The sequence below is a fragment of the Chionomys nivalis genome, chromosome 9 (assembly GCF_950005125.1).
Source record: "Chionomys nivalis chromosome 9, mChiNiv1.1, whole genome shotgun sequence".
NCBI classification, from domain to species: Eukaryota; Metazoa; Chordata; class Mammalia; order Rodentia; family Cricetidae; genus Chionomys; species Chionomys nivalis.
The window spans coordinates 81604047-81675963 of NC_080094.1; the positions used below are offsets into that span (position 1 = coordinate 81604047).

Consider the following 71917-nt stretch of genomic DNA (forward strand, 5'->3'; position numbering starts at 1 on the left):
AAAGGCCCAGTCTGGGTGAAAATCTTTTTTTTTTTAAAGATTTTTATTTATTATGTATATAGGTTTCTTCCTTCATGTATCCTGCAGTACAGAAGAGGACACCAGATCTTATTACAGATGGTTGTGAGCCACCATGTGGTTGCTGGGAATTGAACTCGGGACCTCTGGAAGAGCAGCCAGTGCTCTATTCCTCTGAGCCATCTCTCCAGCCACCCTGGGTGAAAATCTTTAACTCGGGAGACTTTACAGCACATCCTCTGGGGGATAAGGTAGATCCCATTCATCCAGGAGACGTGCCGCTCCCTGCCAAGCAGAGGAAGATGGCCACCCCGGGATTTGCTTCCCACAATAGACAGCTCAGCCTTATGTATTCTGTCAACCATCTACTCAACCTTGCAATTACCTCTGCATTAAGGAGACACGCATTCCAATCCTCATGGGGGAAGGGCTGCCATATTGAGGGCTTCCCCCAGGTGCTCCATCTTTACATCCGTCAGCCTCAGTTCTGTGTCTCAGCATCTGCTGCAGGGGCTGTGCCGCCACTACTGCCACCACCCCCGCTCATCTGTGGTTTCATCAGTCCCTGTTTGGGCACCAATTGTATCGTGTCATACTATTTGGGGGGCGGTGACTCGAATAGATATTTTCTCATCCTAGAGAGGAAACCAATGACAGACGAAAGTAACAGCAGCTCAGTTTGGTGAAACAGTTCTGTCGAGGTTCCTTACATGGACACAGGTGAAGTTGTGTCACTAAAAGCCCATGCCAGCACAGAGAGCAACTTCTGAAAGCGGGAACTCTAGAGCTTCCTGTGCAATTTACAGAATCTGCCCGTTCCTGCTGTTTTTATTCCCTTGGGCAGGGAGGGACCTCGAGAAACTAGTCAGTTTCAGGGACTTCTAAAAATGTGGAAATTGTTTGCTTCCCGAGTCTAAAGGAGCCTCTCTCTAGGGCAGAATGTTTCAATTAAGAGGATATTATTACACAACACCTCCAGATCTGACTGACCCAGGATTGTAGAAGTCTCTGGAACACGATGATTTCGTCACCAGGAAGCAAGGAAGGAAAGATCTCCATCTGCCCTTGCCTATGAAGTTAGTCCCCCCAGAGTGACTCTTGGAGGAGGCGGTTAACCCCTTCCGTTCCTTTCCCTCTTTCCCCAAACTTTTCTCTCTAAGGTCCAAAGGACAAGCTGAAGTCACCCCGAGAGACGACTTAGGAAATGGCCTGAGGATCAGCAGAGTTTCCTGTGACAGCGTCTAGGGTGGTCTTTTAAAAGCAGCTCTGGCCATGGTACTCCTTCTCAGCACAGCGCATGGCTTTCCCAGTGGAAATCATCCCCACGTGCTCCATCCCCTGCCTGCCTCCTTGTCTCATCTTGTCCTCACTTAGTGATCACACAGTCTTCCAACCCCTACCATGTGTCTTGTCTATCTGAGAACCTTAGTTGATATCCTGAGCCCTATGTCTGGGATAGTTATTCCCAGAGTGGCAGCAGGTTGTGGCAAAACGCAACCTTTTTTAGTAGGGAATTTTCATGTCTACTAATATAGTTCTCTCTCTCTCTCTCTCTCTCTCTCTCTCTCTGTCTCTCTCTCTCTGTCTCTCTCTCTGTCTGTCTCTCTCTGTCTCTGTGTGTGTGTCTCTCTCTGTGTGTGTGTGTGTGTGTGAGAGAGAGAGAGAGAGAGAGAGAGAGAGAGAGAGAGAGAATGAGGGAATGCTCATGAGGGAAAAGTAGAGGCGTTTCATTCTCCTGTGGGTAGTGCCTGTCACCAAGTAGGCAAGTACCATGCTGAAGGGGTGAAGGGTTGTGTGCAGCTCCTCAGAGGAGCCTAGCCGGGAACCTGCAGGGGCCAGAGCTTGAGTCCTGGATTCCTCCTCATTGTTCATAGCTGTCTTGGTTTCCTCAGCAGTCAGAAGGGTCCTGTACTTGATCTCTGGCTGCATCTGGCCTTGACCCAGTCCCTTGCCTGTAAAGTGAGAGCTTGTGTACAGTTGGCAAAGTTGCCTGAGCTCCTTGTTCTTGCCTTGGGGCAGGGTCCCAGCAAAATTCCCAAGCATCTCCTATACCCCAGGAAAAAAGATTGTCCAGGTTCTTTCTGGATTATTCGTGTTTGGGCTCTTTAGTTCCAGGTAATACTTGGGGACTATGACCTTCAAGTAAAGATGCAAGGCCACTGGTGTGTCTTAAGAGTTCCAACTTTAGGGCTAGACCATATTAAAACACCCCAGTTTCTTAGAAGCACCAGACCTTGGACAAATCACGAATCCCAGCCTACTTGAGTAGCCTAGCACAGGGCTATGGCCCACTGTGCACAGTTATCTTTTCATTGCTGTTGTGTCCTTTTTGACCAGAATGGAACAGGTGCCAGGAAGTAGCAGGGTTATGATCTCCTATTACTGGGAATAACTGAGAAATGGACAACCTATACCTTAGCCTGAGTGGGAACCGCCATGCCTTCCCCGGAGAGAGCCCAGGGCTCCTTCTTCAGTTTGCATCTGTGCGTCTCACTGGAGAGGAGCTGGAGAGAAATTTGATTTGCTTCTTTGGGAAAAGCAGGATCTCCTCACTTGTCCCTGGATAACAACCAGATTTCTGAAGGAGGACTTTTTGCCAGTCACATTTGCCAACAAGCTGTCTCAAAAACCTCTGGAAAGAGTGCCAGGAAATTGGAGGCCACTCTGACAAGTGACAAAGCCCAGCTGAAGACCAGACACCATGGAAGCTCTGCTTTAATCACAGTGGTCACCACTAGACTGGTTTCCATGACAACAACTCTTTCCTAATACCAGAACTGATTCACCTGCAAGAGAAAAATTCATGGAGTGGGGGGCAGGGGGCAATTCTCCAGCACTAAGGTAACACCCAACCACTCCATCTTCTAACTTTATCCCTGGCAGATAGAGGTCTGCTGTGAGGGAGATGGATACGTGCTCCAAATTAGATCTCCCAAATGCTGGCATCCAGCTGGTTCTACAAAGTAAGTACTCTTGGGTGGATAAGTACCCAGCCGCAACCAAACAGATGGGACCCAGTTTCCTCCGAGCCTCGGGCACCGTGCTTACTCGGGGGAGCACCCATAGCCTTCAGAAAGACGGTCAGCAGATGCCAAGTCTGTATCCAATGCAGAGCAGAGAGAGCAGACATCCACCTTTGTAGGCTGCCTTTTATCTCTACAGGAAACATGTGAAACAAAGCTGTTACCAGTCCATGTTTGCTACTTTTATGCCAACTTGACAAAGCTAAAGTCATCTGAGAGGAGAAAACCTCAACTGAGAAAATGCCACCATAAGATCAGTCTGTAGGCAGGCAAGCCTATAGAGCATTTTCCAAATTGGTGTTTGATGAGGAGGGCCGAGGCCATTGTACATAGTGCCACCCTTGACTGGTGGTCCTGGGTTCTATACAAAAGCAGGATGAGCAGGCCATGGGGACCAAGCCAGTTAGCAGCATCCCTCCATGGCCTCTGCATCAGTTCCTGCCTGCAGGTTCCTGCCCTGTTTGAATGTATACATTGGCTTCCCTCAGTGAACTATGACTTCAGATATGTAAGCCAAATATAAACCTTTTTCTCCCTAAGTTGCTTTTGATCACAGCTGTTATTACATAGTAATAACCCTAACTAAGACACAATCTAAACCAGAGAATTACAAAAGGTTAAAGTTGGAAGAGGTCTTGGGGTCATTTAATCCAAAATTCATTCTATAGATATGGGCACTGAGGCCTAGAGGCAATCGCCTAGTTTGGAGAAGTAATGGTGGCCAGAGACAGTGTCCCACAGAGGGCAGGGCCTCTGCTCTGATGCAGAGCTCCAGATAGAGGTCAACTGTTCCTGTCGGAGCATGTCTTATTGTTGAGGGCATTTCAAGGATAGTAACCGAGTATCTCCGTCATTTCTCTCTCACATAGAGCCATACCAAATGCTAGTTTGGGCCTTAGCAGGCTGTCTCCACAGTTACCTGTGAATTATGTATGCTATATACTATGTGGCTCTGTGGAATAAAGCCCACTTAGGCCATTTTATTATATAAATACAAATGCCTCCTAGTTGCCATTAGGATGTAATAATGGGTGTAGAAAGAATACAGTAAGGAAGGAGTCACATGAAAACATCGCATGACTGTTTAGAGGTTATTGATCCTGGTTAAGAACCTTCCATTTTGAGCAAGTTATGGTGGCATTCCCTGGTGTGGGAGAATTGTCTGTAATCTGTCAATCATGTTTTAAATAAATGTTGATTGGCCAGGCAGAAAGTATAGGCGGGAAAACCAGATAGGAAGTAGAAATGATGTAATGAGAACAGGAGAATTCTGGGAAGGAGGAAGTTGATTCCTTCCACTCCTGTCCAGACCACCAAAGCAGCAGGATGTGATCTGCCTCACTGAAAAAGGTACTGAGCCACATGGCTAACATAGATCAGAAAAATGGGTTAATCAAGATGTGAGAGTTAGCCAGTGAGAGGCTAAAGCTAATGGGCCAATCAGCTTATAACTTATAGAGACCTATGTGTGATTTTCTTTGGAGATAAACAGTTGTGGGGAACCGGGCAGGACAGAAAACACCAACAAGCAGGCCTGGCTCTCCATGTTACAATTCCCCTTTAATCCCAGCACACAGGCAGCAGAAGCACGCAAATGTCTGTGGGTTCAAGGCCAGTCTAATCAAACAGTGAGAGAAACCCTGTTTCAAAAATAAAGTAAACCCTCCAAAAAAATCAAATAATTAAAATTTAGGGTTGATCCTTACTCCAGAGGCCAACACAGAGGTGGTCATCTGGAAGACTTAGGGTGGCAGGGTTCCACGGGCCCTTTGCCCTCTGTCTTCCATTGATGGTGGTACTGGGTAAAGTCATGAAGAGTCACAAAAGCCCACCTGATATTTCTTCTAAGGAATGTAGTCAAAATGCACAAACACACATACATGCACACACACACATGCCCTCTCTCACACAAACACATGCACACACACACTCTCACACGAGCACACGCATGCACTGCCACATGCACACACTCTCACACAAGCACACGCATGCACTGCCACATGCACACACTCTCACACGAGCACACGCATGCACTCTCATACGAGCACATGCACACACACACTCTCACACGAGCACACACACGCACTGCCACATGCACACACTCTCACACGAGCACACGCATGCACTCTCATACGAGCACGTGCACACACATCACTCACACGCACACACACACGCACGCATATGAGCATACATGCACACACGTTCTCTTTCTCCCCCCCCCTACACTTTGTCCTAGCAATTTCACTCACTCCTAGATAAATCTCATGTACATAGAACAACCCATGTACACGGAAGGCACACATAGGAATGTTCACAGTGGCAGGTCCTATAAAATAACTGCAGAGAAGGAGAAAAGAGGCAGGTGGACGGGGGGGGGGATTTAAATGTACATCAATAAAATGGGATGTGATAAATCCATATAGCAGAATATGAATAATATATAGCTGTGGAGGAGAAATTGGTTGGAGCCACATGTCTGCATGATACTTAAGATTTCAGTGTTGAACAAAAGTAGTGTGGTGCGATTTAAGAATTTAGGTGAAGCATAGAAACACACACACACTCTCGAGTGCTCCAGGGTTCACACGATCATGCAGTGATAACAAATCAGAATGCCAGGCCCCGGTCTTCTCGGCATAAGACACCAGAAGGGAAGTCAGCTGTGGTCCTCAAGGTTTACTGAAGTTGGCGGTGCTTCATGGGCACTTGATGCACAATTTCTTTTCTGACTCTTATTAAGGAAAAGAGACAAAGAAAGCAACTGGGCTGCCAACCCCATTGGAAATGATTTATTTACCACTGTAAGACTCTGTGTTCCAAAGTGTGACCAGACATGTGACCACGATGTCTCATGCGTCTTTTTGTGCTTTGATTTGGGACTGCATAATGAACAGGCGGCATGTGACAACAGGAAACACCAAAGGCAGAAACACACCACAGGACTAACGTTCTCCTCCAGAGATCCCCACCTCAGTTCAGTTCAGAGACTGTTGCCCCCCCCCCCCCGGGCCCCGTTCTATCTGAGAGCAGCTCACCCGAACTGCACTCACGGCTGCCCGTTATCCGCTGTCTCCATTAGAGTGATGTACTGTCCACTCCCCGCCCAGGAGTCATCTCTGGGCAGAGTGGGCAGACACATGACGGTCTCGGTGGACAGACACTCAACAGACAGACCTTGGGAGGAGACTCACAGAGGACTGAGGGTAACTCCTAGCTGACCATCAGCAGCCCAGCCTGAAATGGCCTCTCACACTATTTTCTCCTCAGCTTTGGTCTCTTGCTAGAAAGTGGTCCCTGGCAAAGACTTAGGTTCCTTCCCACTGATCCCAACTGTTCACGCAGATTCAGCTGGTTCAGAGACGGCTTCCCAGGCATGGCTAGAAACAAGTTAAGCTGATGTAAAGGTGACTGAAGGTTTTTAATTCACTGGTCTGACATTGGAGTAATTTACAGAGGAGGTTTTGGAGAGGAGCTACCAAGTGCCATCAGTTGAGCAGTGACAACTGTCCTCTGCTTAGATGCCTAGGGGCTTGTCTTCTCAAGCTGGTCTAGCAGGCTCCCATGATATCGGTGCTGTGCTACAGGTGGCCACACCGAGGCGCTGTAGAGCAAGGAAGTAACTGACAACCCGAATTCTGGCTCATAGGTGTCTATGCCTGCAGCCGCTTACATTAAATTCCCAATGAGGGCATCTGTTGGAAATATCAACGAAGGAAGATATTTCCAATCCTGGCTTCTTGTTATTTCCTAGCTAAAGGGACATGTTCCCCAAACTGGAGGGAGGTACATTTTAAGAGGCTGCATTTCCTCTTTAAATTGTTATCCAGCTCCTCATCCACATAGCTGAATGGAATAGGTCAAGCTCGGGGCTGCTTCCTCCTGTAGTATGGGCATACTGAGAGGGACAGCTCTGCCCCACAGAGTCAGCTGCAGGGGGATGACACTGGTGCACGTGACAGCTAACCCTCGGGATGTGGCAGCCACCCCAGAAGATGCCACCAGAGCTTGCCAGGGAAAGGGTTCCCTGGGTATGATAAAAAACAAACAAACAAACAAATAAAACCCACCCTAATTTCTTAAATAAAACAGTCAAAACACACAATTCAGTTCAAGAGTGGGATACAAACAACAAAAGTAGAAAAGGGGAGATTGAGAGTGAGCAGCCTTCTCTTCTTCACGCTGGGCTGGTGGGAGCTCCCAAAGGACAAGCAGGGAAGGCGGTCTAGTAAGCCCCTCCTCTCGATTTCAGAGTCCCCATGCTTGTTCAGGACAGATGCTCTGTGTATTCCACCTAGAGTCTCAATGCGGTGTGACCCCAGTGGCCCAAGGCCCTTGGCCAGCCAGTGCGTCTGAGACAGTTTAGTACAGCTCCCCTTGGCATGGTGACCTCCGACCAGAAAATCATTTTCGTTGCTGCGTCATGACTAAATTTGCTACTGTTGTGAATCGTGATGTAAAGATTTTTGGAGAAAGAGGTTTGCCAAGGGGGTCAGGAGCCACAGGTTGAGAGCTGCTGCTTTAGACTAAAATGAGCAAGGACTGCCCACGGAGTGTACCTGACACGCACCTTTGTCCATAACACAGATGGGCAAGGCACGGCCTTCCGAGTGACCCTCATGTGCCAGTCACACTCATTGCCCTGGTGCCGCTGCTCACTTTTCGGTACTGGACATGTAGGAGAGGATTGAGGTCCTGGCTTCAGCCGGCACGTCTGCATTGTGTGGACAGAGGCAGGAGGAGAGGACTGACCACTGAGCCTGGAGGATGACGGTGACCAAGAAGGACCAGGTTGGTGGCAGGCAGCCGGCTACAGGTGCAGCTGGTGCCACATGGCGATCTGCCGGCGTGGGTTCTTCAACATCTCCTCCCAGTGACTGCGCTCAGAGCCCGAGGCGTGCAGGCCTAGGCTGCAGTGACCCAGCTCACAGCTCGGGCCCCCCTCTCCCTGGCTCAGCACCTCCAGCTCCACACTGGATGCCCGCAGCAGGTCATCCGGTAGCTCAAACATGATCATCTCATTCCACACGGGGTTGATCTTGTGCTTGGCCTTTTTTGTCTGTTTCTTCTTCAGCTTCTGAGCCTGGTGCTTCAAAGTCACCTTGACAGAGACATCTGGGGAAGAGTACAGGAGAAAGAAGATGAGGGGGAGGTGAGCTGCGGGGTTCTGATGGCACCTGGAACAATGCTCTTTTCTGATGTTCCTTACACCTCCCCTGGACCATGTATTTACCCAACAGGTATTAAGTATCTACTAGATGGTCTAGATTTAGGAAGAGAGACAACATTGCCACATCTGTAATTTGCACTAGAATGTGAGAGACCTACCATATAAGTTGAGTATCTTTATCTGTAAAGTATGGGACTATAAACCTTATTGATTTGGGGCATTTTTCAGACTTGGGAAATACTTGAAAATATATTACAAGGAATCTTGGGGATGGGACTCAAGTGTAAGCATAAAATTCATAATGATTCTTTTTTTCCCTTGAACCTAAGGCCCTACACATACTAAGCAAGCATTCTACCTCTGAACAAAATCCCCAGCTTTCTTTTTCTTTTTGATCTAGAGAAGGGTTGCACTATGCCACTCCAACTGGTCTTGAACTTCCTCTGCAGCCCACACAAGCCTGAAACTTGAGATCTTCCTGCCTTTACAGGAGCTGAAATTCCAGGCCTTCACATGCAGCTTATACATACAGCTTGAAGATTCTTTTATACAACATAAAATCAAATGGGTTTTTTGTTTTGTTTTTTAATAGAATTCACCACTAGTGGTCGGGAGAGTTCAGATGTTAACATTTACTGGATTTTGATTTTCAGATTAGAAATCCGTAGCCTGTCACAAAACATATGAGCTGGGTGGGTGGCTCAGACCGAGGCATGTCAGAGGGCCTCTGGGAACCACTTTGGCCATAAGTCCTTTTAAATGACTTGACAAACCAAGTCAGGGACAAAGACTTAGGTGTCCTCCAGTTCGATTTCAAATCAGACCAGAAAAATCATGTCCTCCCCATGCTCATCTTCTTCAGTCTCCAGTCAAGACTTTGTGTCCCTAAGACGGTGGCTGCCTGAGTTCTGGTCACTGGTCTTTTCTCTAAGTTTTACTTAAGGACATGGATTTCCCATGGAGAGGGTGAAAGCGGGTTCTCTGCCCCCAGGTCCCAGGAAATTCATACATCAGCAGGCAAGTTAACACAGCTTAGGACAATTTCTTCTCATTAGTCAAGGTTGCCCAAGCTAATGTGAGAATAATTGTTACTTTGTATTTATTGCTATCGTTAGCACCCCTGGGGTGGTTAGTTTGTTATTTCTACAGAGATATTTCAGAGGCAAAGTGCTCTTCTGTAATGGTCCTGATAGGAGCTATAAAAAAAAAAAAAAAAAAAAAAAGCAAGCCAGAATTGACTGGAAGGGATGAAGGGAGGCATCTACCTCTGACTCAGGGCTACAACACCAACCCTATGGATTTTATTTGCCTGGGACCTGTCAGGAATAGACAGGCAAATCTGTATTGTAACTCTTTATACATAACGATGATTTCTGTTGTTGCTGATAGTTTGCTTTGTGTGTAGGCATGGCCCGGCCCATTCCTGCTGCTAGGAGAGCCTGCTCAGTCCCCATGTGCCCAGGTATCAGAAGGCAACCCGAAACCTATGGGCTTTTATGAAGAGGCTTATGTGGGCATCTTGCTCTAGGCTCCTCAAGCCCCACACTTTACCCCCATAGCCACAAATCAACTGCTGTCACCCATGCTCAGCGTGGCCAAGGCTTGGAGCAGAGAAGAGACTGGGAGCATATGGGAACTCTAGCAGGTATCCGAGAGAATGTAAAGGCACGAGTGTGCACCCTGTGCAGCAGATGCTGAGGGTGACCCCACAGCTGAACACTTACCAGCTTCTTGTTCACCCATCTCCATTTTATGCTGGATTCCACCGCCTTCTGCACGCATCCCAGAGCTGGGACCCCCCACCTGTCTCCCTGCAGTCAAACTTACCCTTGCCCAGAAGATCCTTGGATTGATTGGAGTGGAGGTTCTTGGCTTTAATGAGCACCACCAGGAGGCGGTTGGCAGCTGGGAGGTAGCTGATGGACAGAAGGACCTCCCCGGTCCCTGCGGATGGCTCCTGAAAACAGGAGGTAAGGGATTGCACGTCAGCCTGGCTTCTGACCCATCAACTGAAGCTGAGACTAGAGTCACACTGCCTTCGTACCCCACAGATATTCCAGGATCCATTTGCCTAAGGTTAGTTTGTCTACCACGGCACAAGGTAAGTGGGTCTGGAAGACGGGAGCTGTGTGTCTTGGTCTACTGTATGTTTTCTTTTTCTCTTCTCTCTCTCTCTCTCTCTCTCTCTCTCTCTCTCTCTCTCTCTCTCTCTCTCTGTCTGAGACAGGACTTCACTATGCAGCCCCGACTGGGCCAGAACTCACTATGTACACTAAGTGGCCTCAGATTCACAGAGATTTGCCTGTCTCTCCCTCCAGAGTGCCGAGATTAGGCATGAGCCACCATGATCTGCACATGTTACCTCTTTAACTCCAACTTACAAACAGAAAACAGCCTCCCCTCAGGCTACATTGAGGGCAGGAAGGGTCCTAGGAAACCCGGATTCAGAGTATCAGCGTGGACCCATCAGGCTCCTGGAGGCATAGAATTATCCCCTGCCTTGATTTCACTCATTTTTGAGCATGTGTAGGCATGTGCACATGTGAGTGCTGGTCATCAGATCCCTTGAAGTTGGGGTCACAAGCAGCTCTGAGTCACTCAACATGAGGGCTGGAACTTGGATCCTTGCTAGGCGTGGTAGGCGCTCTCAACTGCCGAGCCATTTCCCCAGTCCCAAGCTGTCCATTTCTTTGTTGGAAAAGGTAACTCCGGCTTTGCGGGCCAACATCACCAATGAAGTGGCTATCCTAATGTTTACAGGATACCAACATCAGCACAAGCCCGAGGGGCAGCAGGGACGGCTGGGCAAGGACCAAATAGCAGCAGTGTAGTTGGAGGAGGCATGAGCCCTAGTCTTGGAAGCTCCCCGGCACTCTGTCTCTGTCCACCCATATGCTGGCTTCCAATGTCGCCCATCAGCCTCCCGCAGGAGTGAGAAATGTTGAAGTGAGTCTTTTGAAGGAACCCTTCCTGCCCTGTGGCCCAGCCTTAGTAGTCAGATTTTGTCCTTTCTTGCTGCACAGTGAGGGGATTCAGGGAGCCCCTTCCCTGCCCAACACTGAGGTCACTGGGGGGTGGTCACAGAACCCTTAACCTCCTTCAGTCACACTGGCATGGGACCCAGCTGTAGTTGGGAAACCTGCTGTGGGTTCTGGGCATACCCTCTGCCTCAGAGCAAGCCTTCCATCCAGGACAAGTGTCTCCATCATGACCGCAATGGTTCATTCTTCTCGGGGACACTTTTGAAATTGTCCTTTGCTCTTGAAGACAGAGCCAATTCACCATTCTGATTGACTTCGGTTTGTTCCTCTGACCCTCCATTTTTGAGTTGTTTCTAATTCTAAGAAATGGGGAAACTGCAGGCCATTACTTCATGTTTGGAACTGAACCCCACAAAGCAGTAGTGACTGTCCTGCAGAGAAGCAAGATAACATCACCCACACCTTCGTCCCCATGACTGCCGGTCCTGCGTCACCTGGGAGCTACTGTCAGGACATCCTAGGAGGTTGCTAGACTTGACACCCTCCTGATGCATTTCAGGGGAACAAGCGTCCTGCTCTGCCCTCTTCGCGATTTTGCTGATTGAACTCCTTGAGGAAGCTGGTGGTCAAGCCTGGTCTGCCGAGGTGCCCAAAGGCAGCCCATGGGCTTGAGGTTCCAGTAGAAGTTTAATCAGATATAGGGTGCTAGTCACATGACAAGCTGATCTGGGAGTTTGGGACTCTCGGGCTGACATGAATGCGGGTCTATTAAACAAAGAACACTGTGCCCATGCAAGCATGTGGCCTGTCCCCTAGACTACAGGTTCATTGCACAGCACCTGACATCAGGCACACACTGGACACAAAATAAAAATTTGCCAGAAAAATTTCAGACATCTCTCTTAATCTTGGCAGTGACCTTGAGAAGGGCACTGAAGTTCTCATTCTCTCTCGGCAGGAAAGCCAAGGGGGCTGGTTACCACTTGGTCAGCAGCTATGACATAGCAAATCTGAGACTCCTATGAAGTCTGCTCTAAGGGAGTCCAAGCCCCAGGTCACTGCTCTGGCTTCCTGGGTGCCGGTCTCCCTAGTGCTCTCATTTTACAGCAGAGGCACTGAGGTCTGGGGACAGGTGCCAAGCACAGAACCAGGGGCAGGGCACCACAGCTGACCTGGGCTGTGTTACAGACGACCACACCTGAGCCTTCTGCTCCTCACAGAGCCAGGGGCAGGGCGCCACAGCTGATCTGGGCTGTGTTACAGATGACCACGCCTGAGCCTTCTGCTCCTCACAGAGCCAGCCTGCATCCTCACATGTGTATGAGTGAAAACCAGGACCAGCCGTGTGGATGTCGGCGTACAAAGGACCTGCAGTGCCACCTAGCCGGGTCCAGATGCTCAAAGCACCACAAACAAAAAGCTAGCCACTTTCTTCTCCATCCTCTTCCTCCTCTCCCCCACCTCCTTTTCTCCTCGATGCTCAATGAATCAATCCAAGCTGCCCTCAGAGTGCGGTGCTCTGTTGTCCCTAGTGACGCACACGCCTGTTTTGGCTAAATGTCTTCCGGCTGGAACTGGGGCATTGTTGCCACCTCTGTTAACCCATGCAAGCCCCAAAAAAGAAAAAAACCATCAGAGGCGCAATAACTGTAGATTCCTTTATCAGTTTCAAATCAGCCTTCATTCTATCTGGATGGGGCTTCCTGACCCGGCCTGCAGCTTGATGCCTCCCCCGACCCTGCCCAGAGGGAAAGAGATTGCCTGGCTGGCTGTGGAGCGGTGACAGCCGCAAGAAGAGTGGTGACATTAAGATGGACGCGCCTGAGGACCGTTGTGGCGTCCTGCCTGGGACACAGTAGGGGTTAAGTGAGGTACTTTTGCAATGAGTGATTACTGTCTTCCGGGGAATGGACAGAAGCAGGCAAGACACACAGGCCTTCTGTCTTGGTGAGGTTCGTTTCAGCCCTTCTGGGGTCATGCCAAAACACCCCTGCCTAGTAGAGGAACTTCTTAAGCTCCAGAAAAGACGAGCTTATCAGTTTAATAGACCTACATGTCTTCTTTCCCGTTAGAGGTGACCTATATGTGACCCCAATTACATATTAATTAGAAAGTAGGCTTTAAGATAACAGGCATCAAAGGGAGGCTGTAGATTCCTATCAATTTTCCAAGCTGAGGGAAAAAAATAACAGAAAAGCAGGGCTCTGAAGAAATGACGACCCAGAGAGAAGCAAGTAAGGAGTGGAGTGCCCTCTGCTTCCTACAGTCCAGACTTACATAGGTGACCCCTGCCTGTCACCTCCTCTGGCAGGTGATGGCAGTTGAGAAAAGTGCCCCGGATGAATCAGAAGAGCACGCCGTTGAGACCGAGCTATGTGCCCTGTCTTGTCTGCTGATGCTGTGTGGACTCCTAGCCATATCAGCCTGAGATCCCCCTGGATACAGACAGGGTGCTCACAGCGTTGCCCTCACCTGCCCGGACTGCAAAGTGACTGCCCGGATGATGCTAACCCCCTGAGCTGAGCCACGGAGAAGGCTACACAGAAATGGTGTCTTTATGAGCAGCTTGACAACTTGTTTTATCCAGAAAGGGTGATGGGCAAGACTTGCAACTTTGTGGGCCTTGCAAGCTGATCAAGGCTGGCCCAGCCTGTGTTCCACGGCTGCATGCAGACCCATGACCCAAGGGCTGTTGTGAAGGCTGTCCAACACAAAACCTTAAACTCACTTAAAACACTCTAAGATTATTTTGTGATTTTTTTTATAAGACTTGATTTCATGGTTCTTGATAGTGACCGTTGTAACAACATCATGTCTCAATGTCAAAAGGTTGGGCACATCTTACTGCTAGAGATCAACTAACTGACAGGTCGTTATCAGAAGTTCTCCAGAGGCTCCTCAGTGGCAGGATCTTGGATGGACACTGAGTCCTTATATGCCATCCCTGCTGTGCCTTGACCCCGTGCCGTCACGGCCTGTGGGGATCATGGCTTGTTCCCCAAGGAGCCTAGCGTTTCAGCAGCCTGCACAGCAGACACCATTTCAGAATAGTATCTGTGCAAACCACTGACTGCACTCTGGTCTTCACAGTGCCAACTCGTGCCCACCAGGCCTTGCAGAGCTCTCCATCAGAGTACGCATAGGCTCGTCTTAGCCATCTGTACCACCTGTCTCAGACGGGCTGCCAGCAGCCAACGGCTGTGCTGAGAGCAGAGGGCTCTGGGTTTCCTTCCACCGCTGCAAGGCAAAGCTTGAGAGGAGCCTAAGAACCATGACTGGATAGCGTGGTAACTGTTGCTGCCCTCACCATGATGCTGCTCCTGGCGGCAGGGGTGTCTTTGGACAGTAAGAGGCACTCCTTGGAATGGATACCAGGAACCCCAAGTTCTGGGCCACAAATCTGTTCCAGCCTCTGATCAAGAGCCCAAGCTGCCTTTTGCCTGAGATAAGAATGTCTCTGCGGCTTGTTTCATCATCTCGGTGTTCTCCCCCTCCCCCCCCAGCCAGTTCTTTCTGGTCGAAAACCCTACCTTTGCTGTGGTCTTCAGCTCACCCCACTGTGCTGCTCCCAGGGGCACAGATGTTCCATCCAGGCCCAGGCAGAGTTCCCCAACCACACTATGGCGGGAGAAGCGGTCACAGGTCCGTAAGGTGAGCCTCAGGGTGGCTGTGGGGAGCTCATCCTCACCCAGGGGCAGGGCTAGGCCCTCCTCCCAGGTCGTGTGCAGCTGCCGTTTCTTCAGGGCCGTCTGTGCCTCCACAGAGCCGGTCTTGACAGCCACGCTTCCTTGGATGTAACAGTCACAACCTCCTTCATGGTCACTGGTGACAGCTGCAGGCAAAGACAGAACAAGACAGACCTGGGACTTCCTGGGGGTTGTGGGGAGTAGATCCCCAGACAGGGCTGCAGAACACAGATAACCTGGGCTGGGGTGACCACTACATTCTGTCACTGTGCAAATGTCTTGTAGGGAAAGTTTTTAAACTAGGACATCATGAGGGATGAATTTTCACTGGATAATCGGGACAAGAGGCACTGTCTAGATCCCCTCTGACCTCAAGATTCAGAAATGTCCCCATTGGTGCCAAGGTCCTGAAGAGCTTTTGTTAGGATAGCTACCAATGCTGTGACTCATTTGTTTCTGTGTTTTAAATATTTCCCACACAGTCACTTGTGATCCGAATCACCGGCCGCTGCCTCGATTCTCCACCTTGATGTTTTCAATGCGTCCCACTGTGGACTGTGTCTGTCAGCTTTCTGACACCATGACAAACATCCGGGAGAATCACCTTATAAAGAACCCAATTATAAGGTGAGAAGGTTTACTTGGACTTGAGGTTTCAGAAACTCTAGCCCCTGATATCAGCAGCTACATTGCTTTGTGAGACAGCATGCCACGGAGGAATCACATGACTGAGCAGAAGAGTTCACGTCATGGCCAGGAAACAAATGAGAGGAGAGAAAGAGGCCAAAGGGCTGGGGAGCAAGTGTTAGCCACATGCCCCTTTTGGGACAGTTAGGAATTCAACTGCAGCACTTGTGTGAATCCCTTAGCAGGCATCTGGCTAGACCAGTTGGCTTTGGTCTTTAACCTTACCAGGAAAGGGGTCTGGGTCTCCCACACTGTGTGCCCACTCTACCACGCCGACCCCTCATAGGAGAGTCCAGAACTCAGTTTTCTAATCTGTAAAATGGTACTTTCCTGAGGCCCAAATGGGCTAAAGTACATGGAAGTGTTTAAACATCTTAAACAACTATAAAGAGGGGAAATTCTCACTCAAGAAAGGAAACCAGAGGCTGAGGGAAAGCTCAGAGGTAGAACACCGATTCAGTATGTTTGAAGCCCTGATTTCTATCCCCAGGACCAAGTTCAACACAAAACTGATAGGTAGTATGTAACAGCTTTGTCAACTAGGCAACAAACCTCCTGGCATTTCCAGGAGGGAGCTTTAGATCCAGAAGACCCACCCTAATTGTGGGGGACACCTCACACTGAGGTCCTAGGCTGAATAAAAAAAGGGAGCCCCAGAGTTCATCTATCTCTGCTTCATGTCTGCAGACACGGTGTGACTAGCTGCCTCAAGATCCAGCTGCCATAACTTCTCCACCATGGGACGCAACAGACAGGTGTCCAGGAACTTGTGAGCCAAATGGCTCCTTCCTCATTCCATTGCTTTTGTCAGGGTATTTCACCACAGCAAGCAGATGAGTAACTGAGGCAAGTTTGGATCCTAAAATGTGCTGCAGAGGCCGTGACTGATGGCGCTCTGTGGAGGTGGGAGCTGGTGGAAGGAGATCGGCCACAGGCATATTCTTGAAGAGGATACCGGACGCTGCCCACCCCCTGCTCCCTTGTGGCTGTGAGGTGGGCAACTTTGCTCAGTGTGTACCCTCTGCCATGGCGCTCTGTCTACTGTGATGCTCAGGTCACCACACACCCAAAGGCAACAATGTTGACCATGGGCTGAATGTAACCTCTGGAATTGCTAGTGTAAAGAGACCTCGCCTCCTTCTACATGCCCGCCCCTTGGGATTTTCACACAGTGATAGAAAGTTGGCTAACATGGAAACAAGAGAAATTAGGAACAGACACACAGCACAGCTGACCCCATCATGAGCCCTCATTTCTTTGTACAGTTTTAGCTTTGTTGTATAGCGGCCCCCAGGACAAACTACCCAATTCTTGGGAAAGTTCTCAGAAATGTTTCTGACTTTTGAAAGACTGTTTCTGCCTGGCACAAACCCCTGTTGAGTGTCAAAGGCATCGCTGGCAGTGGCTGCTAGCTGTTCATCAATCACCTACTTCCCCGTGCTTTAGGCAGCCTGCCTGGCCACAGTTCCGAGGATCCCTTGCAACAAAGTGTGGCCAAGTGATGAGCTGCAGACCCTCCCATCCCATGGACAGGGCACACACGAATCCCTGCTCTCTCTGGCTGCAGACCCTCCCGTCCCATGGACAGGGCACACATGAATCCCTGCTTGCTCCAGCTGCAGACCCTCCCATCCCGCCAACAGGGCACACACGAATCCCAGCCAAACACACAAAATGGCACCTTCCAGGCTAGTCACAAATAGCTCGGCTTTCTTCTGGTCATAGTCCAGGCGAAAGTGGAGTTTGGGAGCCTGGTTCCAGCTAGCAGCCTTCTCTGGGTTCCAGGTTTCCATGACACAGACATCTTCCACCACACCTGGAAGATAGACAGAGCAGCCATGGTCATCATGTTGGGGTTCTGCTTCCCTGGTGGTATCATGTCATCTCTGCCATCTAAGCCCAAAACTGTCTCAAAAGGAGGCTATGGACAAAGCACCTCAAGGGATTGTTGGGGTCCAGTGGTCAATATGTTGGTGCCGTATTTACACTGCCACATAGTAGCTGAATGTCCTTTAGGGGAGGCTCTGTGCTTGGACTGTAGTGAGCTTTCCACAAGGAAAGTGGTCACTGCCTGTTTGGTGGTTCTGGTGGAGGATGGAATTGTGGGCAGATCTCACAGGAATGGACAGGTGGAGATAAAAGCAAAGAATAACTCCAGGGTAGATGCCAGTGGCAAGGATGGAGGCTTTGACTTTAACTTATGTGCAATCAACATTTGCTGCACGCATGGAGGACCTTACATTTAATGGAGAAAGTCCTAAAACCACCAATAAAACTGTCAGTATTGCTGGCTCCACCCCTTTCATGAGCTGGAGTCTAATGTGTGAAAGAATCTAAAAGGAGAATTAAGAAGCCACAGTGGCTGCCACAGACAACACGGTAAGTAACCAGGACCTAACTGCTGATTTTTGGAATGAATCAGAGGGCAGGACTCTAGAGGGTCATTAATGTCCCCCAAGGGCTCATTATTAGATTTCTCCTGCACACCATCCTCCAGGGACCAGACTGACCAAGACACACATGTGTGCAGGATGCTCTTGGCTTCCAAAGCCATCCTGAGGCCATTGCCGCAGACTGGATGAGAAGGCACTTAATGGTACCTAGAGCTCTTGGTGCTCAGGCAGCCTCAGCCTGAGAACCCAGACCCAAACCCCACTCATCTGGCATCTCTGTTCAGGGCAGCATCTGCAAGCTCACTCTGCAGTCGTCTTTGCTGAGTGACCAAGGGACAGTGCCACGTGAGCAGCAAGGATGGACTCCTTCTCTAGACGTGGGGTGCTGAGTACTGTGGTGTGGTAGGAGAGCAGTGGGGCTGAGGGGGTCGAGCACAGTGCATCATGGGGATGTTGGCTGAAGTGGTCAAGGCTGCTAGCTGCCTATGGATCAGGACCAGGCTGCTGCCCTATGAATGGGAAGGAAAAGGAAGAAAGGAGTCCATGTGTGATGTGTGCTGAATTCTTTGCAGCTGGGCACGGCTTCCTTTGGTGGAAGGTTCCATCCTGGTTTCACCCAAGCATCGAGCAATCGGGGCACCCGAGAGAGGCTCTGACTGTGGGAACCACCCCCAAGAATACTCACCCCTGTCAGAGTCTTGCCTGACTTTCCCTCTCAAGACTTCAAACTTGAATCTACTTAAAATGTGGGCGGGAGAGCCTGGATACTGGCCCATTTGCAGCGCAGATTGAGGTGGTTCCTGAAAAGTCAGGCTAATGTGAACGGCTGGCCCCTGTGGCAGGCCATCTCCCACTGGCCAGCAGGAATCCACCTAAGCCCAGGTCACCGTCAAAGCTGCTGCTTCCTGCATTGCCACATGCAGCAAACCCGGACCACAGGACTGGCCACCTTCTTAGTCTTCGGACTGTCTCTCTTAGAATGTTCTGGATTCCTGTGGGTTAAGGCCTGTGTCTCTCAGATCCCCTGCTATTCCTCTGGCTGGCATCATGCCGGCCACCTATGGGTGCTGCCCTCTGAAGGCTGATGCCCATAGGAGAATAGGGACAATAATGCTAGCCATGTGTTTTGATGCTTTGTACTAAGCCCTGCTTCAAGCATTTACTTTACCATTATTTACATACATTTGACAGTGGGATAACATGATCCCACTTTATTAATGAGGATGATATCCCAAAGAGACAGCAAGTCCAAGGGCACACAGCAAGCGTGTAAAACAGCAGAGGATTAAGCATAACTCAGAAGCTTGTGTCTAACCTTGATGTTTTCTATCCCTTATGTAATCACCCAGTAAGATCAGAAGGAGACTTCTCAGTTCTCGCAGGAAGCTGGATGTCAGACAGTGGGGTTCACCTGCTGTACCACACCAGGACTCTGGACAACCTTGGCAGGTCACACACCGTATCAGAAGACACTGGCAAGCCCCTCCCTACCCCCTGTGTTGCCCTCCAGGGCCAGGGATTCCTACCATTCTGAGGAAGGATGAACAGCTCCTCTGTGACCTGCCTCTTGAGGCGACTGTCACTCTGGGCCTGGGGGCTGGCAGGTGCAGCAGACTCCTCTGTGGTCCCCAGAGTGTAGTCTGCATAGTTGATGACTTCTGGGGCTGTCACAGCTGGCCGGGGACCATAGATATCCGGGAATTTCAGAAGAGGTCGGGGCTGGACAGGCTCTGTGGACTTTTCAACGTTGAACTGCAAAGGCGGACACAGCTGGTTAGTTGATGTGAGCAGAAGGGCATGGTGGGGACCATTTCCACCCCAAGGAGAAGTGAGGGCTTGACTGTTTGTAGGAGGCCGGATGGGAGGTCTGTTCCCATTCTACCTCAGATAGCACAGCCTGGGAAGGGGAGATGTCACTTCCAACCACCTTGGGAGGTGTCACACTCAGCCATCCCTGGGTGTCATCATGCTTCTCCATGCACCCTCCTTTGTGCCCGCCCCTCTCTCCTCCATCTCTCCATCCCCTTCCTCTGGCTGAGGTGTGCCAGTGGTTGGTTCTCGCCTACAAAATCCAGACACTCTGTGGTGACCTGCAAGAGCTCGTCCCGCCTGATCCACTGCTCTCTCACACAGCGCAAATCTGCCCACTCCCCTTCTGAGGCCCCAAAGGCCACCTCTGACCCACCCACCCTCCATCTAAACTCTACCCGCCCCTCCTCACCACATCGGGTCTTTAGCTCCCAGCACTGGCCTCCCTGTTATGTTTTAGCTGTTGGTGGCCCAGTGGTGGCCTTAGGGTGTCAGACCCATGAGTGCATCATTAGGTCTTGACTTGCTCCTGATTCAGAGCTGGGCCCTTCGGGCAGGTCACTTTGCCCCTCTATGCTGCTGCTTCAGGTTGTAAAGAGGTAGGTGACACTGTCCTTGGGAGAAATAGCCCAAACAACAGAAGTAAATCGTGAGCCGTCTGACTGAGGAGGAGACATCACTGCTGTCAACTGCAGGTCAAAGGCAGGGCAGCGTGTGAGCCCCAGGCAATTATAGACCGGAAGCTTGACCTTGACCTTGAAGGAGGGAGGTGTGTAGAAGTGGGGAAACTGAGGCTCAGAAGCACTCACAGCCACAGGAAGTCACTAGAGCAGTGGTTCTCAACTTTCCAAGTGCTGCAACCCTTTTAATACAGTTCCTCATGTTGTGGGGACCCCAGCCATAATGTTATTTTTGTTTCTACTTAGTAGCTTTAATTTTGTTACTGTTATGAGTTGTAAATATCTGTGTCTTCTGATGCCTCCTAAAGGGGCTGCGACCCACAGGTTGAGAACCACCACACTAGAAACTTAGACCAGATTTGATACCATTTGCCTGTTGGTATCTGTTGTCATTCGGCCACTGCTAGTGATCAAATGGCAATTGCAGCACCCTGGTCCAGCCTCAGGTGTTCTACCTCAGCCCCACAAAACACCCAGAGACTACCCAGCTATCTTGGACATAGAGCCAGCCTGTCTGCCGCGTATGGGGACCAGAAGTGAGGCTATTTGGGTGACCTGGGGAACATGCTCCTGTTTGATTTGATTTTATTCCAGCTCAATTGTTTTATAGAAGGACTGGGTTTAGTTTGTGGGTTTGATTCTTGGCTGACTGAGCTGTGGTTTTGGTGGGGGGACTCATCACTGGCTCCAGGATTAATGATGTCCTCCATGGGGCCCTTCTCAGAGTCAGGGTCTGCTTTCTAGCCTACCTTAGAGCAAAAAGACAAGCGCCCATCCTGACTCCCCTCCAGCCATGTTTTCACACATATTGCCTGCTTGTCTAGGGCCATCCTCAGCCCTGGGGGTGGGATTGCTTGCTCTGATACTCCTAGCCACTGCATTACCTCTGTGACTTTTCCTAGTCTGGCTTTGGAGTCACCTGTCCTAGGGAAGTCAGCCCGGATACTATGGAAGGCATGTTCTCCAGCAGACAGGATGCATCCCCACTAGGCAGAAATCACATGGTCCTGTCTTGTGACTGCAAGATGAGTCAACAAAGCCAACAGCAGGCACGGAGGGCGGAGGGACAAAGAATCTCTGATGTCAACATAACTTGGTCACCAAGTCCACCCACACTCTGGCCACCTCAGCAAGCTCACTGATGCTGTTCCTACTCTTGGAGCGGGTTTGAGTTATAAATCTTTGCCTTGCAACCCAGAGTATGGCAAACTGTAGACACGCCTCTCAGAGGTCATCAGCCCAGGGTCCACTCGGCCTTGGGCAGGACTCTGTCCCTCGGGAATCTCTCTGTACCCAGTCTACAGTTCCCACACTTATCTGGAGGGCAAACTGACCTTTTGCAAGAATGATTAGTGGCCCAAGCTTGGGAGAAGAGCTTCTGTCAGTAACTCAAGTCTTTAGAACATAAAAGCATCAGTTAGCCACCTTATTCTGCATTTCAGAACCCTGTTTCAGGGCCATTGAGATGGCTCACTGGGTAAAGTCGTTTGCTGCCAAACCTGAAACCTGAGTTCAAGTCTCAGAACCCACATAATGGAAGGAAAGAGTTGACTCCCATGGGCTGTCCTCTGATCTCCACACCTGCGCGGTGGCATTTGTGCCCCCCCGACATACACAAAGAAATAAATAAATGTTAAAAAAACATCTTTCCGTTGCTTGTCGAATAGCTGAAACCTCAGTGCCCAAGTTAAAGAAAAGCGTTTGAGAGCAAACCGAGGGAGCCTGGGAGAGAGGTTTGTGAAGGGAAGAAAAATGTCTGAGAGGAAGGAAATGTTGAGGAAAAGGCCCTGCAGAAATACTTGCACCCAGGTGGAGGTGGTAAAGGCCCTGCAGGCACACCTGCTCCCAGGTGGAGGTGGAGAAGGCCCTGCAGGCACACCTGCTCCCAGGTGTAGGTGGAGAAGACCCTGCAGGCACAGCTGCCCCCAGGTGGAGGTGGAGAAGACCCTGCAGGCACAGCTGCCCCCAGGTGGAGGTGGAAAAGACCCTGCAGGCACAGCTGCTCCCAGGTGAAGGTGGAAAAGACCCTGCAGGCACACCTGCTCCCAGGTGGAGGTGGAAAGGTATCACTCAGAACCACGACTTCTGATCTCCCTGTCCCTGAAGTCCAGGATAGGGACTTGAGATAGTGGGTGCCAGTAAGTCAGGAAAAGTGTTCAGAGAGGCTTCCATTCAGCATATAGGCATGGATGTCTGTCTGTCCATGTGGAGCTAGGCAGGAGAGACACAGATTCAGGACAGATCCCACAGAGGAGGCCCTTGGGAGTCTCAAACCTCACCTGAGCCCCAGTTGTTAGCCTCTGACTCACTGCACCATGGTCAGCTCTGCAGGTACCAGGTTCAGGCTGGGGGTGTGAGGCTGTACCCCCAGTACCTGGGAGCATGCCCAGTCTCATCCAGCTTGACTCCTGCCACTCAAAAGCAACCAGGGTGGGCAATGAGCTGAAACTCCATGTGGAAAGTCAGTGTCAAAAGCCCAAACTACTCCATCTGAAAGCAGGGAAAGGATTTCTATGGCTATTCTCCAAAGAGGAAACACAATGACCACCTAAACCAGGTAGTTTCTGTCAACTTAACACAAACTGGATCATTTGGGCTGAGGGAACCTCAACTTAGAAATTGCCTTCATAAGACTGGCCTGGAGGCAAGTCTGTCAGGAATTTTTCTTGATTAATGGTGGATGTGGGAATGGCCAAACCACTCTGGGTAGTGCCATCCTGGGGCAGGTGATTCTGAGCTACATAAGAAAGCAAGTTGAGCAAGCCTATGGGGAGCCAGCCAGTAATCAACACTCCTCCATAGCTTCTGTTTAAGTTCCTGCCTCCAGGGTCCTGCCTGAAGAACAAGGAGAAGGAGAGAAAGAGAGAGGGGAGGGAAAGGAGAGAGAGAGGGAGGGAAGAAGAAAGGGAAAGAAAGAAAATAGCAGTATATGCATTGAAATACTACTCAGCCTTAAAAGAGAAGAAATTCTGATACTCTACTATCTGCACAAGCCTAGAGAACACCACTATAGCCAAAAGACACTAGCTACTAGACACATCTGAGAGGCTTTGGGTAGTCAGAACACCATGCGGAGGATGCGGAAGGGTGGTACTGCCAAAAGGGGACAGAGGTCCAACTTTACAGAAACCAAATGGTACAGAGATATGGGATGGTGCCCACCATTCTAAGACCATCTCACACCATGGGCTTGCATATGAACACCACACATGGCAGATTTCCTGTCACGTGTATTTAGCACAATCAAGCAAAGTGAGCCTGGTGTGGTAATCAGGCACGATGGTACCCTATGCACTTGTAATCACAACAGCTAGGAGACAGAGGCAGGAGCATTGCCTTGAGTTTGAGGCCAGCCTGGTATACATAATGAGTTCTAGGCCAGCCAGGGCTATGTAGTGAAACTCTGTTTCAAAAAAACCAATACAGCCAGGCGGTGGTGGCACATGCTTTCAATCCTAGCACTCAGGAGGCAGAGGCAGGAGGATCTCTGTGAGTTTGAGGCCAGAACAGCAAAGGCCATACAGAGAAAGCCTATCTCAAAAAAAAAAAAAAAAAAAAAACAAAAGAAAAAAAAAAAAAAAAACGAGCGTATGGGCTGGAGAGATGACTGAGAGGGCAAAATCACTGGCTGCTCTTCCAGAGGTCCTGAACTCCTAGCAACTAACTGCATGGTGGCTCACAACCATTTATAATGAGATCTGGTGCCCTCTTCTGGCCTGTAGGTATATATGCAGACAGACCACTGTGTACATAATAAATAAATAAATAAATTTTTTTCTCCGTGGCTTTTGGTTCCTGTCCTGGAACTAGCTCTTCTAGACCAGGCTAATAAATCATTTTTTAAAAAGATATTTTTAAGAAAACTAAACAAAAAACCAACCCCCAAAACCCCCAAACAACTCAATACATATACACATTCACATACATACAAGCACACACACACATACACACATTCATATATACATGCACATACAAACACACACATATATACACATATATAACATACACATGCATACATTGAAGCTAGCATAGTTGGTCAAACCTTCAACTTTAGCACTCAGGAGGTGAAGGCATGAGGATCACAAGTTGGAGATCAGCCCCACTATATAATAAGGTTCTACAAATAACATCTATAAAAATTTTTTTTGAGAAAATTTGGAACACTGGTAGCTCTTGGGGGTATCCTGAGTCCTAGGCAGGAAGCTGAACATGAATTTCTTTTTCTCTTCCTCTGTTTTCCCTACAGTGTCTTTGGAGCTTTGGAGTTGAAGGTGACCCCTGCAGCCCCAGCTGTCACTCTGGATGCTGAGTGCAGGCTGCTCTGCTGTGTGCCTGCCTGGCCTCCCCCACTCTCCACCTCAGCCCTGCCTTCCTGGCTCTGGTTTCCTAAGGAAGCACGGTCTGGAAGCCTCAGGCTCTGTCTATATCAGCTGTTGCAGGCTGACAGATGGCTTGGGGGCAGGGCAGGAGGACCCGGACCTTCATCTAATGAGCAAATATTGATGGAGCCTCACCTCAGGCCAGGCCTCACCTGAGCCTGAGGGTTCCAGGATTGAAGAGACAGCCGCCCTCCCAGGTGAGGTTGCGTGGGGAAAACAGAAGTTAATTAGGGAGCTAGTGGTCTGTGACAGATGAAGCTCTCAGCAGCCCTGCTGGTTATTAATTTGGGGTTTGTGCTGGGACATCTTTTTTAAAGTAACATTTCAAAGGATTTGAGAGATGGCTCAGTCAGTAAGGACTTAGTATGCAAGCATGGGAACCTGAGTTCAGATCCCTGCTGACTACAGAAATAGCAGGGTATCTGTGACCCTGGCATTCAGGGTGTGGAGAAGATACACAGATTCCCTGGGCTCACTGGCCAGACAGTTTGGTTGAATCAGTAAGCTCCAGACTCAGTGAGACCCTGACTCAAAAAGTATGAGGGAAGGCACCCAGTGTTGACCTCTGGCCTCTACATTCACACGTACACAAGTATACATATACACACATGTACACATGCACACACATGTGCATACCTGCACGTAAGTGTGCATTACCTAATCATCATCTCTCCAGGGGAAGGCTGCCTCCCATACACTAAGTCAGCATGACCTTGCTCTCTTGGGAACCTAATTTGATGGTGGAAGACTAAGGAGAAACTTTGTAATAAATAGACTCTGCTCCCCGCCCTGTTGCCCCAGTTTGGCGGCTAAGCATCCAGTTAGAGAAGGGTCTTAATTTCTCTTCTTTAAACTTAGGCTTCCAGCCTTTTCCACCCCATGGTTCTGCCTGCCTGGGCCCCGCATTGCCCCACGCAACCCCGTGAGCCCTTGAAACCTCCGCACAGGACATTCTGTGAGATCAACGCCCTTCTACTTCCTTTCAAAACCTAGATCAACACTTTAGAGTTTTCCTTTGCTGCCCTCAACTGCTCCCTCCCCCCCAGCCTGCATTCAGAGGACAGGCATATTGGAGGAGCTAACTGGCAGATATCACTCACACAGAGGGATGTGCAATTCACATTCCCAGGTCCCAGGCTCAGGTGGAGTCTAAGAAGCCTTCCAGGCTGCCACTGATGGGAATGATACTTGCACCTTATGGGCGAGTCCACAGGGTCCCAGTGAAAAGAGGTGTGTATTTCAAACTGCTGAGCAGAGCTTCACTTTGAAGAAACAGCTGGTCTTCTGGTCCTGGCGCCAAGCAGTGTTTCCATGGCGACCCTGCAGCAGGCACCACCTCCTCTTCTGTGTATTCCAAGCCTGTGTCCCAAATCCCCTTCTCTCAGTACTCACCTCTTCCTACTCTATTTTCCCTTGGAGGTTATTTTTAAACCCCAAAAAGGTTAGTTTTGGGGGGCTGGGAATGTGGCTCAGTTGGTGGAGTGTTTGTCTAACATGCTTGAAGCCCTGGGTTCATTCAACACTACACAAACCAGTCATGACACATACCTGCGATCCTAATACTTGGGAGGTGGAGGTCAGAGGATCAGGAGTTCATCTTTGCTATATAGTATGTCTGAGGACAGTCTAGGCCAGTGTTTCTCAACTTGTGGGTCATGGCCAATTTGGGGCCACATATCGGATATCCTGTATATTAGATATTTACATTATGATTCATAAGAGTAGTAAAAATTAGTTAGGAAATAGCAATGAAATAATTTTTATGGTTGGGGGTCACATTAGGACGGTTGAGAACCACTGGTCTGGACTTACTGAGACCTTGCCTAGATAGAAAGACAGACACACAGATAGACAGATAGTCCCCTAGCCAGTACCTAACACAACAGACTAGGAGCAGGGTGGGGGTGAGGTAGGTAGCCCTCTGTCTGTCAGTGGCAAGCGTGTGACACAGCTAGAGGGGCAAACCCTGTCTTTGTGCTCAGCCACCATCTGGGCATTTGCTCAGCACTGACTGCATCTCTGGGGAACAAGGATCAGTAGGAACAATCTTTAAGTCAGTGTCCTCACAGGGAGGACAATCTCAGTAGACACCAATCTAGATATTACTAGTACCCAAAGGCAGTTTTGGTTAGAAAGGAAAAGCATTAAGATCATGGCAGGGGGTTACCCAGTGAGGACGTGTCCATAAGAACGTGTCAAGAGAGCCTGCTTAAGCTCAAGTCTGAATAGACAGACAGACAGTCAGACAGATCAGCGTGTGCACCACTCAGCTGTCAGACACAGCTCTAAACATTCTTCCAGGGGATCCAGCATCCTCTTCTGATCTCCACAAGGGCATGAAAGTGTTGGGCAGATATCTATGCAGATGAAACACTCACACATAATACAAAATAAAAATTTAAAACTAAGTAAAAGTAAAAACAACGTAACTACTTTTTCTACTAAGGAGGAAAAGGGGTTCTGTAAAGACTGAAGCTTTCCAAAGCTTCACAGCTTACGAGCAGCTTGGACGGACTTAGAATCTAAATCCCCCCAAAGCCATGCAGCTCAGCATTTGTGTGGCTCCTCGGTGCCATGTCTGGATACCCATTGTCACTGTTGAGAACGGAAGTGCCAAGGTTGGCTCTAGACTTTCCCTTAGGTGTCCCATGTCCCTCCTTCTCACAATCAGCTAGTTGTCTGTTGGTATTTAATGAATTGCCTGGATGTTTGTGCATACCCTCCTTTACTATTTGGGTTCTGTTTACTATTTGGAATCTGACTTTGACATTCCTTGTGCGCCTTAGTGACCTCTGACTCCTGAGCCTTCTCTCCACCAGCCCTTGACCTCCAAAGTTCCCATCTGAACCCTTCTCTCAGCACTGTATTGAGTATGCAGGAACTAAAAGTCTCTCTACTAATCTGAGTCCATTTGTGGTCCAGGAGCTCAGCCAGGCCTGTGAGTGGCTTCTGTAAGCCAGGTGTACACAGGCTTCATACAGCCTGTGAGCCACGTTAACCCTTTGGACACTTTTGTTTCCATATCTTATCTGTGGTGGCCATATTTGGTGTGTGTGTGTGTGTGTGTGTGTGTGTGCATGCGTGTGTATGCATGTGCACGCTCAGGTACACATATGTGTTCAGGCATGTGGATGCTAGAGGACATGCCTTAGCTATTGTTTTTCAGGTGACACATCTAAATTTTGTTCTTTTGAGGAAGAGTCTCACTGGCCTAGAACTCACCAAGTAGCCTGGGCTGGTTTGCAAGCCTGTGTTTGGATCCTCACCACTGGGTTATAAATGTAACCGTGCCTGACTTTTATTACATGGGCCCCATTCTGCTGGTGCCCACAAGACTATACAGGGAATGCACAGTTGACAGACCAGCAGTCTGATCCACTGGAGTGTATATGTACATGTCTGCTTGGAATAACCCGTTTTACAGAGCTGCGGGAACGCTTGTGTTTTGGAAAATTGCTGTCATATCTGTGGAAACCTTGTAAAGCCATGATTCTTCCCTTCAAAATGGGATTCATTCCCAAAACACCTCAGCAGTGTGACTTCTGCACAGGCAACGGAGTGACCTTGCTCCATTCATTCCCCACCACCACGAGGCCTTGGAGCCGTGGCATTCACTCTTGGTTCTAGCAGTCAAATTTTCAGAGTCAACCCCACAGAATTACCCACTAACAGACAACATAGAAATGTCTACAGAAGACAGACACTGAGCAGGAAGGCAGCATGTCCCACCTCTGCTAACAAACAAATCTAAACGTCCTCAAAGCTGGTTATCACCAAAGAGATTAGATGAGGGGAATCGGTGGATGTAGGACTCAGAGATGTTGAGTAACTTTATCTACGATTTGGGATGTCAGGTACTTCCCCTTGGATGCTGGCTCTTTCCTGGGTGGTGTCACCTGTTCCAGAACACAGCTTTGTCAGGTTCTACCTGCCCCTATTTGTGATTTTAATATGCATATTATTATTGTGCTTGCCTGTGAAATTTTCCAACTATTTCTGTAAAAACTAGAAACCTTGTGGAGGTCAGTTCTTATCCTTCTTCTCCTCGCCACTTCTACTTCTTCCCCTTACTCTCCTCCTTTTCTTCTTCTTCTTCTTCTTCTTCTTCTTCTTCTTCTTCTTCTTCTTCTTCTTCTTCTTCTTCTTCTTCTTCTTCTTCTTCTTCCTCTTCTTCCCCTTATTCTTCTTCTTCACACCCTTTTGCTTCACGTTTTCCCCTCACAAAAAATAAAGAACATGCAGAGGCAACATGCTTGAGTTAATTTTTTACCCTCAGATCCTCGCCTGCCATAGACATCCACGTCTGAACCCTGAGGGGTTACTGAGGCTGGTACTCAAGGCCCCCATACTGCTCACTTTCCTTGACATCGAATTTTTCTCCAAAGCAGCCGGAGGAATTGCTGAGTCTATAATCCCTGTGTAATTGATGAAGCCACGGGCCAGAAAAACAGTTTTCAACCCTGCTATTATGCCAATTTATTGAAAATCACATGTTACCGGAACAGGATTGTTTTTACCCATGAAATGATGAGAACATGCAAGATTATCCTTCTCACAGTGCCTGCTGCTCACATCTGCCTGCTCAAAGCTTTCTACATGTTAGAGAAGAAAGTACATTTGCTGAGGCTGCCAAGCAGATAAATCATCCATCAAGGGTGACGTGGGGTGGAAAAAGTGCAGAGAGGTGCAAGTCTCGGGGAACAGCCGTCCTCTTTGCCAGTCATGTGGAAGGCACAGCAGTCTCTTCCCTGGAGGTGTGAGAACAGCCAGGTGGTAAAGGGTGGAGCAAAGAGAGTCCAGTAGGTCAGCCACGCTTGTCTCCTGGCTGTGTATCCACCCAGCATCTGCAGCAAACACGAGCAAGGCCCTGCCCTCAGAGAAGGGACTGAGAGGTTGGAGGGAGAGTCTCCATATTAGGAACAAGGAAGTACTTATGCCATAAGTCAGAGCACAAGGCAGACACGGCTAATCGATCAGAGTTCTTTCTTGCTAGCTCTGGCATCCCTGCACTGTATTGATGGATAAGAGCTGATATGCAGGATGGAAGGGATTTGCTACCCTGGGTACATCTGTATAAAAAGATACTTTTGATAGTTCTGGGGATGGGATCCACGGCCTCATGTGTGTGGGCAAGCCTGCTGAATGTGGCCTTTTATAAGGAATGGTTATTTTTATTTGTGTGTCTGTGTCTGTGTGAGTGTGTGCCATGTGCAAAAGGTGCTTGAGAATGCCGGAAGAGCGTGTTGGACCACCTGGAACTGAAGCCACATGGGTCCTGGGAACTGAACTCAAGTCATCTGCAAGACCAGCAAGCGCTCTTAACTGCTGAGCCATCTCTCCACTTCCCTGAAGGTGGTCTTCAAAGGTCCAACTTCTGGACTGTGTGCTGTTGAAGGCCAAAAGGACAGTTGCACGCCAACAGTGTGGTCAGAAGGAGGAGGACTTCAGCCTAGAATCCGAGGACAATGAATGGTGGAAGAGACCATCTCAATAGTAACGGCAGTAGCCTGGATCCAAAAGGAGCAGGTTCATGACATGGTGAGGGTGCCCAGGAGGAAGGGGAAGCTGGAAAAGAGTGAGCGATCAGGCCAGAAAGGGCCTGGACACTGAACAAAAGGGTCAAAATTCTGTTTTTCAAGCAGTGAGAACATCGGACAATCTGAGATCAGAAAATGGCACGAACAAAACTGATTCCGGTAACTCACACCAGCGGGTGCATGCAAGAACGACAGAAAGAGAAGTGAGAGCTGGAAAAGGGAAATGGTGGGGTGGGGTGGGAGAGGTCTAGGAGGGAGGAATCTGGGACACCAAGACCAAGGTGAAGAAGACCTCCAGGAAGATGGAAAAGGGGTGTGTGTAAGGAGCAGCATTCAGGAGGGGCGCTTCCGGTTTTTTCTTTGTCAACTTTCCAGAGAAATCTATTCAGGAAGGTGCTGCATGGCTATCCACAGTAGGGCTTGAAGAACAGACTGGTTTCTTCCTTGACCCTCCTGTCTAGTCAACAAGGGGTGTCCTATAAGGGCAGATACTGAATAAGGAAGGGGTCGGAGATGAGCAAGCCAAGGATACTGGTGTCTTGGCTGCTGTGTTTCCTCATGGTCAGAATGACCCTTTGTGGTCACAGTGCGGTTGTTGCCATGATATCAAAAATTAGAGTGTTCATCCAGTCCCTACATGTGTGCTTATGAAGGGAGTGTGTGTGTGTGTGTGTGTGTGTGTGTGTGTGTGTGATGGAGATCTGGTCCGCCATGATTTGGGAGTGAAATGGCTTACCTTAGCCCGTGAATACGCCACCTACCTCATGAGCAGTCATAGCACTTCTTTAAAACCTACAATGCAGAACCCAGTGAGGAGCTTGCCCCCTTCAGGGAAGCCCATTCCAGTCTCTCTTTGCAGTCTGCTTTGCTTAGCTTTGCTAAAACATCAATAGCAAACGCAATGCAGAAAGCAGACAAACCCTACAGTCTTTCTCTCTTACTAAGTTCCCTCCTCTGAGAAAATACAAACCAAGAGATACCCCCACCTCTAACCTCCATCACAGAGCCATTTAGCATCTCCAGTTCAGCTGCCATTTGGATATAGTTGTTCTTTCTTTTAAACCAAATGCAAGCCTACTGCATCTCATCCACCAGTGGGCCTGCAAAAATATGACTGGATCATGGGAGGCCAGAAACATCAGAATAGCTGGTTTCCGGTTACTGTAAGCTTGGGGTGGTTCTCCTCAGGTCCTTGCAAGCTTCTTGAAATGAGAACCACCCTGAAATGCCTTGTTTCCAGATGTTTGTTGACAGCAGGTATTAAAAGCTGTGGGTCAAGGTACCAGCTGGATCAACAGGGAAAATGAAAGCGTGCTAAAGGTTGGGATCTTGTGTGAATAAAAGCATCTTCACTGTTGGTCCCCACCTTGCCCGTTTCATTGGTACCTTCTCTTGACCATCTGCTCAGTCATCATCTGGCCAGTTGTCAGGATTGTGCTGATGGTTAACTCTGACTGAGCACCCATCGTTAGATTTGGGCAGAAGCACATGGTGCATTTACACTGGGTATCAGGGTAGCGGACTCGATAGGGGACTGGTAGAGGGTCAAGGCATCGACAGGAGAGATGAGTGGTGGATGTCTCAGGGCAGCAAGATCATTGTCTTCCCTAGGTATAAAGAGGCTTTGGGTAGGGGAGGTCACAAGACGCAGGGCAGATGGCTGAGTGAAGGCACTCTCCTGAGAGGACCTAAGCCCTTCTGTTATGGGTATAGCAACCCACCTTCAGCAACCTGGCAGAAGGAGTCAAGAGCAGGTCTCCTTCAGGGTCCCCTTGGGCCAATATCACCTTGTTCTACCAGTGTAGCTGACAGGAAGGAGTCACCAGGGTCAGAGCATGGAAGGAACAGAAAATGGAGGTTGCTTGGGCAGGGGTAGGGATCGGGTAAGATTGGAGCTGGGTTAGGAGGGCTCAGAGAGAGGCCTTGGAGGCAACAAGGTGCAGTTTTCACCTCCACTGCATTCTGGACACCATGTATGTATTTGTTACATGTTGTGATAAGATGCCAACAAAGCAGCTCAGGGAAAGGTTTGCTTTGGCTCACAGTTTGAAGGACAGTCTCTCCTGCAGGGAAGGGTGTGGTGCAGGAGCTAGAGGCAGTGGGCTGTATGTATCCCTGACCAGAGCAGAAAGAGGGAGAGAGAGAGAGAGAGGAGAAGAGAGAAGAGAGGAGAAGAGAAGAGAAGGGAAGGGAAGGGAAGGGAAGGGAAGGGAAGGGAAGGGAAGGGAAGGGAAGAGAAGAGAAGAGAGGGAAGAGAGAGAGAGAGAGAGAGAGAGAGAGAGAGAGAGAGAGAGAGAGAGAGAGAGAGAGAGAGAGGAGGCTGGTGCTCAGTTTTCTCCTTTTTAACCAGTCTAGGACCCATCCCTTGGAATGGTCCCACCCACAATTAAGGTAGGTCTTCTCACCTCTATTAACCTAGTATAGATGATTCCCACAGGCCGGCCCATGGACTGGCCTCTTTTATAATCCTACATCCTGTCAAGTAGACAATCTATACTAAACATCAGGGCATGCTATCTAATCTAATCTCCACGATGACTCACTAATGGGGACACAGCTAACAGGTGACCAAGGCAGGCAGGCAGGGAAAGCATAGGTCACTGGCTGGTGTCAAAACAGAGAGCAGGGTAGGTGTGGTCTACTTAGATGCCTCTTCCCTTCCCTCTTTCAAAGAGTGGAGCAAAACCACCAGAGAAGGGCCTTTGACGGCAGCTTAATTATTCATGCTATTTATTAGCCCAATTACCATTTCGTTTACTGTTACAATTAGCACAGCCTCCCAAGGCAGCCTGTCACGATCCCCAAGCAGAGTTTCTTCCAGCTTAGTCAGTCTCAGTCCATCACCCTTCTGTGCTCCTGAGGAGGCCATGGCCCTGAAGGGCCTCCTCAGGGACAACCTGCAATGCTGCCTGGATCCCCCGCAAGTAGCCTCAACCCACTTTCCCAAACTTATAGGCTCAGGTATAAGCAGACACAGAGCCCCTGTGGGACTCTCCCATGGGCTTCGGTGGCTACACAGCCAAGAAGCTCCCTCATAGAGGGATTCTGGAGCTTTTCTAAAATGAAGGAAGAGTCTAGAAACAGCACAGTGGGAGTTTAACAAGCATTTGCCTCCTCTGCTGCTGGCAGTTCATGCTCCTTTAAATGCACTGCAAGTATTCCAGATGTTCCCTAACACTTCCCCCACTAAGACCCGCACTTGCCTCGTAGGGATCTAAAGGGTGTTTTGTGCATTCTGAGAGCATGGTGCTCTCAGGGCACCCTGAGACTCGGTGTCCTCCATTCCAGCTACAGGCTGAGCTCTCCTGTCTCTTCCAGAGAGTTTCCAACTAGCTTCACCCCCCAGCTTCCCTATTTGACTCTGTGGCTTATTGTTTCAAGAGTGTTGTGAAATCTAAAGACCCCCTTGTCCCTCGTCCTTGTCCTGATGTCATCTGGCAAGGTCTGGTCTCGAGTCAGCCACTCCTAGCCCTTGCACTTCTTCCTGTGTGTTTGAGGACGCCCATGCCATGGCTGATTCAAAGATCCACTGTGCGGAAGAAGACGAACTCTTCCAGGAACACACTTGCACAGCGAGAGGATAGCCCTGCAGTTCGGGGTGGATTTGTCTCTCTCTCTCTGATAGCCTTACCCTTTCCTTCAGGGTGAAGGAAGGTGTGCTGGAGATGAAAACATGTCTGATCTGCTGCAAGACACCTAGAAGCCTGAAGATATGAAACGCCAGACATGAAGGAAGACCCATGCCTGTGAGTCTCTCCATCAGATCCTCTGCCGTTCCCTAAACTGCTCTTCTCTACTCTGAACCTTTTACAGAATATTCTCCCTTAAAATTTTAGTCATGGCTGTTTTGGGTTTTCTTGAGATAAGGTCTCCTGTAGCCCAGGTCAGACTGGGCTTGCTGTGTACCTTGAACTCCTGATCTCCCGCCTCTGTCTCCCCAGGGCTAAGATTACAAGCGTGCACTAAGTCTTACTTTTTAAAATTGAGTCTTTTAGTTGCACTTCATTATAACATTTACAGGCATGTGTGTCTCTTTGGTACCTTGCTTATATTTGACTTCCTACTAGCCTCCCACCTCTCTCACCCCATCTTCTGATCCCCTCTTTTCCTCCCAACACTTCCCCTCTTCCTTCACATGTAAATGGGAATCTCCTTAGCATAGGAGAGAAGACAGTTTGTCATAGTCAGCTGTGTTGTCTTCCAGCCATGTCTTCTTCCTCCCATTGTGACGTGACACATGCTAGGCATGCATTCTACCCCTGTTGCTACATTCCCTGCCTGAGAGTTGGTCTTTCTTCCCATTTTCACCCTTCTTTTGTTTTCCCTTCCCTTAGAGAGCTCTCTCCCCGGCACAGTTTCCCTTCTACTTTCCTCTCATGTGGTACATGCGCGCCCATGCGCACACACACGCATGCACACATGCACACCACACATTTGCACACGTGCGCACAAGGTACTCATGCACAAACATACTTTTCTCTCTGCCTCAGTTGTTCCCTGCCCCCATGATGCCTCAGCAGCACAGCCACCCTAGGCAGTTTGGACCCTTTGCCAGGCACAATATAAACTTCCTGGGTGAGCCTGGTCCTCACAGGTGAAGATCTAGGTCTGTGTGCACACATATGCACATGTGTGTGCAAATACACTTGCACTTGTGTGTATGTGCACGTGGAGATCAGAGGTTGATGTCTGGGTCCATAGCTCCGTGGTGCTGGGATTATAAACTCTCATCACCATGCCAGGCTTTTGCATTGCTGCCTGTGATTTGAACACAGATCATTATGCTGGCACAGCTGGCACCTTACAGACGGAGACAGCTCCCCATGCCCAGAGGTGAGGATTTTTATTTTGTCTTATGCTAACCAAGTGAATGAAGGCGTAAAGGGAGGGAAAGCAACCTGGAGTGAGACTGCCCACACTCCACACCTCTCGCTGCTCCCTGATGTACTAAAAGTTGAGTGCAGAGATTGCCGGATGAACCTGGAGCCCCCCCCCCCCACCTCCCGGGCCTGTGCTGTGCAAATGCTGTGGCTGCAGGCAGCTGCCCATCCATCACCCATCCATCCCCAATCCATCTACCCACTTAGCCTTCCTCACCTCTTGCTAAGTAAAGCTCTGTGCTGTTTCTCAGAAAGTAAAGTATGCTTTGGCTTTAATGAGCAGAAGTGAGGGTGAAGAAATCAATGGAATATATCAAAATGCCCTGGATCTTTGCCAGGTGGATTTAGTCACACAGAACCCCCACAAGCCATTCCTACTTCTGTCCTTTCACACACACACACGTAAGGGCTCCTCATGGCTTGATCTTGATTTATTCCCATAGAGAAAGTTTCAAAAGGCAAGTGACACGCAATTTTTCTAATGGGAAAAATCATAATGCATTCCTTGCCCACCTGAAGACCCCAACCAACCTTTCCAAATACTTGTAATTACCCTTCAATCTGTGTGAAAGTCATTCAAGGATTTTCTGTACGACAAAGGCATGAGAGCCCTTTAGCCAAGGTTAGCACCTGTGGAAGTTGTGATGGGAAGGCTTGTGTGCGTGCCGCACCAGCCCCAGTGGGCATGGCAAGGTTCCTCCTGACACTGCTCTGGCCGGTCAGTATATACAACACGGAGTCGAGCTTAGAGGACACCAGCTCAGTAGGGGAGGGGGCCTGAGGAGAGGACAGTGACAACATGAAAGTCTTCACGCAGCAGAATGGTTGCACGTCACACCCCACCTCGTCCGAGACTCACGCGTCTTGGGTGTACCTGTGTAGGTCCATTTCAATAAACATTCGGTGCAAACAGCAGACGGCAGAGAAAAAGCAGAAGAGGAATTTAGGGAAGCAAATCAGAATAAACACAAAGAATAATTTTAAAGTGGGTGTTTCCACGAAAGGCTTAGAAAACTCTGAAGTGACATACACTGTGTACTAGTTCCATCTCTCGCTGCCAAGACTAACCCTGACAGGAAATAACCTAAGGGAAGAGGGGCTTGTTTGGGCTCACAGTTTTAGGGAACACAAGCCATCATGTGGGAAGTTGCTCAGATTGTTTCTGCAATCAGGAAACAGAGAGCAGACAGGAAGTGGGGCCAGGCTGTAAAACTCCAAAGCCCACCCCCAGTGATCCACTTCCGAGGGCAAGGCTCCACTTCCTCAACCTTCCAAAGCAGCTCCACCAGCGGGGGATCAGGTGTTTGTTAGAGTACAGTGAGCCTGGGCAGGTGTTAGAGCACGAACTGGTAATCAGGTGTTAGCGTAGTGAGCCTGGGCAGGGTGAGTACAGTTTACATCCAAAGCAGAATACCACACAGTTGCTAGTCACACAGTGACTATCTCAAAAGAAGAAGGGGGAGGAGGGAGAGCAGCAGGAAAGGAAATGGAGAAGGGAGGGAGGCAGGGAAGGAGTGAGGGGAAGGGAGGGGGAGGAAGGAAGGAAGGAAAGAGAGGAAGAAAGGAAGGGAGGAAGGGAGGAAGGGAGGGGAGGAAATCATAATTAATGCCCAAAGAATTGCAGAACATTCCGGGGGGAATAGAAAATGGCAGAGTGTCCAGGGAAGGCAGTTTGGCTGATCCTTCAAAAGTTAAAAACAGAATTGCCGTATGACCTGGGAATTCAACTCATATATATATAGTACCTAAAAGAGCCTAGGTAGAAACTCAAGCACACAGCACTGGAATGTCCAGAGCAGCAGGACCAAGGAAAGGACAACACCTTAGAAATGTTCTGAGTGATGGAGATGAAGAGCTGGCTTGCAGCTACCAGCATTTGCTGTCCTGCAGACCACCAGAGCAGGGTTCACCACCACCTGTAACTTCCGATCCAGGGAGACGGAACAGCCTCCTGCCTCCAGTGCACCTGCACACACATGCTCAGACACGCACCCATACACACAACTAAACAAGCAAACCTCTTTTTCAAAGGAGACATTATGCTAACCCAAAGACGACAGACACAGAAGGTCACTTGTTAAAAGATTCTCTATATAAGAAATGTCCAGAACAGGCAAGTCCATGGAGACAGAGGGCAGATGGGTGGTTACCAGGGCCTGGGTGGGGGAGGACAAGAGGCTGCCTGCTCAATGGGACAGGGTTTTCTGCTGAGCTGATGAAATGTTCTGGAACTCAGTGGAGGTGGCAGCTGCTTAACAATGTGATTGTACTACACGGCACTGACTCATGATTCCTGCACTTTAAAACGGTGAGTTTGGGGCATGGATTTTACTCTAGTACAAAAACACACTGAAACCAAATAGAATCTGTACACAGTCCTCACAGGCATCGGAATACATGGAGCATGTACGAGATGATGAACCTGACCGTGGGCTGCCATGGGCTGCCTGCCCGAGCGGTGCTGACCCTACAGTCTGACTTCACACACCTGACCTTTCTGTTGACTCTGATCCTGCCCACAGCACCATACACTTCATGAAGACAGAATAGGTCACATGTCACCTGCGAGAGAGCAGCCACTACTGTGTACCCATTCCCTAGCACTGAGCCAGGCATACAGTGTGTGTTCAATAAATGCAATTAAAGAAGTAAGAAAGGGAATAGAGGGCCTGCGTGTCTCCCAGCACTTGGGAGACCAAGCAGGAGGATCTCTAGGTTCCAGGCCAACTTGGTCTATATAACAAGTTCCAGGCTAGCCTGGGCTACAGAGTTAGAACAGCGACCCTGTCTGAACTCCCATCTCTCAGAAGAAGAAGGAGGGGAGGGATAGAGAGATAGTGGAAGGGAGGGAGGAAGGGAGGGAGGAACATACTCCTTCCTTCTGTTTTTCTTTCCCCTATAACTTGGTTATGGGGTATTGTGGGTGCTCAGGCATGTCCGTTCTGATACCCAGACTGAGAATTCGTTAGTTGTTAAAACTCAACTCTACTGGGGCTGGAGAGATGGCTTAGTGGTTAAGAATATTTGTCCTTGAGGAAGACTTGGATTTGGTTTCCAGCACCCACAGTAGCTCATAAATGCTTGTAGCTTCTGCAGATACTTGCACACATGTACATGGTACAATGGACTCACACAGACACACAATATACATTTGGGCAGGATGACCACGGGGGAGGTGAACTGCTGTGCCCTTTGGCAGAGGAGTGTGCAGAACTGTACCCACAGTAGCCAAGAGGTGGCCTCAGCCTCAATGTCCCTGTGGTATGGAGCTGGTGCTCCAGAAAGAGCACATGTCTGTGGATTCTGATGGTTCCTGGGCCTCGACTCAGGGTGCAGCCTCTGTCTTCCCTTGTCCTTCTGGGTCCTCACCTGTTGTCTCTTCTTTTCCTTCTCTGTCAAGCCCTGCTGCCTTCTTCACTGCTCTCCACAGAGTCCTCCTGCACCCCCAGTTGCTGATAACCCTGTCTGAAAGTCTGAGCAGGGTGCAGCAGCGTCTTCTGTATGGGCTCCACGAGGGGATGAGTCATGAACCTGATGCTTAGCTACTGTGATAAAACTTCTGGTGGAAGCAACTTAAGAAGGAAAGGTTGTACTTTGGCTCACAGTTCACTGGATAGCAGAGAGGTCACGGCAGAGGAGCTTGGAGCAACTGATCACCTTGCATTCAGAGCGGGAAAGCAAAGGGTGGTGAGTGCACACTGCCCTTCAACTCTCTTTCTCCATGTGTGTATCCGGGACCTCAGCCAGGGAACGGTGCCACCTACAGTGGGCAGCCCTTCCCACCTTGGTAAACATCATCAGAATATCCCCCCAGGCCTCCCAGATGCCCATCTCCCAGGTGATTCTAAAGTCTGTCAAGTTGATGATTAGCACTAACCACCACACTGCTATACCAAAAGGAGAAACTGAGGGAGGGACCAGGAATGTGATAGGTCAGGACCTGTCATTGGGAAGTGACTGATGGGTCCTGAGACAGACATTCACTCTGTGAATACTTTGAAAGCTTAGCACTTCTTGGGGCTGTGTGCTCATCTCCCTGAAATAATTTATGCTAATCTTGTGATGAAAAATTCATACTGTCTTTGTTGTTGCTAAGCAACCAGCCCAAACATGTTTACTGTTTAAAAATCTCTCAAGGGGGCCTTGAGCTATACCCAATGCCTAGACCTGATGGGTTCACAAAGCAGAGAATGACCCCAAGCATCAGGGGACTTTTTCTGGAAGTTGATTTTCAGAGACACAGACTCATAGACACCTGTTCACCTGTCTGGGGAAACAGTGACATGGACAGAATTCTGACTAGCGTTTTCTTACTAAGCTCTAGCCCAGCGATCAGACATGTGGCTCCAGAGCCAGACTTCCTAAGTCTGGGTCCTAGCTCTGCCTATGACTGTGTTATGTAAGCTCTCTGGATTCACAGTCCTCACCTGTAAAAGGCAAGCGTCTGGTGCAGGTGAAGAACACATGCAGATGGCCATGCCAGCCCTGAGTTTATTACTCTGTGGAAATGGATCTTTCACTGATGTTGTGCAGATGGAAGGGGATTTACTAACAGAAATCTGGGAGTTGCTTTCTTTAAAAAGCTGAGAGCTGGGCTGAGGCAGTCACTCAGTAGTGCATGTACTTGGCAGGTAGAAGCTTTGGGTTCAAGCTTACCCCTGCCACCACCAACAACTAGCAACAACAATAATAAGTTAAAGGCTGAAAATCCATGGAGGTCAGCCCTTAAAGCAGCCAGAGTCCAATCAGTTCCAGGAGTGGGGTTAGCAGTTGACAGGGTCTCCAGTCATTAAGAGGTTAAAAAAAGGATGTCCAGAGAGTAGACACCCAGAAATGGAGAAGGATGTGGGTGGCATTGCTTCTCCTTAGGATTCCTCATGGTTCCTGAATGTTGCCTCTCATCAGCACCATACCATGCTTGTGGCAATTGCTGGCTGCACCTTCTGTCTCCTCAGGAGGAGTATGTCTGCCTTTCACCGTATGCTACCTAGGATGTCCTCATTAACCTTTAATGGATGAATTAATGACTATGTGGTACAACAGCTGTGTCTGGCCCATCTCATCCATGGGTACAATGAAAACATACAGCCTGGGGGTGCTGCTCTGAGGTCATGGGTGGAGAACAATCAAAGGGTCCTAGGGCCCCATTGCTGGTGTTGAGACCCGAGTTCCTAGAGTGAGTCTTTTATGTTGCAGGTGAAGAAACAGCAGCAATGGATAGAGCCAGCTTGTGGTGGATCATGTACAGGAGGATCTCAGACCTGAAGGTCCCCATCATGACAGCACTGGCCTGATCCTCATAATTTCACAACACTATGTCACAATGAGATGCCTTCATAGGAACCATGTTGATACACAGTTGCTTATAGGAAAGCACACAAACCATAACCATAAGGCTAGGTGAATCTTGAAGGAAGTAAACCATGTAGCCAGCACTTACATTGAGAGGCAGAACAGGGATCAAAGCCTAGAGGCTCCCCACTCCCTAACCAGCCAGACTTATGCTGTCTCTTATTTGTCTTGCAGGGTCGTAGCATGAATGCCTCGAGCCTGGCTTCAGGTCTTCTGCAAGTGTGGACTTGACTGTGACTTATTTTGTGGTTTGTCCCTCCTAGTCCGTGTTGGATACAAAATGTTTTCATTCAGTATATACATCCAGGAAGGTCACATGTCCTTCTTTTCCAGTAGACATTGTCAGGGGCAAGGGAAAGGTGAAAGTCACAATCTTGATCTTGGGGGAAAGGACTCGACTATGCGTATATTATTTGTTATAAATTCAGTTTTTATTCATCCCATCGAAACTTGGAACTAAGCTCCCAGGAAAACCCATCATGTTTCAGTTCTGTCGGGAGGGAAGAAGTGGGTGAGCTGGGTGCTAGCAGTGGCTAGCAGAAGTGTGGTCAGGGGAGTCCACAGGGTGTAGACGGGGTGACTACTGCCGAAGCCAAACAAGTTCGCTAAAGTCTCTGGCTCCATGCTGCCTTTGAGAAGACAGCACCAGGTCCCTTGGGAACCTAAAAGATGTTTGAGAAGATTCACTTAAGGTCACTGCCAGGTAAGTGCCACATAAAGGGAAACAAGACCCTACAGAGAAAGCTTCTTGACCCCTTAGAGTCACGCTAGGGGATGACTTCGGGATGTCCTGTGGGGAGGGTAGCTTCTCTGCTCATCCAGGAATGACAAAGGGGACAGCTGTAACCTTAACCGCAGGAAGAGGGAATCCTAGAAGGAGATCAAGGGGTCTGGAGACAGTTTACAAATTCATTCAGAGACAGTTGTGAAGGAGAGGGAATGGCCATCAGGGTACCCCGTGAGGGCCACTTCCCTGACTATGCTCCAAGTCATACGTCATTTGTAACCAAACTTCTTGGGGTGGACTGAGGTGTCCTCAGTGATCTCACCAGACCATAAACAGAATGACCTGTGTAGGAAGATTGAATTCTCAGCACCCTCCAAAGGTTAGATACAAATGAGGGGGGACATTGTCCAAGTAGATGGGACAAAGGGCCTGAGTTTATCTCTAGAGCAAAGCACTGTGACCTGTGACCTGAAGCCAGCAGGACACTAGATGGGATGCTACAGAGAGCTTCCACCCTCTGCCACCTGGCCCTCAGCACGAGCTCGTGGTCATTTGTGACCTGACCCCTTCCCTGCTGAGAGAAGCCCTCAGCTATGTCTCCGGGATGTTGACAAAGCAGAAGGTGAAGCGTAGGATGGGGAGGAATAGTCGATAGCGTATATCCAGGAACGTGGAGCTTTATATTAACGTAGTAAATCACAGGATGGATCAGGGACTTTAATAAACACCATAACTTAGAATGGTGGTGGTGGTGGGGTAAACGGCATGGGAAGTGTCTGCAACCCCAGCAGTGAATTTCTGACAAGCTATGATTTTCCTTGAGGACAGAGTCTCAGGGATCAGGAACACTCCCTCGCTTTCTTGTTTATAGTCACACTTAAAGAAAATGCCAAGTTTCAGTTTGAGTCAATGATGATAAAAACATGATCTTTTCCTCCTTACTCAAGACCCTGACCCCCTCCAACTCCAACTGCAGACTCTTGGCAGATGTTTAACCCCTTGGGATAACCTCCAAAATGTTTTTCAATACAAACCTCAATTTTGTTTATCCATTTGGGGCATACATCAGATTCCCAGGCCTGCCCTCTGACACCAAAGGCATTTCCCAGCAACACAGCCAATAAAATTTGGAAGCACAAGGCAGGGATTCTGCACCCTACAAACACCCCAGACCTCAGCGGGACACAACTAACCATAAACCCTCAGCTGGAGGCAGAAGTGTACAGCCCCCTCCCTCTTCCAGCACCTTGTCCTCACTTTGAGGAATATCTTCAATGAGCCTTGCTGACTGCCCCCAGTCTTCTCCCACCCTGTCCCGCCTCCTTGACTTCGTTGAAATCAACTAAGTCGTCATTGTCAGGTACTTTATCTGGGTCATGACTGAATCAGAACACAGAGGCCACCAAGACACCTTCAGTTCTCACACCTATCAATTTAGCCGCTGTTGCCAAATGCCCTGGCACCAGGGAACCAGGAGAAGAAATGCAGATGGGTGGGCATCACATATCAACAGATATGCATGGGCAGACATCACTGAGCCTTCAGAGAACTGGCCATGGTTGCAAAGACACAGCCTCTTGGAACAGAAGGCTGGGTGCCTTTATTTGCCAGTGGTTTCTTATTGCACAAACGTCAGTTTCCAGGTACTGGGAATGAATGTTATGCAGGTGGCTAATATGAATGGCAGGCAGGGTAGGGAGTGCTGTAACATCTTTAGAGGAATGATAGAGAACACAGCCATAGGTATGCTTGTTTTATGGGCCAGTAAGTAAAATCCTCCCTCTGAAGAGAACAGGAAGAGATCTAAGGGCTGTGGAAAACAAGTGGGGGGAGGCAAGAGGAAGAAGAATCACCAAACCAGAACCTGGCTGGAGAGACAGGCACCTTCCAGACAGAGGGGGTAAGGGATGGCTGGAGGGGCTACTAGCAAGGACTCTAAAATCAGACCAGCTCAGGAACAGCTGGGCCCCAAAACTGTGTGGCCCTGGACAAGTAACTTGCCCTCCCTGAACTTGTGCTTCCTAATTTGTGAGTTGGACCGATTCCCTTGTACCTTTGTTGGGCTGTAAAAAGCACAGTTATAAGTAAAGGTCTTAACAGTAAGGCAGTGTGGTGGTGACTAAGCCATGGCTGCTTATGCTGCAACTTATTCTAATGAGGCATTTGGAGGGTTTTAAGTTGCTGAGAAACAGCCTGGCAGGGTTTTGGCAGATGATCAGCATTGTGTGGGCTCCTGGGGGTCAGTAGGGCAGTCAGAGGAGAGCCTGGAGGCTGTTTACATGAACTGCTCCCCTGTAAGGGGCAAGGATGGAGGGCCGCTTCTGAAAGGCAGTGGAAAGGCCATCTGTCCCCCAGGTGTCTCCCAGCCATGCCAGATGGGAGGGAAAGACAGTCAGCCACCCCTCACCACTGGGGAGCCCACTGTTCCCCATTCCCGATCATTCCAGGCTGATACCCCACAGCTCACCAGCTCCTATTTACCAGCGACAATGTCACTTGTATGGGATTCCAAGTGCCTCAAGGACAGCAGCCATTTCCCTTCCCTCTCACTACAGTGAACAACGACACAGGCTCCACTCTGGGACCTGGGGGGCTTGTGAATAATTAATTTACTAGAAAAAGGAGGCCTGGCACAAAGCAAGATGCTCCCAGAAGGCTAAAATCAGGGGATCTGGATGGTCCCGGGAAATCCTTGATGCATCCCTGACTTAGGGCCAGCCTTCCTCTGGCTCTCCAAAGAGCACTGTTCTCCACCTGAGAGAGAAGCATTCTGGAGGTCACAGATCATGGAGAAGGCTTCTGCCTCCATCGCTCAGATGCTGCTGCCATTCCTGTCTGGAATGCACAGCCCATAGCCCATTTCCAGCTCAAGGAGGCTCTGAGGACCACAGATGAAGGGGATAAAAGCCTTTCAGTCTCCAGAGACCTACGGGGATGCTGAGGCTCAGCTGCTAGGAGTAGGGGTCTTGCAGACTCCTCCACATTGACCACCGTTAGACCCAGGCATCCCTACTGCTCCTGTTGTCCAACTTGGGGACTCACAGGGAGGAGGTGCCACCTCCCCTCCGGTTATTTCTCAGCTGTTTGTCCTAAGGTCTCCCTCTTTCCTCTGGCAGACCCCACTACCCTTGCCCTCTGTGTCCCCTGAAGGAGGCCCTAAGCTTTACAGCTTCCCCATCCCTTCCCAAGGCTCACAGCCTCTCCTCCTCCAACACTGTACCCCCATTCTCATTCCTTTCCCAGCCCTCTCAAGCCTTCATCCCCCATTCTCCTTCAAGTCCCTCCCCCATCCCTCGGAGCCACCGCGATCCCTGCTTGTAGGTCTGCTGTCCCCTTCCTGATCTAGCAAAGCATAAGGTGGCCCGGTCACCCCACCTGGTCCGCACTCACCTGTTGGGCCGGCTGGAGCACGCCTGGCTTCGCCTTCTCAGGGTCGGGCTCGCGGTCCCTCGGAAGCAACCCCTTCTTGGGGTGCATGTGCCGGCACAGGCAGGTGACCCCGCACAGCGCAAGGATGCTGGTGGCAGTGCCCAGCGTGGCGCCCAGCGCGATCACAGGCACCGACAGCACCATGGTGCCTGATTCCCGCGGCTCGCCCGCCTCCCGCACCTCGCGCTCCCGCCGGGCTTCAGCCGCTTTCCAGACTCCAGAGTGGGGACGCAGCCAGCAGAGAGGGAGGATGGCTGTAAGGACGTCAGAGGCGGAGGCTGACCCGGAGGCGCGTCAACTGCAACCCCCTCCCCGCCACCATGTGACCCTCTTCCTATCGCAGGGAGGGCCCTGGCAGGTGATTGCCTCAGGGTTGTGCTGGCCATGCCAAGAGCTCTATATACACAAACACACACACACACATACACATGCACACACACACACATTAGCAGGTGATCACATCAGGGTTGTATGGGATCAATCCTAGTTCTAGCCGCCGCCTCCCCCAGACATACTGGTAGGTATAACCTCCGGTTTGTGCAGTGCAAATCCTAGAACACACAGACACACACACACACACACACAGATAGATACCCTGTGTGCACACACACTTACATATACAAGCATGGGCACACATACATTAGCAACAATAGGATTTTTGGAGCCATTCCTAGTGCTCTATGTATACATACACACACACACACACATACACACACTCCCTGGCAGGTAGGTAATCTCAGTGTTATCTAGATGCTCTGTGATCACGCATACACACACAACAGGCAGTTGGACCTAGGAAGGACTGGAGCTTACCGAAGTCACACAGTGTCAACCCAATGAACGAGGGCTTCAACTCATACCTGGAACTCACTTTGGGTAGCTGGTCACCTCATCAGACTACTAACCCTTTGCTCACCCCACTACCCCTCACCCTACCCCAGGGCTGGTAAGGAGGCTGTAAAGGAGATGCTCCAGGCTTGACAAGCGTTCACACATGGGAGTCAAGGTGTCCCACTTCCTGGACACACCGTAGCTTCCCACCAAGGACAGGCAGAGACTTGGAGAGGGAATGTGGGGGAGGGCAGACGGGTGTGGGAGGACTGACTGACGCAGGATGCTGTCTGACTTAAGGATCCTGTGTTCCAGTGGTTGTCTTTGGGCTGCATTCAGACTCACGTTTATTACCTGAACTGACTGGCAGGGACCTTACCTTCTGGATGGCTGAAGAAGCTGAGACTCAGAAGGGCTACAGGCCTCTAGAAACATTGTCACCATCCTGAACCCACACTCAATGTTCCACGTTTATCTTTAGAGGGTTAACAGATTGCCTCTGGGACAGAGGTCTCACAATGTGGAGAAAATGTGAGTTTAAGAGTGAGGGAAAATGAGAATCTGTGCAGGAAGGCAACTGTCTTAACTCTAGAAAACGGGGCTTTAGGGAGTTTTCATTACGTAGGTTTGGGTCATTGAGAACTAGATGTGGTTTTGTGGGCTTTAGGTGTGCTGGGCACTGACGGGAAGGGGCTCGATGGAGTTTAATCCACAGCAGCTGTGATTCCGGATCTGCAGATACCCAGCAGCTCTTGTCTGTCTGGCTCATTGCATGGGTCCCCCTTTCCCCCTCCTGATTTATCACTTACCCACTGCACAGAGCTCCACCCTGACTTTGTGGCTTAGAGCAGTTGTTTTTCTACATGGTGTGAATCTGTAGGTTGGCTGGGCTAAGCTGGTTGGTTTCTGCTCAACAGTCTTCTGGGACAACAGTTATCTAGAGGTCCAGCTGTGCTGTGCTATGCTGTGCTGTTCTGTGCTGTGCTGTGCACTCACACGGGCAGCAGCTGGTGCTGGGTCACCACAGGAGACAGTCTGAAGCCTCAGCAGGCACCCTCGGTTTTACTCCACATGGTCTCTCCCTGTAGTCAGAGCTCCCATCATGGCAGCCAGGTTCAAAGAGCAGGGAAGACCCAAGTGTCAGAAGATACAGAAGAAAATAATTTCTTTGCTCAATGTAGTTAGCTTCCTTCTCTGTTCCCTTCGATATCTACCAGAGTGGATGTTTCTAACACCTACAGCTGATTCTGTCACAGTATACATAACCTTCCAGAGGGTTTCCGTGGAGAGACCCCAGGGGCAACTTAGATCCAAACACTTTGCTACATGGTGGGTGCTGTTGATCCATCCATTCTTCTCTTCCGTCATCCCCAGTGTATTCGAGATTCATTCAACAAACTAACATCTTTAGAGGCTCCACAGCACCCATAACTGCACACAGCAGGTACTCAATAGTTAGTAACCCCATGATTATCTCTCTAGGAACTTGTAGAGATCAGAGGGAGTTCCGTTTTCTATATCAAGTCCACTTTATGGCATTGATCTTTTCCACAGTTACTAGCTATGGCCCTGCTGTATACCAGGAATATTTTTAAACTAAGTCCTATTTATCCACAACTGTGAACTGCAAACCCCCACCCCCATCTCCTGTGTGCTATTTAGCTGCCCTTGGAGGTTCTTTTGGCTCCTGAGCCAGGCAATGCAAAACATTCTAGGGTATGAGATAAGAGGTTTAATTAATGCAGTCCGCTGCAGGTCTCCCGGGCCTGAGCTGTCCCCCTGGGAGACTCTTAATGCCACCAGTCAGAATAGAATCTAAGGGAGGCATGGATGGAAGGATGAAGAGCGCTTAATACCAGAAAATGTCCAATGGACATCAGACACCTGCCATGTGGTCCATTGTTGCTATGGTTACTGAAATGCAGTGGCCCCCAGCCTAGGGAGAAGAGCTCACCTCTCATCTCTTTCATATGCAATGAACCTAATACAGAGCCAGGAGTGGAACCCAAGGCAGCTGAACCCGAGGGGTTGCCTTTGCTACTCAGCCAGACAGCCTCACACATCCCATCAAAGGGCTAACTTGCGCTTCCTGTGACTGATATCTAGGAAGTGGCCTTTAATGAAAAGGCCTGGCTGGGTTTCTTTGACAAATGAAATCATACGGTCTGATAAAAGTGGTTGACAGTCAGCCTGGAAGAATGGATGAGACCGTCCGGAGAAGAGGCCAGTGCATAATTGGGAATGTTCTGGCTGCCAGGCTGCCAAGGTCAGACAAGGGCAAGGTTCTGGGAGAGTATCTCAAGCAGAAAGAGGCTCTCCAAGGGCTATCCCCCAGCCTCTGGATGAAATGCCATCATTGTTACTTTGATGATTGCTTGGATGTTTAAATAGGGAGAGGAATCACTTCTAGTCTCTAAGATCCTGAAATTCTTTCATCCTGAAGGGAAAACATTTCAAATGCGGTCACATGACTGCTCACCATGGGGTAGCCTCTGAGAATTCTTCAGGTCACAATTCCCTCACAAGAAGCACTTGCACAAAACCAGAGCACACAGGTCAGCCGAACCCTATGGTCCCTGCATGCAATTAAGGGACTGCGTCCCCACAGGCTACACAGAGGCTGCATCTAGCATAATACTCTTGCAGTAATAATGTTTAATTAGTCTGAGGAGCATATTAGAAAATACCGGTAAGAGTAAGTGCAGTAAATGCACAAATAGAAACAGTGGTTTGCTGGCATAACCACGTACTATGTTCTGTGTAACTGGGTACACTGTGCCTTCCTATGGCTGGTGGTATAGTATGTCTGTTCTCAGCAGTATGGCCATAGACAAGTGAGGAACCCATCACAGCAATACTAGGTCAGTGCCATTGTCACTGTATGGGCCCAACACAGAATGTCACTGGCCACACCGTGCCTGTAATAAAACACACAGCAGTGTAGAGAAAAATATGAGTGACCATGACCCAGGAACACGGATTCACGCTGCCCTCAAAATGCAGTAGCTAGTTCGTGATTTCTTTTAGTAGTAACAGAAGAAAATAAAGTCAAAAGTCAAGGCCTTTGGAACCTTGGTGAAAGCAGCAGCTTGGTGGGTTTTACAAAGCAGGTGCGTGGTTTGAGTGAGAAATGTCCTCCACATATTAGTTCCCAGTTGGCAGTGCCTTATCAGAGGAAGTATGTCACTGCGCTGGCCTTGGCCCGTTTCCTGTTCTGATCCCTCAGCTTCTTCTGTGCAGATTCGATGTGACCACCCCGCTTCCTGTCCTTGCTGCCATGGCATGCCACACAATGCATTCCTGAGTACCGTATGGACACGAACCCTCTGAATCAAATGCCAGAATGGACTCTTCCTCAGTGGCTTTTGATCACGGCAGAGAACTCTTCGGTATGGGCCTTTCTGCCAGAGAGTCCCCAGGACTCTCAGACACAAAAGTAAGCAGCAAATACAACTGCTAAGAAAGATAAAGATAGCTCAAGGTAATTGTCTCTGGGCCCGCAGCGCTCGGGTCTCAGCAGTCACAGAAGTCCTAGGCAGGCCTCACAGATGTAACGCTGGTGCAACAGTTTCCTTTATTCTGTTTGGATTTTGTTTCTGCTTTCTGAGAACTTTCATTCACAGCTGCCCCGCTGACAAAGTATCTTGTTTGTGTGTAGAGGTCAAATACCTTTTTGTTGTTGTTGTGTTGTTTTATATTGTGGTACTAGAAAGGCTCATTCCTAGAATCTGATAAAGATAAAGCTGAGATGGTCTGGGGAGATGGCTCAGACGTTAAGAACCCTGGCTGCTCTTCCAGAGGTCCTGAGTTCAATTTCCGACAACCACATGGTGGCTCACAACCATCTGTAATGAGGTCTGGTGCCCTCTTCTAGTGTGCATGGATAAATGCAGATATAACATTGTATCATAATAAATAAACCTTTTTAAAAAAAGATAAAGCTGGGATGACAGGAAGACGGTCCGAGAGAGAGAGACAGAGACAGAGAGACAGAGAGAAATAGAGAGAGAGAAATAGTTGGTAAAGTTAGAGAGAGAGATAGTTGATAAAGTCAGAGAGAGAGATAGTTGGTAAAGTCAGAGAGAGAGATAGTTGGGGGAGAGAGAGAAAGAGAGAGAGAGAGAGAAAGAGAGAGAGAGAGAGAGAGAGAGAGAGAGAGAGAGAGAAATAGTCAATAAAGTCAGAGAGAGAGAGAGAAAGATAGTTGGTAAAGTCGGGGGCCGGGGGGAATAGTCATTAAAGGCCCTAAGGAAGAAATCCCTAGATCACATCAAATTTTAGCAGCTATCATGACTCAGATCTAGTTTCTCTCTCCCTCTCACTCCCTCTCTCCCTCCCTCTCCCTCCTCCTCTCCCTCCCTCCTTCCCTATCTTCCCCTCCCTTTCCTCCCTTTCCCTCCCCTTCCTCCCTTCCTGATATAGATATGAATAATTTGCATGGGTATGGATTTTAAGGTCTATTTTGTTATATGTATATGTATTTCTGATCTTGATTAAGGTATTGTGATTGTGTAGTTCATTTTTAAAATGTAATGTATAATTAGAAAATATTGGTTGTTGATGGATAATCATAAATAATAGTCAAGCTTGTAGTCATGTTAGTTAGATTTTCTGGATATATATTTCAGTTGGATAGGCATTCTTCATATCTTTCAAAGGCTACAGAATATGGCATTTAAGTGTTTTAATAACTTAGGGCTCTTCATGACAATGAGACACGTCTGCTCCTGGCAGCACCAATCTACTTCAAGAGGATGATGGGCATTGAAGAGGCTCCTTATGGAGTTTGATAGCCATTTGGGCAAGAAACTGTTCTTGCCTGGACTGTTGCATAAACTGGACACAAAGAACCTACAGAGAGAGGACTACTGAACTTGCCTAAAGGTGAAATGGTCTTTCGGGGTTCCTGACTCATGAAAGAGTCTGCGAGACATTCTGCAGGACACAGCAAAAAATGACTGAACTGTCTTTAGAATTTCCTGCTTGATGACAATGTCTGCTGGATAATATGGGCCTGTAGGCTGAAGATGGATGCCCCAAAGGTACAGAGGAACTTTGAGTGACTGTCCAGGCAGCGAGATGTCTCTGTCATTTCTAGAGTTTGAAGTTTCTTAGTTCTTGTTTACTTAGGTAATATTATATCCTTCTGGAGTTTTTGATGGAGTTGAAGAATGGATGGATAGATAGTTATAGTTTTCCTTAGTTATGATAAGAGATAAAGTAGATATAAATATTGTAACTGTAATTCTTGCTTGATAACCGTTTTGTTATATGTAATTTTACTATGTTAAAGTTAAAGCCTTTTTTTGTTGTTTAAACAAAAAAAGGGGAAATGATGGAGGAGTTACTTTCATTTAATAAAGAAACTGCCTCGGCCCATTTATAGGCCAGCCCTTAGGTGGGTGGAATAAACAGAACAGAATGCTGGGAGAAAGAAGCCGAGTCAGGAGTTGCCATGATTCTCCCACTCCAGACAGACGCAGGTTAAGATCTTTCCTGGTAAGCCAGCTCATGGTACTACACAGAATATTAGAAATAGGTTAGATCAATACGTAAGAGCTAGCCAATAAGAGGCTGGAACTAATGGGCCAGGCAGTGATTAAAAGAATACAGTTTCTGTGTAATTATTTCGGGGCATAAGCTAGCCACTCAGGCGGCCGGGTGCCGGGGACACAGCCCCGCCGCTCTTATTACAACACCTTCCTTCTTATCCTCTCCCTCCTTTCCCTTCCCCTCCCCTCCCTTCCCACCCACCCTCCAATCCTCTTCTCTCTCCTCCTCTCCTCTCTTCTTTAACTGACATAATATTTGAATGTGACTTTACTCATAATGGGGGTATTATATTCACAGAGAAAGCAGTCAAGAGCACAGTATGGACTGAGGCTATAAAGGCAGAAGATGAGGGAAACGGGCTTTTTAACCAACTAACAACCATATTTCAAAACAGATGATCACGTGTTTCCCTCTGTGTCTACAGCTCCTTGTATTTTATAGAAAGATATTTGTTTAGACTATTCAAAATTATTTATTATCTTTTAATTTTAGTTTTTCTAGAATTTAGAGTTTGATGGTAGAGATAAGTACATGAGAAGTGTTTTTAGTTATAATTCTAAGAATGGTTATTCTTCAGTGTCTAAGTTGTTGTGATTCCATTTATGACTAAATTTCATTTGTCCTATTATGTGGATATTACATCCTATTTCATTTTGGAAAGCAGATAGAACTCACATTAGAGAAGAACCCAGATGGCAGTATCACATCACTTTTGATTCCCTTTTAGCAAAATGCATTTTTAACTTTTATATTTCCTTTTCTCACTTGAAGGCTCATACCTTCAAATCTTTTTTCCTTATAATTTTTAGGAAATGCTTTGTTCCTAAAAATGATGATAGTTCAATGAAACCCAAGGCTGTATCTAAAACACAGAACCCTGGGCATAGGGCGTTCACTCCCTAAGAGTTAGGAGAAACAGCACATCTGTGTTGTCTTAGCGTAGTTACCCCTTCTATGACAGAAGTCTTGGCACAATGGGCGTTTAGGAACCTCCTCTGCTAAAAGCATTGACTCCTTGCTTGGGGCAGAAGGCAACCAAAGGGTGGATCAGAGTCAGACATTTCTGTCTCCATCCTGTTTTTCATTTCCTTTACATTGGATCATCACTTTAATCATTTAATGGGTATCTATAAACTCAAGGATGAGTTATTGTCTCAAATGCACAGTGGAAGGATGAATCTAAATTATATTTAGGATGTAATGTAAGACATTGGTATCATTTGTACATGTGACTCTCAGTCTTTCTTTCTTTCTTTTTTTAATTTGTGAGTCCCAAGCAGGCAAAGTAGGGAGTAACAGTTTGGTTTTATAATGACCTTTAGGACAAAACATTCTCTAAACTTTTGGAGTTGTATCTTACCTAGGCTTGAACAAAATAAGGACCTTGACAACACTGTTTTCAACCACTGTTTTCAAAAAAAAGGTTATAAGCAAGAAATAGCCTCAACATGCTTATATTCACCTGCATGCCTGTATACACAGATATACATATGTGTGAGCTCACACACATGTATGCACACACATACACATATGCAAGAACACACACATACACACACATGTACACACACATATTAAATTAGGCACACAAAAAATAGTACACAATAAATTAAAAATGAAAAATGAAGTGTCCACAGATTTTGCTGCTCAGTTATAAATTAATTTTAGGGGCAGAATGAGTTTTATCCCATAATGTTTTAGATACAAAAGAGACCCATAAAAATGACCATGCAAAAACAGTGATAATAAACCCACAGGATGCAATATCAGTAAATCAGAGCTGTCTTGGGAAGATGAAGCAGGAACAAGAAGATTCAGAGGGGCCGGGCGGTGGTGGCGCACGCCTTTAATCCCAGCACTTGGGAGGCAGAGGCAGGCGGATCTCTGTGAGTTCGAGACCAGCCTGGTCTACAAGAGCTAGTTCCAGGACAGGCTCCAAAACCACAGAGAAACCCTGTCTCGAAAAACCAAAAAAAAAAAAAAAAAAAAAAAAAAAAAAAGAAGGGGAGATGCTTCCCAGGGGCAAAGTCTACCCTCGAGCATATTTTCCTTTGATTCAGAGTTTCATTTTGTTGAAAATAAAGAGGGAAGAGGTACTAGACAAGAGGAAGGGGTTGGGAAGAATTAAATTATTCAGAATTTATTCTGGAATAGACTCTATAACTTTTTTATTAATCTCTTTTTCATCTTTAATATCTCTTATTAACTTAAATGCGGTTCTCAAGGCATCCTGGACTTCCACAGCCAATCCCTGAATTCCTCTCAGGCGCCTTGTCAAGAAGCCCAGTGGATCTGGAAGGACAATAAAAGCTCAGCTGAGCTGATTATTCCAATGACCCCAACCTACAGCAGGTCCGTCCGTTCCTGATGCAAAGCTGCCCAGATGACTGGTTACTCACTCCAGACACATGGCTGAGCCAAGTCGAAGCTAGAAGACCCTCCCTGCCAGCCCCGCTGATGGCCACCCACAGAACTGTGAGCTCCCTTAAGCAATGAGTCATTTTCAGCCAGTGAGTTTTGGAGTATTTGTTACACATCTAGAACTAACTGATAAGAAGAGATTATAGTGTATCTTTCTTGTGTTCATGGTGAAACAAGTAGTGTTCTCCTTTTTAAACTTTGTATCTCTTCTTTTATTTTATGAATGTTTTGCTTTGTAAGTCTGTTTGCCACCTTTGTGCTTGGTCCCTGGAGGTCAGAAGAGGGCATCAGATCCCCTGGAACAGGAGGTACAGGTGGCTAAGAGCCACTGTGTGGGTGCTGGAAATCAAATCTGGCTCCTCTACAAAAGCAACCAGTGCTTGCCACCTCTGAGCCACCTCTGAGCCCCCAATATTCTATATTGTAAGTCACTCAGAACAGGGCCTATACGGTGCATGATTAATGCTTTTGATTGTTTTTCAGACTGACAGGAGGAAACCTTACAAAAGAATGCCCAAGAATCAGTCTTTCAGATCTCAGCACCCAGGAAGTGGACAGCACCACCTCTCTGAGCTGACCTCCATTGAACCAGCTTTTTAGACTAGTCCCAGTTCACTGTGGCTTCTGGAGCAACTGGTGCCTGGCATCCTCATTCTGAACAGATGGTACCTCATCGTCCACGGCCTGCACTCAAACCGTCCTCACTCTCTGTCCCCTCCGTGTGGTCTTCCCCTACTTAGAAATAGTTGTTTTACATCCAGCCCTTTTTATATCTGTAGATCTCATCATTAAACTATATGTCTTAATTAATTAAGAAGTCAGTGGGTGAACTAGAAGTCTAGAGAGAGTTTGCTTTATGGAAACTAAGAGGGGTGCTTTGCCCAGATCCACTTGGTAACTGGTGCCTTCAGAATCGCTAATGAAATAGGGTGAGTTACCCATAAAAGGGGCGGGAGACTTGAACCAACAGCTAAGAGCGCTTACTGCTCTTTCAGAGGATTCAAGTTCAGTTCCCAGCACCCATGTCAGGTGGTTCACAATCACCTATAATGCAGGTCTGGAGGCCTCTTTGGGCACCTGCACTCATGTCCACACACCATAATACACATAAAATAATAATAACAATAATAAAATAATAATAAACTTGTGGGAGCCAGCCACGATAAGCTAAGTATGGACAGGTCACCCAAAGGAAGTTCTTTATTTCCAACCCTTATCACCTGCCAGAGTAGGACTCAGCCATCGATAAATTTAATAAGAGGCCCGAGTCTCACTAGTTTACCCTAAAGCAATACCTGGCTGCAGAAAGAACCACAAACTAAGATTACCTAACACCACCCAAGAACAGACCATCCAAAGGAAATGCCTAGCATTCCAGCCGCTGCAGACTCCAGGCAAATCTCCACGTTCTTGCTTTACTGTAAAGAACAGCAGAGGGACCCGGAATCTCAAAGGAGGCTTTGTGGGTGTGCTCCGGAGGCGGAGGTGGGACTGACAGTCATTAAGTGCTTCCTACCTGTCAGGTACATGCTGAGCTTTCTGTCTCTACTAATCTATTACATAAAATTGGAGGGGAATGACAGCTCTTACCAATGGGGATGGGGGGCAAAACAATGCAACTATGGTTTAGATTAAAATAAAAATTTAGAGCGTGGGTGTTATTGTGACCTATTTTTGACATGTGATGCACAGTCCTAAGTATGCCCCAACGGTTTTCTGTAGTGAGTGCACCCCTGTTTACCAGATCAGAGAACAGTATTCATTCACCCCAGGTACCAGTTAGGAACTATTTTAGATGGAAGTTGTTCCTTGATGAGGCGATGCTGCCTCCTAGAGGCCATATTCAGAACTGCGCCCTCTCTGGGTCTGCAGCAAGCCTTGCCTTCTCTAGGTAGCCTTCTTTGGAGCCTGGTACATCTGAACTCACCAACTCTCCGTCCTTGCTCCATCACCTCCTGTTCCTCCTCCCCGCTTTACTTTTCTAAACCTTAGTTCTTTCACTATTTAACCTTCCACAGCTGCTTGTCTGGCTCGTCTATCTTGCTGAATATCCTCGGGAAAGAAGGTTTCTGGGAGGCAGGAAGAAACAGGGGTCTATGTTGTTCATGGTTTATTCTTGGCCTCCAAATAGAGCCAGGCACACTATAGCTCTCTATGATGGCACAGCTGGTGAGGAGAGCATCTGCCCCACAGCTCTGCCATTCAATTCCCCGAGCTCTGCCTGCCCCAATGCACGGCCCTTCACAGGCTATCTCTGCTGCCTGGGGGAGGGGTGTCTGTGAACCCCCAACATTGTTAGGCCTCTCTGGCTTGTGTCACAGCCCGGCCAGTGGTCAAGCAGGCTGGACGGAAGTGGCCCCAGTCAGCCCAAATGAACCTGAGTTCCACAGGGAAGCCAGCTGGGAAGCCCTGGACCAAACACTGTCTCAAAAGCTCAGCTCAGTGTATGAAAACAATGAAAATGAGACCACGTGATGAATGCTGAGGTTGTGGTTAGTACCTGGCACGTGATGGCCACTAGACTTGAAACAATTACTGTAGTTCAAAACATTGTTTCTGAATGAGAAGCGGGTCATCTCAGGATGCAGGAAGGATGATGGAGGAGAATGAGAGCAGGACCCCCCGGGCTCACCGTGTCCCTGAGCATCACTTCCCATGCACCTCTGGGGAGCACCAAAACCACACTGATGTAGTATGGAGCTCCTGGTGGTGACTTGTGCCCTCATCTCACAGATGAGACACAGGGATGCTTGCTGGAGTAACAGACCCCCTCTCCCAAGGGAGTTGTCCTCAGAGCCGTGTCAGCATCCCTGGCCCACCTACACCCTCCACTGGACTCCAGATTGTGCTGACAGGATGTCCTGCTGAGAGGTCCCTGTTATGTAAAATCTCACTCCAGCAGACACTGGGGGAAGTCTCCACCCTGGTAGTTGTCGTCTGAGTGAACCATTTGCCTGCTGCAGACACTGTGGACCAGCCATCTATGATCTAACCCTCAGAAAACACCCTGCACCACCCAGTCTTGGGACCCTTCCTAAGATTTGGTGACAAAATTCATAGTGACCCAGCTTCTGAGACAAGTATCCCTTTTCCAATCTAGATTGTCAGTCATGTGAGACACACTCACTCAGCAAAGACTTACTGTAGTTTGAGGTTATATCAGTAAAGAAGAGACAGTGGAGGCTATGGATAAAGTGTTTGCTTCACAAGCATGAGACCTGAGTTCACATCCTTTTAACTTATGGAAAAGTCAGGCACAGAAGTGCAGGGTTGTAACTCCACCATTGCAGGGTAGAGACAGGTGAATCCCGGAGGTTTACTGGCCAGTTGACCTAGCCAATCAATGAACCCTAGGTTAAGAGATCCTGTCCCCAAACACAAGGTGCTGTGCAATAGAGAAAGACCTGGCATGCATGCATACACACACACATACACACACACACAGAGAAAGACACCTGGCATGTGCACACACACATACACACATGCACACAGAGACACCTGGCATGTGCATACACACACACACACACACACAGAGAGAAAGACACCTGGCATGTGCACACACACATACACACATGCACACAGAGACACCTGGCATGTGCATACACACACAGAGAAAGACACCTGGCATGTACACACACACACACACACAGAGAAAGACACCTGGCATGTGCACACACACATGCACACACATACACAAAGACACCTGGCATATGCACACATGCACACACACACGCACGCATACACACAAAGATGCCTGGCATGTGCACACACACATACACACACATGCATACACTCATGGACAAAGACACCTGGCATGTGCACACACGCACACTCACACACGCACACACATACACAAAGACACCTGGCATGTGCACACATGCACACACACACATACACAAAGACACCTGGCATGTGCACGCATGCACACACACATGCATGCACACACACACACAAAGACACCTGGAATGTGCACACACACATACACACACATGCACACACACACAAAGACACCTGGCATGTGCACACACATATGCACACACATACACAAAGACGCCTGGCATGTGCACACACACATACACAATGCACAAAGACACCTGGCATGTGCACACACACATACACACACATGCACACACACACACAAAGACACCTGGCATGTGCACACACACATACACACATGCACACAGAGACACCTGGCATGTACACACAAGCACACACACAGACATCTGGCATGTGCACACACACATATACACACACATACACACAGAAAGACACCTGGCATGTGCACACACACACACGCACACACATACACAATTTAAGAAGATTAAGAAGAGAGAGTGGATCCTCAGGGGCTTGTGTTCTTGCTTGCGCTTGTTATTTTGTGCTGGACAGCTCTTGGTAATGGGAGGTTTTCCTGTGTTCCGTGCAATAGGTAGCAGACTCTCTACCCTTTACCAGCTATATGTCAATAGCAACCCCTTTTCTTTGCTATAACTCCCAAAATTGAGATGCTATCAAATGTCTGTGAGAGCAAAATCATTGCCTGCTATGAGACACTGACCCGGGGACACAGGCACTTGGCCCTTAGCGTCTTCTATTTCCTTTGCAGCTGGGCTGACTGCTTCCCAGTCTTTGGGCCTCCTCGGTCACTCTTCTAGATCGTATGTCACATTTCTCCCCCTTTTTGGTGTATTTACCTTATTATTAGAGTACATCCTTAAGTAACTTCCTCAGAAGAAGTGTGTGAGAAAGAAATGGCCTGGTTCCTGGTAAAGCTAGCAACGTATCTTTCGCCCTCCCTCATCTTAAGATTTTATTAATCCTGTTAACTACTTGGCCACAGAATGGCATCTGAAGGTGATTTCCCCTCATAATTTCACAGACTTTGTTCTTACCCCCCCTCCCCCCATGATCAGTGTTTCAGATGCCAGTTGGAATTGTTCATTGGTGGTAACATTTTTTTTGTTTGCTTTTCTCTGAAAGTTTCCAGAATCCGACCTTCATCACTGAGACCCAGATGTGTCACCAGCTGTGTGGTGTCTGCTATTTGTTGGGCTGGACACTTGTGTCCCCTTGCCCAGGGGAATACGGTCTCTTCACTTCCCCCGTGCTCTCCCGGGAATCTGTACTGACCAAATGTGCCTCCTGGACTAACTTTCGTGCCTCTTTTCTTTTAATTTCCTACTTTCTGGGGGATTTCCTATTTCAGACTTTTAGCTTAATTTTTATTTTCACAACCATATTTTACTTCTCAAGTGCTCAGTGTACCCATCTCCAAACAACTGGATTTCTTGGTGCCAACATCTCAGAACTTTCAGAGGTATTGAGAACTATTGCTCTCACCTGAACTAACTCCCTTCTTACACCCGGGCTTGCCATTTGTTTGTCTTTTACTTTTTTTGGATGAAGTTAACTAAGTAGTAGAGCTAGTGTGGAACTTGATTTTAGTGCTAGCTTGACTGGATGTAGAGCTATCCAACTAGTGGACCTTGTGTGGTGGGATTCGAGTATAGAGCGGGAATCCCACGTGCCAGTGCAGGGTCAGAGCCCTTTTGAGAGGCAGGGAAAAGCCTCACAAATGGGCGAATGGCATTGCACCAGGGCAGAAGGAGCGGGTTCACTCCACACTCCATGTCAGGTTGGAGCACTCCTGCTCTGGGAAGATCCGGTACCCCAGCTGCCATCCTGGAAATAGACTGCCTGACTTGGGGCTAGCTGGGTTTCCCGGCATCTGGAATTGGGAGAAGGAAATTCCTGTTCTTCCAGGGTTACACAGGCTCAGGTGCTTTGCCACAACAGCACAGACTAACGCTAGGCCTTTCCAGGTGAGGCTTGGGTATAAATCAGAGGACTCACTGGAAAAAGCTGCCTTCCATTCAGGTGTGGAACCAGATGGAACAACAAAGCCAAAGGAAGGAAATCCCTCCTCCTCTTCTCTCCTTCCCCTTCTTCTCCTCCCGTCTTATCTTTCTCCTTAGATTCTCCTTTCCCTACTTTGGGACTACAGGTTCCCCAACCTCTGGGACTCCAGGTTCTCCAACCTTTGGGTTGAGGCTTTATTCCAGGTGCCCTCCCAGTTTATCTATCAATCTATCTATCATCTATCTTTTATCTATCTATCTATCTATTATCTATCTATCATCTATCTATTTATCATCTATCTATCTATCTATTATTTATCATCTATCTATCAACCATCTATTTATCTATTAATAATCTATCTATCTATCATCTATCTACCTATCTATTATCTATCTATCTATCATCTATCTATTATCTATTTATCCATCATCTATCTACCTATCAATCATCTATCTATCAATCAACTATCATCTATCTATCTATCTATCTATCTATCTATCTATCTATCTATCAATCTATCATCTATCTACCTATCTATTATCTATCTACCTATCATCTGTCTATCTATCAATCATCTATCTATCTATCTATCATCTATCTACCTATTATCTATCTATCTATCTAACTATCATCTATCTATCTATCTATCTACCTACCTATCTATCATCTATCTATCTATCTATCTACCTACCTATCTATCATCTATCTATCTATCTATCTATCTATCTATCTATCTATCTATCATCTATAAATCTATCCAGCTGTCTATCATCTATCCTGTTGTCTGTGTCTTTCTAAGAGTCCTGAGTAATACTGTGGTACATAATAACTTCGTAATTGGTGAGCTAATCTCACGACCAAGGACAAAGACAGGCTTTTTCTTAGAAGTCTCTGAAATGTCAGGCAGGACAATCCACTTCAGCAGCTACTGCAGCCCCAACAAAGGAACCCACCAGATGTACACTGACCTTCAGCAAGTGCCCTCTCCCTGTGAAAGTCCCTTTTCTCTCCTGTGAATGAAGGGGGTGATGATTTCTGTCTGCTTCAAGGACTGTTCAAATGAGTCAGTGAAGGCCATTGCCCAGAAAACCACAGCCGGCTGTGACCCTTACATCCACACAATTAACATGGTGGTGGTCCACCTTTTGTTTAACCTGTTTGGAAGGTGAAAATTTCAGCACCTGGATAAGCCTCTCCGCCGATGCAATAATCCAAATCAGACCAAATAAAACAGAATTAGAAAAAGCTCAGGTTAAATGGATACCATGCTTCCAGATCCCAGAGAGGAAATGGGAAAGGAAGACCAGAAAATCACGTGTTTAGTCTCTGGGGGTCCGTTTAAATACCCTGTGGGAGTGGTCTTGAGCATCTCTGAGGAGGGGTCATTGTTGGGCCAGCTTTCTTGGAGGTGGAGTCTGGACTGAGGCAACTCTGGGGAGGGGCTTGGGATGGAGCTTCCACTCAAACAGTCCAGACTCTGGATATATGGATGCCAGGGCCTGGGGTCCAAACAGATGTAGCCTCTTCTTTCTCTCTCTCTTTCTCTCTTTCAGAGAACAACTGCCACTAAACCTTTGTTTCTTTGGTAAACAAAACTAAGGGCAGTAAACTGAGCTGAGGGGCCTCTCCTCCCTGCCACAGGAAGGCTGGCAGAGTCTGGGCTTCTCCGGGGGTGGGAGGGGCTTCGGAATAGGCAGCTTTCTAACTTCACATTTGTTTAGTGCTTTGCAGCCATGCGATCTCCAACTGAGTTTCATTGTTATTGATGTTTAGTGGACCATGAAACCCCAATTTCCTGCCTGAACCCCAGCTATAAATGACCCATTTGCAGCAGCCTATAAACACTGTTGGTCCCAGTTTTCATTCCCAAAGTCTGGGACTGTTCAAACATGAATATCTCTCCCTCTCTTTTGCCTTGTTCGTTTCTCTGGCCTACCCCATCCCACAGTCTCCTGGCCTAGCCTCTCCACTGAGTAGTGACCACAGCAGCAGCACTGTGTCCCAGAAAAGGCCGAGAGTCCGTGCTGGGAACCTGTGTTCTCAGGGGCCCAATGTATGTAGACCTAGAAATGCAGGGCTCTCCCCAGCGACCTGTCTGAGAGCAAGGGGGACATCAGGAGTCACTGGCAGCTCAGGCATGGCGGAGGCTCGCCCTTTACCCATGCTTTGTCTGCACGTGTGCCCTTATGTCTGTGGCCCCCGAGGCCTTCATGCAGTCAGCCTGTCTCGTCCTTTCCCAACAGGGAGAACACTAGCGGCAAAGAATGCTGGTCTAGAGACTCTGTGTTTCAGCCGGCCAGGTGGCAGGCACTCCAAGGGGTGGAAACTTGCCTCATCATCCATGTCCTTGTCCCTCTATGAACCCAGCTAGGCTGAGCCAGGTGCTCCATACCTGGTCTCTTCCTCACTCTCCTGGGCCTCACTATGAAGCCCAGGTTGGTCTTGAACTCTCAGTCCTCCTGCCTCAGCCTCCTGAGTGCACCACCACACCCTGCTATTCCACGTCTTCCTGAGGAAATAAGATAAAGAAGGCAACCTGGCAAGCAGGAGCTAAGACAGAGAGATGGGTAGATCGGAGCACAGCCGGGTGGCTTGAATCCCCTTCACTTTCTGTACTCTGTGTCCCTGGGGACACAATAGAGAAAGTCCAGGCAGGGAGTCAGAAATGTTCTGGGAAAGCCTCATTTTTCTTTCTTTCCCCTTTAAGGGTTATTATTTATTTGGGGGGGGGGGTGTGCACATATGTGTTGAAGCATACGTGTAGAAATCAGAGGACAACTTTCAGTAGTTGAAGGCAGGTTGTCAGGCTTGCAGACGAGCCTCTTCACACTTGGAACGTACTCACTGGCCTTAGAAAAGCCTGTTAAAGAGGGATAGTTTCCTGTGTCTAAGATACTGACAAAGAACCCACAGGGGCATAAGCCGGGCTTCATGTGCTTGTGGTCTGGGCTGCTAATGGCTGTAAGAGGTCTGAGGCTGTAGCTCTCACCTCCAGTTCTTGGGAACCCTGACATCTGGCCACGGCAGACACCAGATAGGCATCTACAATGGGCAGTGGAGGTCCCCCTCCCACGGCTGTCCACAGCACGAGGAACTCCATGATCCTTTGGGAATCTCCAGCCAGGTAAAGTCAAATCCTAACTTCCTCAGAAATGAACGTCAGGATATTCTCAAGTTCTTGATTGACTCTCAACAGGAGAGACCACCCAGATGCAGGAGAGAGGACCTTTTCTTTCTTTCCATATCCCCCTAACTTCCTGTCCTTCTATTCTGCCTCAGTGGGGGTAAGTGGACACCATAGTAGTGGGGAAGGGGCGCTGGGTGTAAATACCATGCAGAACCTCTCGCCTGGGCAGCAGGAGTGAACTCTGCTGTGTCTAATTTCTTGGGGGCCCTCAGCCCCCGTCACTAGCGCCCTTTGGCTCCTTAGATACTAGCAGCCAGAGACAGTCACGAGGAGGTGGGCAAAGGTATCCATTTCCCCACCTGTCTGGGGATGGTGCTGTCTTAGTGGGCTGCGTCTTCCACACCAATCCTCGATCAAGACAGTGTCTAACAGACATGACCACAAGGTACCTAGGGCAAACCAGGAACTTGGTATTTGAATGAGAAGGAGACAGTCAGAGGTCCAGACTGAGCAGTGGGACCTCTGATGTCACTGAGTCTACAAGAGAACTGTCTGCAGGTCTTTCTGAGACTGGAGAGGAGCCCAGCTCTCTCCACCTCCACGGGACCAGGAGGAAGCTGCTCCTGCAAGCCCAGCAGCTGTCCAGGACTAAAGCTACTTTGTGGGAGATGAGTTCCATTTTGCTTTAAGAGACAAGGGACAGAAAGGCATTCCAATAGAGTTTAATCAAACCAGGAAATGTTAGCTTAGTCACCCAGCCAAGAGAGAGCCAGGCAGAATTAGTCTGAGGGCCTGTTAGGTCCAAGGATTCATTGGGACTGCAGGCTTTTCTGTTCTTTCCCTACCTTTCCTCCCATCTTCTGAGGCCCACACTGAACTCTTTGACAACAGACTTGTATACAGCTTCAGAAAGCACCCAATTGGCTCATCTTAGATGAAAACAGCCATTCGTAGGGCTGGAGGAAGTGGAGGTGAGGTTGGTCTGCTCAAAACCACAGCAGGTGGATTTGGCACTTACAGGAAGGAGAGGATAAGAGCTGTCGCAGGAGGAGCACACTCCAGGGAGTTCTCCAGAGCAAGGGCTGACCTGGCCCTCATTGAGTCCCTCCCAGATATCAGAGCAGAGTCTCCAGGAGCCGGAAGCAGAGCAATGGTCCAGTCACTTACCCAATGGTTCTGGCTCTCCAAGTGGTCCTCTCGTCCTGGCCCTGTTTCTGTCTGACTGCAAGGACCAAGGGCAAAATCAGGAGGTCCCTGGAGTCTGCGGTGAGATGGTGACCAGGGGACGGGAGGAAAGACCCCGGGGTTGAAGCGGGCAGTTCTACTTGAACCCTCGGTGTTTTCTCAGCAGTGAGCTGTGCCAAGTGCCCAGGGCTGAGAGTGTACATGTCCAGGTCCTACATGGAGACAAAGAATCCAGAATATTCTGCAGAAGAGAAGGTGGTTCATGCCAACACTGGGCCCCACTGAGGTGACACAGAAAGGGTCACCGAGCAGAAGAGGTCCCTGGAGCTGAGCAGGGGCTGCTCCCCAGTGGCCTGACACGGCAAGTGGATAATTTCCATCTACAAATAGACAGGCAGTTGCGTCAGAACATTCTCCTTCCCGTGTCAACCAGGGCACATAGTGATCTGTGGGCATCTCAAGAAGCAACAAGTGGTGGCTCTGTGACCAAATGCCACACCACCATCTGACTCTGATTCCTGGCATCTCACCATGCTATCCCCATGGCCTCGCCCCAGCACGGCATTGAGCTCCTATGCTCTGGCAATTTGCTTTCCATAAGCACCCTCTCTTTAACCATCCATTGCAATCCATTGCATGGCTCGGAAGCCACAGTGTAGCCCAGGCTGTCCTTGAATTGGTGGTAATCCTCCTGCTTTAGCCTCTGGAATGCTGAGATTGAGTCACCATGCCAGCTCATTCAAAAGGTTTAAAAGGTTGCATTCCCCACTTAGGCCAATAGCTCGCTCAGGACACTGATTCTGTGTGGTGAGATTTTGTTTGTGCTATAACAAATAAAGCTTACCTGAAGATCAGAGTGTGGAGCAAGCCACTAGTTAACCATCGAGGTCAGGCAGTGGTGGCTCACACCTTTAATCCCAGCACTAGGGAAGTGGAGACAGGAAGGGATATGGTTGTGCAGAGAGAGGAATAGAAGCCGGGAGGAGACAGGAGCTCAGCCTCTTCAGTCTGAGGATTCGTGGAGACAGGATCTTGCGTACTTTGGTCTGAGGATTCTGTAGAGGTAAAAATTCTCTCTGTGGCTGACTCCTTTACTTCTCTGAACTTTCAGCATTTACCCTGATATCTGACTTGGGGTGTTTATTATTAAGACCAATTAGAATTCATACTACAAGTGTGCGTTTGGCTGGGGGTGGAGAACACATCACATTTTTTTTTACAAGGAACACCAGTTGTCAACACATCATGGAGCGGCCACTGAATCCTTCCACACTGGCTGGCAATGTTTCCTCTGGCAGAAATGAAGGCTCTTACTCATTTGAAGATGCAAGGTTTTCCTCTGGATTTGGACTCTGTTCTGTTCTGTTAACCCATGTGTCTGTCCTTGCTCAGCTGCACAAAAATCTTGATTGCATTGACTTTAAGTCTTTCTGCCAACTGAGACAAGAACCACTAACTCCCATATGCATGGACCATACTGAGTGATAAGTTTTGAATATCCGGTTAATGGGAATCTGTAGCCACCGATGTAGTAAGCCAATCAAACCAAATTAATAAAGCCAGGTTTAATCTGAGCAAAGCACTCCTGAGTGACACTCAGGAGGGTAGGAGAGGAATCACATGGCAAATATAGCTACCAGGTCTTAAGTAGCCTATAGGCATGGTCTTGAGCATCCCCAACGAGGGGCTGATTTTTGGAGGGCTTTCTCATGAGCAGTGTTTGAAGAGGGCAGCTCCAGGGGAGAGGAAATTTCTTGGCACACTGAAAGTGGGGTTTGGAGAGGGTAACTCTAGAGGAGATGCTGCTCAGGGGGCTGAGGGCGGGGTCTGGAACGGGGCTATGAGCTGGAGATTCCAAACATCGAGATTTAGAATCCAACTGTCAAATTCAATTAAAAACTTTTTGGAGACATTTTGGTTGGAATTAAATTAAATTTATAAATGGTTTTGAGAGAAATAGAGGAAAGAGTTCAGAGTTTCCCATCTAAGAGCCCAGCTTATCTCTCCGTTACTGGGGACGTTAATGCCTTGCAGTAAAACTTTACTCTTCGCTACATCAAAATCTCCCATCATCTTTTGTTAGATTTATTCTTGATTTATTTGTTTTTATTGCTATATTTAAATGGAATGTCACAATTTACTTTTCTTGCTCTGGGATGCTTTGATATAGACCCGTGTTTTATCTTTGTTTGCTGACCTTGCCTGTAGCCGCCCGCCCACTTCTCTTAGGCCTAACAATCTGTTTGCAATGGAGGTAATTTTGTTTCTTTCCCCACCTCAGTGCTCAACTTAAAACAGCGGAAATGTTCTGCAGGTGTTGATTCAATCGCATGCGCTTGCTGCATTTGGCTAGTATGTCTCTTCGTCTAGAAAAGCCACCCTCATCCCCCTTGGCTCCCGACTAAACGAGCATTGGACTGTGAACTTCAACACCATCACAGACAGCAGGAGCTCCTTCAGTTCCGCTGCACCGCACCATAAAGCCCAAAGTGCGTGACTCCATCACAATTATCTCCTACCCCGTTGCTGAGCAATGGCCACTCTCCAGGGTTTGAGCCAGTAATAACAGCGTGTGTGTCTCTTGGCAAACACATGCTCATGCCTTGGAGAGGTGTCACTACGTCACTAGTGACTAGGTTAAACTCGTGCTCAGCTTTAGTAGACAGGAAGTTTTCCAAAGTAGTTGATTCTCTCCCTAGCAGTGGGGTAGTGTTCTGATTGCTCTGGTGTGGAAGGTTCACCTCGAGAGAGCCTGGACTTATTGTGTTGTCTTCACAGTTGGAGGCTGGGGAGTCAAACAGGGGCCACTTTTGGTTCAACGGTGGAAGGGCAGAGAACTGACAAGCTGCTCAGTTCGAGAAACTGGAAGCCTTGGAACCAGGCTGTCGTAGGGGTTCTGTTGGTGGGATGAAACACATGGCCTTGAGCAATTCTGAGAGGAAAGGATTTATTTCATGTCCATGTCACAGTCTGTCAGTGAAGGAAGTCAGGACAGGAACAGAAACAAGGCAAGGACCCGGAGGCAGGGCTGGTGCAGAGGCTATGGAAAGGGCTGCTGACTGGCTTGCTCCTCATGGATTGCTCAGTTTGCCTTCTTATATACCTACTATCACCTACCCAAGGATAGCACTGCCCACAGGAGGCTGGGCCCTCCTGCATCAATCATTGTATTTGTTAGGGCTCTCTAGAGGAACAGAACTGATAGATCACACATGCGTGCACACACACACACGCATACACATACAACACACTCGGGATTTTATTAGACTACTTGCAGGCTGTGGTCCAGCTAATCCAATAATGACTGTCTACCAACAGAAGGTCCAAGAATCCAGTAGCTGTTCAGTTCATGAGGTTGGATGTCTCAGCTGGTCTTCAGTATGTGTCAGGATCCCAAAACAATAGGCTCTAATGCCAGTAACGCTGCGAACTTCCCAGCAAGAGTAAGGGCAAGCGGGCAAAGACAAAGTGCTTTCTTCTTCCATGTCCTTTATATAGGCTGCTACCAGAAGTGTGGCCCTTATTTAAGGAGGATCTTCTCACCTTGAAAGATTATGGTTTAGGGTGAGTCTTTCCAACTTAAAATGGTTCAGTCAAAACAATCCCTCACAGGTGTACCCAGGCACTTGCAGTTTAGTTAATTCCAGATGCAATCAACTTGACAACCAAGAAAAGCCATCACAAGTACCATAGCCTTGCCCATGGGCCAATCTGGTGGGGGCATTTCTGAAGTCAAGTTCCCCTTCTCAAACGACTCTGGCTCTGGCTTGGGTCAACATGGACATAAAATGAACCGGTATGCAGGGCACCCAGTGTCAGAACCCCAGTCTGAGGATGGAAGCCTGGAATTGCCTGGATTCGTGGTGTAAGCTTGGGTCTCACAGTTAAGGGATCTGGAGTGGGATGTGCATGGACGATGGTAGGGGCCATAGCTGCATGCACCCCAGAAGAGCGGAGCCTGGTGAGCTGGCTGGCTGCCCCCTTCTCCTCCCCTTCTTCCCGGTAGATGGAACTGCCCACATCCCGGGCAGGCCATTCTCCTCTCCTCAACATCCCCAGGACATGCCCCTAGACACACCTAAAGGAGATAATGAAATTACCTGGTGTGAGTGAGAAGGAAACACAGAACACGCAACAAACCCGCTTAGGAGTTTATTAGAGGGGGCACGTACAGGCCTGGGGAAGTCAGTGTGCAGAGAGGGGGGGAAGATGGCGCATCCAGTTTTTAAAGCTGTAGCACATGCGCACAGGGGGTTGACGTGGCTATGTCATGTGCAGATGATGGGGCTCACACATGCGCGCAAAGGCTGAGCTGAGTCATATGTGGATCACACGGGGCCCTATAAAATCCCCAGGGGCCATTAGGTACTTCTGCCTGAGAGCTTGTCTGCACCTGCTTGACCCCTGGAACCCGGAAGTATCAGCCCTGTGTGGCTGAAATCATTACAGGTAATCCAGTCAAACCAACAATGACGGCTCATCACTCCTATTACAAGTTCAGCACCTTCCCATATGCCTAAGGATCAGGTTGGGGAGAACTTACATCTGGTTAGCTTTTTATTGTCAGCTTGACACAACCTAAAACCATCTAGGTAGAGTGAACCTCAGTGGAGAATTGGCCTCTTCAGGTTGGCTTGTAGCTGTGGCTGTGAAAGACTGAGCGACTGATGATGCCATAACGGACAGAACCATCAGCAGGCAGGAAGGTTTGGGCTGTGTAAGAAGCCAGTTGAGCAAGCCTAGAGTGGGCCAGTCAGCGGTTGAGCCATGGCTTCTGCTTCAGCTCCTACCTGAGTTCCTCCTCCAATCTTCCCCAGTGGTAGACTGTGACCCAGAAGTGTAAGCTGAAACCTTCCCTTCCCCCAAGTTCTTTTTGGTTGTGGTATTTATCACAGCAACGGAAAGCAAAGTAAGACAACCTTATTAAGCCATACTACGAGGCTGTCATTACAGACTAACTGCTAAGCAGCTGATAGTCTGTTTATCCTTGATGACCAGCTCGACTCCACAGCTGGGAGAAGAGAGGCTCTGAATGCTTCTAATAGTTTACATTTTTTGAAGTTTCTTTAAATAGGCCAACATATGGTATTTGAGTAAATAATCTATGTGCACTTGGAAAATATGTGGATTTTGTCACTGCGTTACTGTGATCACCCCAGTTTCTGGCAGAGATTTTCTAAAATTCTTATAAGTTCTCAAGCAATAGAAGAGGAGAATCTTTGGTTCTGATATTAGGTCTCTGACCCAGTTCCAGGCACAGATCTCAGACTGTGCTAAAAGCCATCTTTGTTCTGATAAGGTGACCTTTTGTGGACTCCTGTGTGGGCTGCGCCAGTGACATTGTCTTAGTTACTGTTCTATTGCTGTGAAGAGACACTTTGAACAACTTAAAAAGCAAAGAACCTCAAGGATTGGGGCCTTGCTTACAGTTTCAGAGAGGAAGGCTATTACCATCATGCCAGGAAGCTTGGCAGCACTGGATCTGATCTGAAAGTTGCAGGCAGACAGATGAGAGATAGAAAGAGAGAGCGAGAGCGAGAGAGCGAGAGAGCGAGAGAGCGAGAGAGCGAGAGAGAGAGAGAGAGAGAGAGAGAGAGAGAGAGAGAGAGAAACTGGGCCTGGTGTGGACTTTTGAAATATCTAAGTCCACCCCAGTAACACACTTCCTCTAACAAGGCCATATTTCCTAATCCTTCCCAAATAGTTCCACTTCCTGGGGACCAAGTATTCAAACCCATGAGCCTGTGGGGGCCATTCTCATTCATACCAGCACCACAAAGACTAAAGGCTTGAGACCCTCCACCCTATCCTCCATCCTATGCCTTCAAACCTATCTGATGGAGCTGCCACAAAACCTCCAGGACTAAAGTCCAGAGAGCCTTAGGTAGAAAATGTGCTCTCATAGAAGGGCGACACACCCTGACCACATGGGGACAGAGGTCTCGTGCTCAGGATCCAGTGGGACCTTGCCCTATGTGATGATTTGAATTGTTTGGGAAGGATTGGGAGGTGAGGCTTGTTGAGGGAGGTGTGCCACTGGGGTGGGCTTGACGTTTTAAAAGACTCAGCCTCCACTCTCTGCTTCCTTCTTGCAGAACAAATTGTGAGCTCTGAGGTCTTCTGCTGCCAGCTTTGCTCTGATATCATGGACTGTAGCTCTCTGAAACCCAAGTTAAATAGAAAAGACACTAAGACACCCTACGTGGCTCTTCACCTAGTGGCTCACTGTATGCAATATCAGCCCCCCTCTTAATTACCTAGTGCATGCATCTCCCTGCTTTGGTGAGTCAGTCTCGCTAAGTAACTAAACTCAAAAAGGAGATCTTGGGAGACTCCAATTTTCGTCAAGTTTGGGAGAAGTTGGGGATGACTTCTTTGTAACTCAGGCCGGAGGTGGGGGCAGTCGCTTTCTGGAGTCAGATTTCTATGGTAACTTGTGAGATACGATTAGGTAGAAGGTATTGAAATTAAACTATAGAATACCCTGTTAGTTGGTATTCAGGGAGGCGTGTGTATATTTTGGTGTTTTTTTTTTTTTTAAATGTTGTGTGTGAATGGAGAAAAAGATGTCCTTTCTATCTCATATGCGGTTACTGTCAGTTTTGTATACATACATACATTATACATTCATTGTATGTGTAAAATTCCCACACAGCTGTGTCTCGGGGAGTCAATCTTCCTGCTTAGGAGACGGAGACAGGAGAGTCACACGTTTAAGGCCTGCCTGAGCTACGAGTGTGTTCCCGGGCAACTCCAAGAGACCCAGTGTCTAAATAAGAAGTGAAAAGAGTTCTGTGGTAGACCGCTCTCCTGACACACGGAGGGCTGGGATCTGTCCTAGTGCTGCAGGGTTTAAGAGTGAGGAGACTTCTGTTGACCCCGCTGGACTGGACCCGGGAGCTGTGGTGCTAGACTCTCAATGGCCACTAAAACTCAACTGAGAGAGTGGTCCTTGTGTTCTTTATCTCAACATCAGTAAAGTTTAAAGATGTGGACAAAGGAGGAGGAGTGAAGCAAAAGCAGGTTTTATTAAGGGAAAATTAGAAATTGTGAAAAAGTGTGAGAAACTCCCAGGAGTGGGAGGGACTTGAGAGAGGGAAAAACTGCAGCTGGAGTTTTAGGGGCTTTTTATGGAACTTACATAACCCGAGGCAGCATTTCAAAGACTGATTGACTATCTGGGCCTACTGTGAGCTGAACAACAGGGGCCACACATGTTCTCTACTTGTCCTCTGGCCCATCTGAGGAGGGAAGCCCAGGTGCTGCATGCTGCCCCCCCGGATAAGGGTGGTGGTGGGTTTAAACACCACTCTGCTCATCTCCGATTCACTCCGTTATCCACTGGCCCTATCTGTTCTATTGGCCTCTGGCCCTGGCTGATCTATTGGCCACTGGCCCTGTCTGATCTATTGGCCACCGGCCCTGTCTGATCTATTGGCCACCGGCCCTGTCTGATCTATTGGCCACTGGCCCTGTCTGATCTATTGGCCACTGGCCATGGGGGATCTATTGGCCACTGGCCCTGGGGGATCTATTGGCCACTGGCCCTGGGGGATCTGTTGGCCACTGGCCCTGGGGGATCTGTTGGCCACTGGCCCTGGGGGATCTGTTGGCCACTGGCCCTGGCTGGAGTTATCCGTCATTCATTTGGACTCTTTGTTCTTGTGGTTTTCCTGTATGTCTTTCCCCCTTTACTGCCTGTGGAAAATTAATTCCTACCTTGTTAACAATACAAGAAACAGTTAGTAGTAACATGAATGATATATACACTTGAATAATGGTTATAAACTTCATGTGTACACATTGAATATGTGCTTATATTTACACTTTCTTTTTTTTCTTTTCTTATTATTGAAACAAAGTCTCAAGGAGCTCAAGCTAGTCTCATACTTGCTAGATGTCTGGGGTAACTTTGAATTTCTGCTCTTTGGGTTTCTCCCCAGCTTTACAGAAGGAGCAAACAGATGCAGGTGGTGGGGTTGGGGGGAGACTCTCCAGCCAAGAGGCGGTGAGCACATTCTTAGATCTGCAAATTGTGCAGAGAGCTAGCTCCAGGGTTGCAACGTTTGTGCAGCGTCGTTGGTGTTGGAGTGAGCTCTCTGGTGATGCAGCTGCTTTGGTGAAACCTGCAGTAATCCCTCACCACACCTCTGCGGTGACCCCAAGACACCTCATCACTTCCCCGCATCAGCATTT

The 71917-nt window shown here is 48.4% G+C and overlaps 1 protein-coding gene across 1 annotated transcript; it reads right to left on the minus strand.

Annotated features, from left to right (window-relative positions):
* Positions 1-5808: 5808 nt before the first annotated feature.
* Positions 5809-45021, minus strand: Syt13 (synaptotagmin 13). The gene is made up of 6 exons (XM_057781575.1): positions 44710-45021; positions 19482-19707; positions 17244-17378; positions 14720-15021; positions 10036-10165; positions 5809-8153 (listed from the first exon to the last, which is right to left on the minus strand). Exons 1-6 carry the CDS (start codon positions 44890-44892, stop codon positions 7849-7851), a joined length of 1281 nt encoding a protein of 426 aa, XP_057637558.1. The 5' UTR covers positions 44893-45021; the 3' UTR covers positions 5809-7848.
* Positions 45022-71917: the final 26896 nt, after the last annotated feature.

What these genes read in the sequence shown, in the direction of transcription:
- Syt13 (XM_057781575.1), bottom strand. Translation starts at nt 44,892, where the DNA reads ATGGTGCTGTCGGTGCCTGTGATCGCGCTGGGCGCCACGCTGGGCACT. An exon ending in AGCTGAAGACCACAGCAAAG is followed by an intron (nt 10,166 to 14,719) that starts GTAGGGTTTTCG and finishes TCCTGTTTTCAG; the next exon opens with GAGCCATCCGCAGGGACCGG. An exon ending in CAAGGATCTTCTGGGCAAGG is followed by an intron (nt 8,154 to 10,035) that starts GTAAGTTTGACT and finishes ACTCTTCCCCAG; the next exon opens with ATGTCTCTGTCAAGGTGACT.